This window comes from Rana temporaria, chromosome 4, assembly GCF_905171775.1.
Source record: "Rana temporaria chromosome 4, aRanTem1.1, whole genome shotgun sequence".
Lineage (NCBI taxonomy): Eukaryota > Metazoa > Chordata > Amphibia > Anura > Ranidae > Rana > Rana temporaria.
Window position 1 is genome coordinate 82,214,683 of NC_053492.1, and position 72,089 is coordinate 82,286,771.

Below are 72,089 nucleotides of genomic sequence, written 5' to 3' on the forward strand. Positions count from 1 at the left end.
CCAGACCGAAGTCCTTTGCAAGACTGAAATAAGTCTCAGGCCTCGTACACACGGACAAGAATCTCGTCAGGAAAAAAACGTTGTTTTTCCCGACGAGATTCTTGGCAAGAATCTCTTGCCGCCCGAGTTTACACACTGACCTTTTCAAAAGAACCGCGGTTCTCTTGAAAGGCAAGAATGCAGTGACATCATTGCGTGATCACCGCCATCTTGCTTCACCCTACCTATTCCGTGGAAGCTACCGCGCATGCGTCAAAGTCATTTCGAGCATGCGCGGGTTTCCGCGGCGACAGGTAAGTATACACACTCTCGGGTTTCTTGTCGGGAAACAGGCCGACAAGAATCTCAACGAGAAAATAGAGCGCAGGTTTTCTATTTTTCTCGTCGAGATTCTGACCAGATTTCCCAACGAGAAACCTGAAAGCCTCGTACACACAAACGTTTTTCTCGGTCATGTGTACGAGGCCTTACTCTAATGACTGACTCTAATATTTGGCTCCTTCTAAGGCTGGGACAAGGGGTGAGCAGGAGGATTGGCTGCCCCTGTCACAATGGTTTATTGCAGGGATGGGGGGCACTCTGACCCTAACCTTAAGGGAAAGGGGGGCGCAGTTTGGCATCTTTGCCCTGGGCGCTTGATGACCTTGTCCCGGCACTGGCTCCTTCCATCTTGCCCTCAGTCCTGATGGGTTTCCAAGTCCCAAAAACATACCCACAGTGTGATGCCACCACTACAATGCTACAATTAAGATGATGTTTTTAAGGTGATGATGAGCAATGTTGGCAAGTTGTAACCATGCAGATCTTATTGATAATGGAAAATGTACAACGCAGAAAATCTACTTAGATCTAATATCTGAATACCATTCTCTTGCCTATTATGGTGCCTCGGTGACATACTGAGAGGTGCTCTATAGGGAAGACAAATTGCAGGGGAGTGTAGAAATCTAAGTAAAGTCTATGCCTGCTTGTTAGTGCAGAGAAGGATTACGGCATCAGTTGGCTAGCCCAGTCCACACTTTAGTATTCCATGCTGTGCTGCTTTTCAGATTTTCCCCCTGGTACTCAGATAAAAAGCATGGCATTGCATAGAGAAGAATGTATAGTACATCACATGCTGTGCACTAGGGCAGGAAGGCTAAGTAGAATGGACCACTGCTTTGATAATTAGTTGATGAGGACCCTGCAGGAAGCAAGCATTTCCACTAATGGCGGTAATATGTTATTTTTATACACCAATTAATAAGCCTACTTTCTCTAATATCAAATATAACTTCATGTGCCCTTTAAAGTCATGATTAGACTGCCATGCAAGGCAAAGCAGCATACACTTCACATTTCTTCACTGCCCTGCTACTCTGTTCAGCGACCAGGAGCGAAGAAATAGCAAGTTGGGGCTTACACTGGGCTTAGAACTCTCTCCAACACAGCATGTGACAGCATTGGGCCAATCACTGAGCACCAGAGTTAAGAAGTGACTTGTTTTCAAAGAGTTTGCAAAGAGCAGCCCTAAAGAGGACCTGAATTTAGGAAACTGTCACCAAAACAGCAGAGGGCACAGAATGTGTTTCCACTATTGCCTGGGGGCTCCCTATAATGGATCATTCCCTATTACCATAACAAGATCTGTTCTTGTCCACCTTCTTGGTAGAAGGAGGGCTTTGCTTCCTCAAAGGGGTGGGCCGTCTTAATAGCTTCATGGGCCCCTGGGCAAAGTAACGATCTGGGGCCCCAACAATGGAGACAGTGCAGGTAAACAGATATCAAGTAGATACAGTAGGTGGCAGACAAGCGGAGCTTCCCGTTTTGGGTGGAGCTATGCCTTAACTACATGAACAATCTATTCTATACGGCAAAGAAACAGTGGGAAAATACTCCATACATAAAGTAACAAAGTTGTCCTGTGCATATAATATATCTGCTAGATTGATGCCTCCCCAGCACTATGGCCCCTCTACGTCCCAGATATCCCTCCAGCACTCTGACCTCTCTACACCCCATATACCCCTCCAGCACTCTGACCCCTCTATACCCTAGATATCCCCCAGCACTCTGACCCCTCTACACCCTAGATATCCCCCAGCACTCTGACCCTCTACACCCTAGATATCCCCCAGCACTCTGACACCTCTACACCCTAGATATCCTCCCAACACTCTGACCTCTCTACACCCTAGATATCCCCCAGCACTCTGACCCTCTACACCCCAGGCATCCCTCCAGCACTCTGACCCTCTACACCCTAGATATCCTCCCAACACTCTGACCCCTCTACACCCTAGATATCCCCCAGCACTCTGACCCCTCTACACCCCAGATATCCCCCAGCACTCTGACCCTCTACACCCCAGATATCCCCCAGCACTCTGACCTCTCTACACCCTAGATATCCCTCCAGCACTCTGACCCCTCTACACCCCAGATATCCCCCCAGCACTCCGACCCCTCTACACCCTAGATATCCCCCAGCACTCTGACCCCTCTACACCCCAGATATCCCCCAGCACTCTGACCCCTCTACACCCTAGATATCCCCCAGCACTCTGACCCCTCTACACCCTAGATATCCTCCCAACACTCTGACCCCTCTACACCCTAGATATCCCCCAGCACTCTGACCCCTCTACACCCTAGATATCCTCCCAACATTCTGACCCATCTACACCCTAGATATCCCCCAGCACTCTGACCCCTCTACACCCTAGATATCCTCCCAACACTCTGACCCCTCTACACCCTAGATATCCCCCAGCACTCTGACCCCTCTACACCCTAGATATCCTCCCAACATTCTGACCCATCTACACCCTAGATATCCCCCAGCACTCTGACCCCTCTACACCCTAGATATCCCCCAGCACTCTGACCCCTCTACACCCTAGATATCTCCCAGCACTCTGACCACTCTACACCCCAGATATCCCCCAGCACTCTGAACTCTCTACACCCCAGATATCCCCCCAGCACTCTGACCTCTCTACACCCCAGATATCCCCCCAGCACTCTGACCTCTCTACACCCCAGATATCCCCCCAGCACTCTGACCTCTCTACACCCCAGATATTCCCCAGCACTATGACCCCTCTACACCCCAGATACCCCCCCAGCACTCTGATCCCTCTACACCCCAGATACCCCCCATCACTCTGACCCCTCTACACCTCAGATATCCCCCCAGCACTCTGACCCCTCTACACCCTAGATATCCCCCAGCACTCAGACCCCTCCACACCCCAGATATACCCCCCAGCACTCTGATCCCTCTACATCCCAGGTTTAACCCCAGCACTCTGACCTCTCTACACCCCAGATATCCCCCAGTACTTTGACCCCTCTACACCCCAGATATCCATCCAGCACTCTGATCCCTCTTCACCCCAGATATCCCCCCAGTACTGTAACCATATACCATAAGATACCCCTTGTATTTTGACCCCAATACATCCCTGATACCCCCTACACTGTGGCCTCTCTACATCCCTGATACCTCTAGCACTATAGCCACCCAAGCGAACCCAAGCATTGCTACCCCCTATACACCCCAGATCCCCCCTCAGCATTGTTTTCCCTCATACACCCTTGATATCCCCCAGCACCATTATTCCATCCATGTAGTACCCCCCTTTCCAGTAGAAATACAGTGCATGTGAACTTTTGGCTCTGTGCCCACCTCCAGCACTGCACTCACCTATACCAATCAAGCAGGCAGAAGGAGGGGCGGAGGATGGAGGATCCCTCTGGGTATTCCAAGCTTTTCGGTGCAAACAGTTCTGGACAGCTGGGCTCACCATGACACCATCCACAATGCTACTTCCACAGGTGGGCTCTCAGTGCTGCTGACTCAGCAGCTCCAACTTCAACTCCTACCCCGCAGCCTTCAAATCCTGAGCATTCAAGCTACATGGGGCGGGGTCAGATCATCACTGCTGCTCTGGCCCTGCCCCTCGCTGCTGGTTGTGAAATAATAGGTATAGTTCTACATAGCATGGTGCACCGCTGCCAGCCTGCCTTCCCTGTGTATCCATCACTCTCTGTGCCATCATGGGGCCCCCAATTTCGGGGCAGCATGGGCTTAAGGACCAGCTGCTTTGGAGAAAGTGCAAGGGCCCCCATGCAGCTGGGGCCCCTGGGCAGTGCCTGGGTGTGCCCTCTCATTAAGACAGCCCTGGTTGTAAAGCTTTGCATTTGTTCACCTTAATGCATCCTATCGACCGCCCGTGCCATTTCTTCAGAGCCCTGTGCCCTGACCAGCGGGACAGGACCCGATGTCACGCAGGTTCAGCCTGTCACACAGCCGGAGTCCATGGACCTTGAAGAAAGACAGGTGAAGATGAATGGGGCTTCCTGTGGGGACGACGAGGACTATGTTTGCAGGTAAGTTCACATACTGTGCTAGAATGCGATGCATATTAGCACATTATGTCTTTACTTTGAAGGTCATCAAAAAAAAAAGAGTCAGTGTTTACTTCCTCTATGGTCAATGGCCAAGTTATTATGCACTTTAACGGGAAAGACAGTTAACAGGAGAAAACTAAAATGATGCTGCGCACCCCGAATAATATCATGAAGGGAAGTTTCCCCCAATTGGAGTTTTCTTGGCAGCAGAAATAAAAAAAAAGGGGAATAATGATGGGTGAAATTTAAGAATTTGTCTTTATTGATAACAACTATAACAAATATTGTTGGCAATTAAAATGTGAACTCTGGTACATAGGACTATACAATTATCAATACAAGTGGTGCAAACACACTGTAATACACAACGTTGTACAATGTTTTGCTATGGTTGTTATCAATAAAGACAAATTCTTCAATTTCACCAATCATTATTACCATTTTTTTTCTAATTTCTGCTGCCGAGAAAACCCCAATTGGGGGAAACTTCCCTTTACAAGTTAGTATGCACTGATGCTTTTGCAATTTGGCAAATAATATACTACAGGTCGAGTTCGGCAGGAAATACCGTTGTCAAGCATGACCCATTCAAGTAAATGGGGCCGGGCCACAACCACTCTAAAACCTCATGTAACGCACACAATTATTCTATAGTGCTGCAGTCTTTATAAGGTTAAAACGGGCATCCAGGAGGTGACATATTGCCTTCGAGACGTCTATCATATGCCTCAGGAAAAAAATCGACACAATTCTAATATTTTTGGCTCTATACACCACCACAATGGATTTGAAATGAAACACACATGTACTTTAACTGCAGACTTTCAGCTTTAATTTGAGGGTATTTACATCCAAATCAGGTGAACGGTGTAGGAATTAAAACAGTTTGTATATGTGCCTCCCACTTTTTAAGGGACCAAAAGTAATGGGACAATTGCCTGCTCAGCTGTTCCTTGGCCAGGTGTGTATTATTCTCTCATTATCAACTTTACAAGGAGCAGATAAAAGGTCCAGAGTTCATTTCAAGTGTGCTATTTGCATTTGGAATCTGTTGCTGTCAACTCTCAGGCCTAGTACACACGAGAGGATTTATCCGCGGATACGGTCCACCGGACCGTTTCCGTGGATAAATCCTCTCGAGGATTTCCGCGGATTTGGATCCGATGGAGTGTACTCACCATCGGATCGAAATCCGCGCCGAAATCCCATCGCGATGACGTGTCGCGCCGTCGCCGCGATGATGACGCGGCGACATGCGCGACGCTGTCATATAAGGAATTCCACGCATGCGTCGAATCATTACGACGCATGCGGGGGATCCATTCGGACGGATTGATCCGGTGAGTCTGTACAGACCAGCGGATCAATCCGTTGGGATGGATTCAAGCGGATAGATTTTAAAGCCTGTCTTCAAATTTTTATCTGCTTGAAATCCATCCCAGGGGATAAAAATCCGCGGAAACAGATCCGCTGGATTGTACACACCAGGGGATCTATCCGCTGGAGCCTGTCCGCGGATCAATTCCAGCGGATGGATCCTCTCGTGTGTACGGGGCCTAAATATGAGATGCAAAAAGCTGTCACTATCAGTGAAGCAAGCCATCATTAGGCTGAAAAAAAATAAACCATCAGAGAGATAGCAAAAACATTAGGTGTGGCCAAATCAACTGTTTGGAACATCTTTAAAAAGAAAGAACGCACCGGTGAGCTCAGCAACACCAAAAGACCACAGAAAACAACTGTGGTGGATGACCGAAGAATTCTTTCCCTGGTGAAGAAAACACCCTTCACAACAGTTGGCCAGATCAAGAACACTCTCCAGGAGGTAGGTGTATGTGTGTGAAAAGTCAACAATCAAGAGAAGACTTCACCAATGTGAATACAGAGAGTTCACCACAAGATGTAAACCATTGGTGAGCCTCAAAAACAGGAAGGCCAGATTAGAGTTTGCCAAACAACATCTAAAAAAGCCTTCACAGTTCTGGAACAACATCCTATGGACAGATAAAACCAAGATCAACTTGTACCAGAGTGATGAGAAGAGAAGAGTATGGAGAAGGAAAGGAACTGCTTGTGATCCAAAGCATACCACCTCATCAGTGAAGCACGGTGGTGGTAGTGTCATGGCGTGGCCATGTATGGCTGCCAATGGAACTGGTTCTCTTGTATTTATTGATGATGTGACTGCTGACAAAAGCAGCAGGATGAATTCTGAAGTGTTTCGGGCAATATTATTATCTGCTCATATTCAGCCAAATGCTTCAGAACTCATTGGACGGCACTTCATAGTGCAGATGGACAATGACCCACAGCATACTGCGAAAGCAAATAGTTTTTTTAAGGGAAAGAAGTGGAATGTTATGCAATGGCCAAGTCAATCACCTGACCTGAATCCGATTGAGCATGCATTTCAAGACAAAACTGAAGGGAAAATTCTCCAAGAACAAGCAGGAACTGAAGACAGTTGCAGTAGAGGCAGGCCCGGATTTCCCGCAAGGCCACTGGGGCCAGGCCTTGGGGTGGCAGGGCTCCAAGGGGCGGCAGTGGCATGGAGTCCCCCGACGCCCGGAACAAACAGTTAAGGGCGGTAAGTTATGGGGGAATCCGCTCGCTCGTTAACAAGTGATTGCGGCGATGTCGCCGAAATCACTTGTAAAATATGTGCTCCCGTCCGTCCTCCCCCCCACCCCACATACCTCTCTCTGCTGGCTCTGTCTTCGGGACTCCGTCCTCCCCCCGGCCACCGAGTCTGTCTCCTGTCCCTGCTGCCGATGTACACAGTGAGAGGGGAGAGCTGTGCTCTTCCCATCTCAGCTGTGACAGGAGTTCTAGCACAGTGCTAGGACTCCTGTTTTGGAGATGACAGGGTCAATAAAGAGAACATGTCACCTCCAATTGCTATAACACAGGAAATTGTTTTCTTCTGTGTGATAGCAAAAAAGTTAAGTGAATTTTTTTTTATAAAAAATAAATAAATAATAAGAAATAATAATTAAATTAATAAAATAAAAAAGTAAAGAATAAGAAAAATAATAAGAAAAATAATAAGAAAATGATATAAAAATTTAAAAAAGTAAGCGACAAGCTACAAATAAATAAAAAAAGTAAAAAAAAAAAAAAAACTTATTTGAACTAAACGTGCCGCACATTCTCCATTGATTTGGGGGGGGGGAGTTTGGTTGGCGGGGAGGGGGTGCATTGTGGAACCTGGCCTTGGGGTGGCAGGGAGAGCAAATCCGGCCCTGAGTAGAGGCCTGGCAGGGCATGACCAGGGATGAAACCCAGCGTCTAGTGATGTCTATGCGTTCCAGACTTCAGGCTGCAACTGACTGCAAAGGATTTGCAACCAAGTATTAAAAAGTGAAAGTTTGATTTATGATTGTTAATCTGTCCCATTACTTGTGGTCCTTTAAAAAGTGGGAGGCACCTATACAAACTGTTGTAATTCCTACACCGTTCATTCATTTGGATGTAAATACCCTCAAATTGAAGCTGAAAGTCTGCAGTTAAAGCACATCATGTTAGTTTCATTTCAAATCCATTGTGGTGGTGTATAGAGCCAAAAAGATTAGAATTGTGTCGATGTCCCAATATTTATGGACCTGACTGTACATAGGTGGACACTACTAGATAACTGCTTATCTACATTTAGCTTCTCTCACTGTAAGGAAATAGTGTGATAAAAGTTTTAGCATTTCTGAATCCACTGACAAATTGACAATCAAGTCTTTTAATACATACATAAAGCACTTTCTGAAAACCCAGGGCTCCTGTCTTCATCTGTAGTACATCAAGCCTCCCCTGTGCTTACAACTGCCTAGTTGCTGTTATTCCGGTTAGTTACTGAGCCTGCAAATAGCACAGGTCAGATATTCACATCTTTCTTTATGGAATACTCCTTGTTGTCTCTGGGGCACATAGGAGGTGATGTATAAATAAGAGGAGAAAAAAAATTGAATAAATCCAGGCGGTTTTAAAAGACACAACTAAACGCAGTTATTTATGTAGAATCATTTATTGTATTTTAAATGCAACTGTTGTAAATATCTGAGTTTGACTTGGTATCAGCCTCTTGTAATCCCCACTCGGAATGGGAGAAGAGGGGGCAATACTTGGGACCAATCAGGCATAGCTCCCAACTGTCCCTGATTTGGAACAACGTCCCTCTGTCCCTCTTTCCTCCTCATTTGTCCCTCATTTTGGTCTGATCTGTATAATTGTAAATAAAATGCACTTCTTATCTTTCAAAAAGTATTTCCCAGTGCTAAACCTTTCATCCAAATTCTAATTCCGCGTACACACGATCATTTTTCGGCATGAAAAAAAAAACAAAGTTTGCGGCATGTAGAAAAAACGATGTTTTTCCAACTTCATCATTAAAACGACGTTGCCCACACACCATCGTTTTTTAAAAATGCTCTAGCAAAGCGCGGTGACGTACAACGGCACTATAAAGGTGAAGTTCCATGCGGATGACGCCACCCTTTGGGCTGCTTTAGCTGATTCCGTGTTAGTAAAAGACGATTTGCGCTTTTCTGTCTGTTACAGCGTGATGAATGTGCTTACTCCATTATGAACGGTTGTTTTACTAGAACGAGTGCTCCCGTCTCATAACTTACTTCTGAGCATGCGCAGGTTTTTAACGTCGTTTTAGCCCACACGATCATTTTTTACAACCCAAAAAACGACATAGTTTAAAACGTCGTTAAAAAATGCAGCATGTTCGAAAAAATATTTTGTCGTTTTTCAGAAGACGAAAAATTATGTGAAGCTCACACACCATCATTTTAAATGACATTTTTTAAAACAACGTTTTTTTCATCTCGAAAAATGATGTACGCGGCATTAATTGCAGCATTTGTAAATTTTAACCACTTGAGACCGGGAGGACGTCCTGGGATGTCCTCGGCTTTGTGCGGTGATCTCTGAATGATGTCTGCAGCTGCAGGCATCATTCAGATATCGCCGTCTTCAGCCGGCGATTCTGTGCACCAGAAGAACGAACAAAGCGGCGGTTCCGCCGGTTCCGCCGCTCGATCGTTCTTCTAGGCAGCGGGAGTGGACTCCCCCCCCCTCCTGCCGCCATTCGGTGCTTCTCCGGGCTCTCCCGAGCAATCGGGGGCCCGGAGAGCGAATCGGCCGGCACTCGTTGGTGAACCATAGAGATGACTGGTGACCAGTGCTGCTGTCGGCATGTAATCAGTGATTTTTTTTTCACCGATTTCATGCTTGTAAGCCTGTAGGAGAGATGTGGGGTCTTATTGACCCCACATCTCTCCATAAAGAGGACCTGTCACAGTGATTCTTATTACAAGGGATGTTTACATTCCTTGTAATAGGAATAAAAGTGATCAAAAAAAAAAATATAAAAAAAGTGTAAAAATAAAAAAAGGAAGTAAAAAAAAAAAAATAATAATAAAAAAAAAAATTAAAACGCCCCTGTCCCGGTCGCTCGCGTGCAGAAGCAAACGAGCATGCAAGTCCCGCCCACATATGTAAACACCGTTCAAATCCCACATGTGAGGTATCATCGCATGCGTTAGAGCGTGTGCAACAATTCTAGCACTAGACCTCCTCTGTAACTCAAAAATAGTAACCTGTAAAAAAAATTAAAGCGTCGCCTATGGAGATTTTTAAGTACCGAAGTTTGGCGCCATTCCATGAGTGTGCGCAATTTTAAAACGTGACATGTTAGGTATCTATTTACTCGGCGTAACATAATCTTTCACATTGTACAAAAAAATTGGGCTAACTTTACTGGTGTGTTATTTTTTAACTCATGAAACAGTTTTTTTCCCTAAAAAAATACCGTGCGAGAAAAAAAGTTGCAATGACTGCCATTTTATTCCCTAGGGTGTCTGCTAAAAAAAATATATAATGTTTGGGGGTTCTGATTAATTTTCGAGCAAAAAAATTGAGATTTTTACATAAAGGAGAGAAGTGCCAAAATAGGCCCAGTAACGAAGTGGTTAAAAGCCAATATAAAGAAACAGTAGTGGTTAAAAAAAATCCCTTTTGGATCTAATTAACCTTTTTTTTATTCTTCTTTAGGGGGTGTGGCAGGGGGTGTGTCCTATGCCTACATACATTTGGTAGTAGGTGTCCCTAATTCCCATCTAAAAATGTTGGAAGATATGAATCAGGTGGGCTACATTCAAATGTGATAATAAGAAACATACTGACAGGTTTAAAGAGCAAAGAGATGGCCTACTTAAAGCGGAGCTCCACCCTCCACCTCCACTCCCGCTCATTGGAACCCTCCCCCCTCCAGTGTCACATTTGACACCTTTCAGGGGGGAGGGGGGTGCAGGTACCTGTCTAAAGACAGGTATTTGCACCCACTTCCGGCCACACAGTCTGCGGGTAGACTGTGGGCAGGACGTCACCTCCCTTCCCCACCGTTGTGTCCTGGGAAACACTCGGCTCCCAGAACACAGCGGGAACCAGTCAGCGCGGCGCAGCACGACTCGCGAATGCGCGGTAGGGAACCGGGCAGTGAAGCCGGAGCGCTTCACTTCCTGGTTCCCTCACCGAGGATGGTGGTGGGGGCAGCAGAGTGACAAGCGATCGCTCGTCCTCTGCTGCGGACGGCGCTGGACTCCAGGACAGGTAAGTGTCCATATATTAAAAGTCAGCAGCTGCAGTATTTGTAGCTGCTGGCTTTTAATATTTTTTTTTTCAGAGGACATCCGCTTTTAGTTTTCCTAAATAGCTTCCTTTACCTTAGTGCAGTCCTCCTTCACTTACCTCAGCCTTCCATTTTGCTTTTAAATGTCCTTATTTCTTCTGAGAAATCCTCACTTCCTGTTCTTCTGTCTGTAACTCCACACAGTAATGCAAGGCTTTCTCCCTGGTGTGGAGTGTCGTGCTCCCTTGGACTACAGGAGAGTCAGGACGCCCACTAACACACAGCTCCTTTCTCTATCTGCAACGTAGAGAGCGTCCTGACCCTCCTGTAGTCCAAGGGAGAGGGCGAGCACGACACTCCACACCCGGGAGAAAGACTTGCATTACGGTGGTGAGTTACAGACAGAAGAACAGGAAGTGAGGATTTCTCAGAAAAAATAAGGACATTTAAAAGCAAAATGGAAGGATGAGGTAAGTGGAGGAGGACTGCACTAAGGAAAAGGAAGCTATTTAGGAAAAAAAAATTGTACCTTTACAACCCCTTTAAAGGGGCTGTAAGGGTTATTTTGTTTTTTTAAATAACAAACATACCATACTTACCTCCACTGTGCAGTTCGTTTTGCATCCTCGTCTTCTGGGGTTCCTCGGTGGCTGTCTCGGCTCCTTCCCCCAAGAGCTAACCCCCTTCTGGGAAGCACTCTCCCAAGGGGGTTAGCTTGCGTGCGCGCTCCCATGTGATACAGTGGTGGCCATAGCCTCCAAGTGTATCACTTGGCCCCCGCCCCTGGTGCACTGCATCATTGATTTGATTGCCAGCAGTGGGAGCCAATGGGTGTGCTGCTATCAATCTCCAATGAAGAGCCGCCTCAAGCCGGGGGAAAGCATTGCGGGATCGGGCCCACAGAGTTCCGTGGCTCAGGTAGGTAAAATAGTGGGCTGGGGGGCCCAAGAGTGCAAGGTGTTTTTTCAAAGAACACAAAGCTTTACAACCCCTTTAAGCTATTGCTTCTCCCTCACTGTTCAACCATTGGCTGGGAGTAATAAGGCTGGTTTCACACAGGCTGTCCAATCAGGTCCACCTGTCAGTTTTTCAAGTGGACCTGATCGGACCATCCATAGTTCTCATATCAGCGGACAATTATGCATCCCATCCAATGATCAACAAAGTGCATATACGATACATAAACCACTTGCCGACCAGATCACGCACATTTACATTGGCAAATTGGCTCCTTTCCCCGAATCGCTGTACCTGTACGGCTCCTTTAATGCGGTTGTATAGTCATTCTTTTCACTTTTACCCACAGGTAAGCCTATGACTTCAGCGGCTCATGCACATCGGGGATTCTCAGCTGAAAGCCCGGCAGACGCTGGACCTTGCCGGAAAGAAATCTCCCAAACGCGTGCGCAGGAGTGACGACTTTGCGGCTCCAGCCACTCACATCGCTGGTGCCGCGATACCCGGAAGACACGCCGAGGCAAAATGTCAGTGCCCATCAAATGCAGCCTCACCAGTGCCATCAAATGCAGCCTCACCAGCGCCCATCAATGCAGCCTCACCAGCGCCCATCAAATGCAGCCTCTTTGGCACCCATCAATGCAACCTCACCAGCGCCCATTAATGCAGCCTACCAGTGCCCATCAATGAATGTTTGCTTTCTTCCATTCATTCGGGAGTTGGAACACAGACACAGTCCTCTGCCGCTGCAGTCTGCTGATGCTGAGGCTTAGTTGCTTGCTGCAGAGAGAAGAGAGTGGGAACACCAGTAGCTGGGCACCCTAGGCAGCAGTGTGCCCTAGGCGGCTGCCTAGTTTGCCTATTGGTAGCACCGGCCCTGTCCACCTGTACGCTCCCCCGTGACTATGAGGCAACTACAGACAAATGAATAGATAGATAGATAGATAGATAGATAGATAGATAGATAGATAGATAGATAGATAGATAGATAGATACATAGATAGATAGATAGATAGATAGATAGATAGATAGATAGAAAACAAAAGAACTGCCTCTTTTAAAACAATATATTTTAGGCTTCAGTTCTGCTTTTATACAACCATACGGTGCGATTTGCTGTCACGGCAAGATGATCCGGCCGCTTAGACGCATCTAATATAACTCTGCGTGACGCCCCTATGAATGAAGACACAAATTAACATAATAATTAAAAATATGACTAATCCAATTACAACTTCCATAAAAAAGTAAATTTGCAGAAACAACACACAAGGGTTTAGGGACAAGGCTGCTGAAGTTGTCACTCCCTGAAAGTGACACTGCTAAACACAAGAAACCATTTGCTTGCTTGATAACGCTTGCAGAGAAAAAAACATAAACAGCTAAATAAACAGGTGAAATACATACAGTATATGTTTTATCCGCCAAAGGATTTGTATTTCTGTCCATCCAGTCCTGAGATTTCCACAGCTATACCAAGCAGCAGAGTCCTAAATAGCAGTTTGGAAGAGCTATTTTGTCCCTCCCCCAGCCTGTGAATAGACAGTAAAAAAAAAAATGACAGAGCCCTTTTAGAGCTCATCTCTCTGTCACTCCGCTCTCTCTGCCTATCAACATGCTTCTTGCACTGCAGGCTATCTGAGATGGACAGGAGGGCTGATGGTGTCATGATCAACCCTTGTCCAATCAGAATGCATTAAAGGGTCACTAAAGGAAAAAATTTTTTTTGCTGAAATGACTGTTTACAGGGCATAGAGACATAATAGTTAACTGATTCCTTTTAAAAATGATTAAAAATAGATAAAAAACAATCATATAATGTGCCTGCAGTGTAGTTTTGTTTTTGCTGCTGTTTGCTGGTTCTCTGATGTACAGAGAGCCACTAGAGGGCAGTCAGCCAATAGAGAGCAGTGATACTTTGTCTAAAACTCCTCAGCACCAATCCAGTTTCGTTTTACTCACACCTCCTTGATTAGTGACCACCGTGAGAAATCTCCCAGTACTGTGGTCATCAGGAAACAGGCAACCAGGAAGTGTCCAGAACAGAGAGGATTTACAGCAACATCAGAGCAAAAACGAACAATGAGGACATGAAACCAGGACTGCAGCAAGGTAAAGGAAGCTATTTAGCTAAAAAAAAAAATTCCTTTAGTGACCCTTTAAGGTAAAAACACATTGAGCCTTTAGAACCACTTTAAGTCAGTTTTTTTTTCAGTTTGCTAGTAAAAATGTACTAATCTATGGGCTGCCTTACCGAGTTTGACAGCCCACCTGGCACACCGCCTGGGTGCTTCCGCCAAGATACAGCTTCATCCACTCTGGAACTAGGAACCAGGGGCTAGATTCAGATAGATCAGCGGATCTTTAGATCCGCGTAATCTATCTGATTTACGATCCGCCCGTGCAATTTGTTGAGGCAAGTGCAGTATTCATAAAGCACTTACCTCGAAACTTGCACCGGCGGATCGTAACTCCCCCGGCGGAATTCAAATTCCGCGGCTAGGGGGAGTGTATTATTTAAATCAGGCGCGTCCCCGCGCCGATCGTACTGCGCCTGCGCCGGCTGCGATTTTTCCCAGTGCTCATGCTCGTAAATTACGTCCATCCGTATTCGCGACCGACTTACGCAAACGATGTAAAAATTCAAAACTCTGCGCGGGAACGACGGCCATACTTAACATTGGATACGCCGCATATAGCAGGGGTAAGTATACGCCGGAAAAAGCCGAACACAAACAACGTAAAAAAAAAGCGACAGGCGGGCGTTCGTTTCTGAATCGGCGGAAATCGGAATTTGCATATTCGTCACGTAAAAAAACGAAGCGTCGCCGGCGGGAGATTGCAGCCTAAGATCCGACGGTGTAAATCACTTACACCTGTCGGATCTAAGGGAGATCTATGCGTAACTGATTCTTATGAATCAGTCGCATAGATCCGACCGTCGGATCTCAGAGATACGATGGCGTATCAGGAGATACGCCGTCGTATCTCTTTCTGAATCTCCCCCCAGGTGTTATAGCTGAGCATTGCACCCAAGAACTAGACGACACTAGCTTAGGTGCAAACAGGAACTTAATCTATTGTAAATTCACCTAGAATATATACCACACAAAGTAAGATAAGAGCTTGATCACATTATCCTAAAGAATGTAAAAAAGGAATATAATCAGTACATCTAATGAACCGCTAACATAAACAGTGAGCTAATGAACAGCTAGGCCCCTGAACAAGCTTTGATTAATCAGATAGTCCACCACCCAGACAGTATTCAAGAAGACCCAGGGCTGTCCAAATCTCAATAACCAGCTTTCTTTTCACATCCATTATCTCACTGAGTTTCAAGTTGGCAGAGACTATCATGGTTTCCTTGACTGTTAAATGTGGTAATGTCATCTTGCATTAAATAACAGGACATCTTCCTGAATGCTTGTAGCTCCCTCAGATGCCAGGGCCCATAGTCATTAGGCAAGAGCCTACCCTGCAGTCCCCTCCAAAAGCCACAAACCAGGTTGGTTTTGTCACACTGTGCAGCTTTTTTATCTTAAAATCCTTTCCTGTGTTCTGGCTTAAAGCGGAAGTAAACCCATCGATTTCAGTTTCAAAAAGCAGTTACATTTCCGGCATGCCGGGATTGCCAACTGTCCCATTGGTTGTGCTCTCAACCAAACTGTCAAACCATCCAATGGCTGGTGTCATAACTGATCACATGTGCACAGGGCCGCTGATAAGCCAGTACAACTGGCCCTGTTGTAGGGGGCCCCGGGCCAGCAGGGGCCCGGATGGCAGCCCCCTTTAAAAAGCCCGGAGGCCCACAGGGTCCCAGATGACAACTCCCCCTTTTTTTTTTTTTATAAAAAATATATATATTTTTTTTAATATATTTTTATTTAAATTTTTATTAATGGGACATTTTTTTTTTTAGGGGTCCGGAGGTCCCCAGGGGCCCGAAGCCCCCCAGGGCCCCGGATGGCAACCCCCCTTTTTTTTATTTATTTTTTATAAAAAAAATATATATTTTTTCTAATATATATATTTTTTATTTTTTATTAAAGGGACAATTTTTTTTTCTTAGGGGTACAGGGGTCCCAAGTGGCCCGGAGATCCCCAGGGCCCGGGATGAAAACACACCTTTTTTTTATAAAAAATAAATACATTTTTATATATTTTTTTATTTCATAAATATATATATATATATTATTAAAGGTCCCCAGGCCCCCGGATGGCAATCCCCCTTTTATTTATAAATTCTTTTTTTTTCATATTTTATTTCATTTTTTTTCTTTTTATTCCTTATATATGTATATATATATATATATACATATATATATATATATATATATATATATATATATATATATATATATATATATATTATTAAAGGGCTCATAAGGTCTCCATGTGGATTTTTTTTATTTATTTATTTATTTTTTCATTTTTCATTTCTTATTAATAATTTGTAAAGGGCCCCCTCCGCTTCTCAATTCTCTCAATTTGCGGCAGCCCCCCCCCCCCCTCCTGCTTCTCAATTTCAATTTCAGACGGCAGCCCCCCCCCCCGGTTCTCTGCTCCAGGTGCCTACCAATTACCAATGCGGCCAATCCCATAACGTGCTGCAGAGACAGTTTCAAGGCGGGGCCAGGGGTGGAGCTAAAGGCGGGACCAGGGGTGGAGCTGAAGGGGGCCCCGTCAGGTAGGCTGTACGGGGCCCCATGATTTCTATCAGCGGCCCTGCATGTGCAGCACCATGGCAGTTGAAGATAAAACATAGGCCAAGATGGCAGCTTCCTTGGCTGAAAATGATAGGGGGGTTTACTTCCACTTTAAGCTGGTACTATGATTGTAGCTCCAGGTTTCCTATTTGACGGTGGTTCCTTTACCTTGCAAGAAAGAAAGTTACCGCTCCAGGTGGATTGTGTTAGGATGATCAGTATGGTCTCAGGAGATCAAGGGTGCTGGCAATGCTCAAGGCAACAAATGGAAAAATCAAATATGGACAGCCGCACTCCAAAAAACCTTAATGGTTGTCTTTATTTAAAAAAGGAAAAATGCACTACAAGTCACAGCACGCAACACGGGAGTAAAACACTGACGCGTTTCGCACTATGATTAAGCACTAATTTATAGTGCGAAACGCGTCAGCTGTTTTACTCCTGTGTTGCGTGCTGTGACTTGTAGTACATTTTTCCTTTTTTAAATAAAGACAACCATCAAGGTTTTTTGGAGTGCGGCTGTCCATCTTTTCTTTTTCCTTTACCTTGCAGTGTCCGATGAAGCCACCCTTGCATGCAGGGACTAGAGTTTTGTCTACCTACGCTTTGCACATCAATAGAAAACCACAGGCCTGTAGCACTCCACTGCTCTTCTCTGCTCTTCCCTTCTCCAAGCTAACAGGCTGGCTGGAGACTGCACTCTCCAATAGTTAACTCTTTGCTATAGAGACTGAAAATTCAGGAAAGCAGCGCTGAGAGAGCAGAACCCAACAGCTGTAAAGTATAAGTGGTGGAATTATGACTTTAAGGCATTATGTACACAGGCAAAAAATGTACAGGTGTGCAGCATATTTTCTTTTATGCCTTTAAACCAGTGGTTGCCAACTTATGATACAAAGGGGGCCACAAATAATGTTCAATATATATAATTCTTGGGAGGATAGTCACAAACTGCAGAACAAATGGATGAAATGAGGGTCAGCGACATGCTACATTTGTTGGGGTTAGGATAAGCTGCAGAAGACAATATGAGGCTGGGAACATGCATAGCTGCCAACAGTCCAGATTTTCCCGGGAAATTGGCTATGTCCCATTATATCACCAGAGCTGCCGCCAGAGGTCCGGGGCCGGCACTGGTGACTTCGTCTCCGCCACCATTTTACAGAAGACCAGCTCTCGTGGGGAAGAACCAAGAGGCGGAGCCCGAGTGGCAACAAAAAAGCGGATGCCAATAGAAATGGAGCTGCCACCAACCCCCTGCCCGTGGCCTGCTGCCAGTCTGTGACCTGTTGTAGGCCAGCCCACGGGGTGGGGGGTTGGCGGCAGCTCCATTTCTATTGGCAGCCACTTTCATTGCCACCCGGACTCCGCCTCTTGTTTCTTCCCTTCGGTCTCCACGGAAGCTGGTGTTCTCTAAATGGCGCAGAGACCAAATCACTGAATACAGCAGCATGGAGGTGACGTCTCATAATGAATCTGGTGACAAGTGAGCGCTGCATCTGTGTTGACTAGTGACAAGCTGCATCTGTGGTGACAAGCTGCATCTGTGGTGACAATGAGCGCTGCATCTGGTGACAAATGCATAATGTGGTGACAAGCTGCATCTGGTAACAAGCTGCATCTGTGGTGACAAGCGACAAGCTGCATCTGTGGTGACAAGCTGCATCTGGTGACAAGCTGCATCTGTGGTGACAAGCTGCATCTGGTGACAAGCTGCATCTGTGGTGACAAGCGACAAGCTGCATCTGTGGTGACAAGCTGCATCTGTGGTGACAAGCTGCATCTGGTGACAAGCTGCATCTGTGGTGACAAGCGACAAGCTGCATCTGTGGTAACAAGCTGCATCTGTGGTGACAAGCGACAAGCTGCATCTGTGGTGACAAGCTGCATCTGTGGTGACAAGCTGCATCTGTGGTGACAAGCTGCATCTGGTGACAAGCTGCATCTGTGGTAACAAGCTGCATCTGGTGACAAGCTGCATCTGTGGTGACAAGCTGCATCTGGTGACAAGTGACAAGCTGCATCTGGTGACAAGTGACAAGCTGCATCTGTGGTAACAAGCTGCATCTGGTGACAAGTGACAAGCTGCATCTGTGGTAACAAGCTGCATCTGGTGACAAGTGACAAGCTGCATCTGTGGTAACAAGCTGCATCTGGTGACAAGTGACAAGCTGCATCTGTGGTGACAAGCTGCATATGTGGTGACAAGTGACAAGCTGCATCTGTGGTAACAAGCTGCATCTGGTGACAAGTGACAAGCTGCATCTGTGGTGACAAACTGCATCTGTGGTGACAAGTGACAAGCTGCATCTGTGGTGACAAGTGACAAGCTGCATCTGTGGTGACAAGTGACAAGCTGCATCTGTGGTGACAAGTGACAAGCTGCATCTGTGGTGACAAGTGACAAGCTGCATCTGTGGTGACAAGCTGCATATGTGGTGACAAGCTGCATCTGGTACAAGCTGCATATGTGGTGACAAGCTGCATCTGTGGTGACAAGCTGCATATGTGGTGACAAGCTGCATCTGGTGACAAGTGACAAGCTGCATCTGTGGTAACAAGCTGCATCTGGTGACAAGTGACAAGCTGCATCTGGTGACAAGTGACAAGCTGCATCTGGTGACAAGTGACAAGCTGCATCTGTGGTAACAAGCTGCATCTGGTGACAAGCGACAAGCTGCATCTGTGGTGACAAGCTGCATCTGGTGACAAGTGACAAGCTGCATCTGTGGTAACAAGCTGCATCTGGTGACAACTGACAAGCTGCATCTGGTGACAAGTGACAAGCTGCATCTGGTGACAAGTGACAAGCTGCATCTGTGGTAACAAGCTGCATCTGGTGACAAGCTGCATCTGTGGTGACAAGCTGCATCTGGTGACAAGTGACAAGCTGCATCTGTGGTAACAAGCTGCATCTGGTGACAAGTGACAAGCTGCATCTGTGGTAACAAGCTGCATCTGGTGACAAGTGACAAGCTGCATCTGTGGTGACAAGCTGCATCTGTGGTGACAAGCTGCATATGTGGTGACAAGTGACAAGCTGCATCTGTGGTGACAAGTGACAAGCTGCATCTGTGGTGACAAGTGACAAGCTGCATCTGTGGTGACAAGTGACAAGCTGCATCTGTGGTGACAAGCTGCATCTGTGGTGACAAGTGACAAGCTGCATCTGTGGTGACAAGCTGCATCTGTGGTGACAAGTGACAAGCTGCATCTGTGGTGACAAGTGACAAGCTGCATCTGTGGTGACAAGTGACAAGCTGCATCTGTGGTGACAAGCTGCATCTGGTGACAAGCTGCATATGTGGTGACAAGTGACAAGCTGCATCTGTGGTGACAAGCTGCATCTGTGGTGACAAGCTGCATCTGGTACAAGCTGCATATGTGGTGACAAGCTGCATCTGTGGTGACAAGCTGCATATGTGGTGACAAGCTGCATATGTGGTGACAAGCTGCATCTGTGGTGACAAGCTGCATCTGTGGTAACAAGCTGCATCTGGTGACAAGCTGCATCTGTGGTGACAAGCTGCATCTGGTGACAAGTGACAAGCTGCATCTGTGGTAACAAGCTGCATCTGGTGACAAGTGACAAGCTGCATCTGGTGACAAGTGACAAGCTGCATCTGGTGACAAGTGACAAGCTGCATCTGTGGTAACAAGCTGCATCTGGTGACAAGCGACAAGCTGCATCTGTGGTGACAAGCTGCATCTGGTGACAAGTGACAAGCTGCATCTGTGGTAACAAGCTGCATCTGGTGACAACTGACAAGCTGCATCTGGTGACAAGTGACAAGCTGCATCTGGTGACAAGTGACAAGCTGCATCTGTGGTAACAAGCTGCATCTGGTGACAAGCTGCATCTGTGGTGACAAGCTGCATCTGGTGACAAGTGACAAGCTGCATCTGTGGTAACAAGCTGCATCTGGTGACAAGTGACAAGCTGCATCTGTGGTAACAAGCTGCATCTGGTGACAAGTGACAAGCTGCATCTGTGGTGACAAGCTGCATCTGTGGTGACAAGCTGCATATGTGGTGACAAGTGACAAGCTGCATCTGTGGTGACAAGTGACAAGCTGCATCTGTGGTGACAAGTGACAAGCTGCATCTGTGGTGACAAGTGACAAGCTGCATCTGTGGTGACAAGCTGCATCTGTGGTGACAAGTGACAAGCTGCATCTGTGGTGACAAGCTGCATCTGTGGTGACAAGTGACAAGCTGCATCTGTGGTGACAAGTGACAAGCTGCATCTGTGGTGACAAGTGACAAGCTGCATCTGTGGTGACAAGCTGCATCTGGTGACAAGCTGCATATGTGGTGACAAGTGACAAGCTGCATCTGTGGTGACAAGCTGCATCTGTGGTGACAAGCTGCATATGTGGTGACAAGCTGCATCTGGTGACAAGCTACATATGTGGTGACAAGCTGCATCTGGTGACAAGCTGCATATGTGGTGACAAGCTGCATCTGGTGACAAGCTGCATATGTGGTGACAAGCTGCATCTGGTGACAAGCTGCATATGTGGTGACAAGTGACAAGCTGCATATGTGGTGACAAGCGACAAGCTGCATATGTGGTGACAAGTGACAAGCTGCATCTGGTGACAAGCTGCATATGTGGTGACAAGCTGCATCTGGTGACAAGCTACATATGTGGTGACAAGCTGCATCTGGTGACAAGCTGCATATGTGGTGACAAGCTGCATCTGGTGACAAGCTGCATATGTGGTGACAAGCTGCATCTGGTGACAAGCTGCATATGTGGTGACAAGTGACAAGCTGCATATGTGGTGACAAGCGACAAGCTGCATATGTGGTGACAAGTGACAAGCTGCATCTGGTGACAAGCTGCATATGTGGTGACAAGCTGCATCTGGTGACAAGCTGCATCTGTGGTGACAAGTGACAAGCTGCATCTGTGGTGATAAATGAGACACACTTCTAAACCTTGTGGACGGCCTTCCCAGAAGAGTTGAAGCTGTTATAACTCCAAAGGGTGGGCCAAACTCAACATTGAACCCTACGGACCAAGACTGGGATGCCATTAAAGTTCATGTGCGTGTAAAGGCAGGTGTCCCAATACTTTTGACAATGTAGTGTGTACTTACCTAGAAAAACGGTGACATGTCCAATATTTCTTTAACCCGCTGTATAAAGCAGGTGTTATAAATCGGCTGAAAAAGTGGACATGCACTTTAAAGCGGTGGTTCACCCTAAAAACTACTTTTTCTTATTCCACTGCCCCCCCACATTCCATCACGATTAAGGCTCTTATTATTTTTTTCATGCTGTACATACCTTAGTACAGCATATTCACCCGTGCATCCGGGTTGCGAGTCCCGCGGGAGTGGGCGTTCCTCACATGCTGGTGATTGACGTTTTGCCCAAAAACTAGCTCCCCCCCGTCGCGTAAGCCGCGTCACGATTGGCGAAAGGAGCCGAACGGCGATGCGCATGCGCAGTATTGCGCTGACTCGCCGTTCGGCTTCTTTCGCCAACCGTGACGCGGCTTACGCGACGGGGGGAGCTCGTTTTTGGGCAAAACGTCAATCACACACATGTGAGGAACGCCCACTCCCGCGGGACTCGCAACCCGGATGCACGGGTGAATATGCTGTACTAAGGTATGTACAGCATGAAAAAAATAATAAGAGCCTTAATCGTGATGGAATGTGGGGGGGCAGTGGAATAAGAAAAAGTAGTTTTTAGGGTGAACCACCCCTTTAAGGATGTGTGCATACAGATCTGCCTTAAATTGTGTGTTTGCTCTCTCCCTGGAGATCTGCTCTATCAGCCACATGGAATGATATAAAAGAAAGGCATGTGACAAGCGCGGGGTGCAGCCGGTAAATGAAGGCGGGGGGGGGGGGGGGGTCACTAATCCCGGCCGGGGCTGCGCTGCCCATGACAAACTACACATCAAAGCCCAGCACTGACACGGCGCCCCGCCCACTCACTGACTGACAGCCCAGCAGCTGGCTCATTGTTCACACCGGGCTGCGGCCCCTCCCCTCAGCGGTCGGCGGGCCAATGGGCGGCGAGCTGGGCGGACGCTGAAAAGTCGTAGCTTATTGTAGTTGCACTCACACGGGCTGCGAGCCCAGTAGCTGCTTGTTGTCGCCGGTGACGGTCGGCTGCTGGGAGATCGGGACAAGCTGGCGGAGCGGCGGCCGCTGGGGGCATATCCCTTCACCTTCTCCCATGGCTAGGACGAGGGGGCTCTAGGAATTTTCTGTCTACCTCTGCAGGCATAGCCACAAGGGTAAGCGGATCCCATGTAGCCTTATTAACCCCTGCACAAGTTTTATCTCCTCTTCCATGGGGGCAAAAGATGGGCATTGCTTCCAGGGAGATGTCTGGGTATTGGCATGGTGATCCGAGTGGGTGATATAGGGCAGCACTTTGTATATGGGTGAACCTTGATACCAGGGGGTGAATGTACTTTGATGAGCCCTGATGCCATGGAGGTACATGCACCTTGCATATCGGTGTACTAGTGATCCCTGATGCCAGGGGGTCAATGCACTTTGATGATCTCTAATACCATGTTGGTACATGCACTTTGCATATGGGTGTGTGCTAATGAGCCCTGATGCCATGGAGGTACATGCACCTTGCATATGGGTGTGCTAGTTATCCCTGATGCCAGGGGGTGAATGCAATTTGATGATCCCTAATACCATGGTAGTACATGCACTTTGCATATGGGTGTGTGCGAATGAGCCCTGATGCCATGGAGGTACATGCACCTTGCATATTGGTGTGCTAGTGATCCCTGATGCCTGGGGGTGAATGCACTTTAATGATCCCTAATACCATGGTGGTACATGCACTTTGCACATTGGTGTGCTAATGATCCCTGATACTAGGGGGTGCATGCACTTTGCACATTGGTGTGCTAATGATCCCTGATACTAGGGGGTGCATGCACTTTGCACATGGGTATGTTAATGATCCCTGATACTAGGGGGTGCATGCACTTTGCACATGGGTATGTTAATGATCCCTGATACTAGGGGGTGCATGCACTTTGCACATGGGTATGTTAATGATCCCTGATACTAGGGGGTGCATGCACTTTGCACATGGGTATGTTAATGATCCCTGATACTAGGGGGTGCATGCACTTTGCACATGGGTATGTTAATGATCCCTGATACTAGGGGGTGCATGCACTTTGCACATGGGTGTGTTAATGATCCCTGATACTAGGGGGTGCATGCACTTTGCACATGGGTGTGCTAATGAGCCCTGATACTAGGGGGTGCATGCACTTTGCACATGGGTATGTTAATGATCCCTGATACTAGGGGGTGCATGCACTTTGCATACGGGTGTGCTAATGAGCCCTGATACCAAGGGGTGCATGCTGCTATTCTGCTGGCTGAGTGCAGGTACAGCTTGGGGAGGGCACAGTGCACCAACCTCTCTACCCACCAAGCTCACCACAGGGTGACCCACTGCACAGAACAGACTGTGTGAGCTCACCTTGCAATACATGTGTTGGCAAAGGAAGAGAACATCTTGCTATCAGACAATAGATGAAGATCACCTCTGTAGCTCAGGGCCTTACATTAGGAGACCATCAACCTTCATACTTCCAAACCATGGCAGAAAAACCTTGGCAGGCACTCCAGGATCCTTTTTGTTGTTGCTTGCTCCAATGAAAGATGGGGCTTGCTTTGAGTTTCTGTACTTTTTCATTGCTGTATTAAATAAGATTGCCTGTGTATGGTTATGTGAGGCATGCCCTTGTGATCTGTGGCTGGAAGGAAAGTTGTTGGAGATATGGCACTGGTACAGATGATCATTGATGGGCATGCAGGTTCCTGGATGGTCAGATTGCTCTTGGAGAAAGAACACAAACACTGGGATGCTAATAGTCAGGGGCTGGAGAAGGACAAGCCCCCTCAGAGTAGTTCTGGTTAGCCGGCAGTGCATGTGCCACCCTTCTGATGGATCAGAAGACCATCTGGTGGTCAACAAAGCAGCAGAGGCTGAGACCTCTCTCCTAGAGACCATCACTCAACTTCAATGATTACCTTTGATCCTAAACAGTTTAAAACCCAGGATAGCTCTGATTAGCTTGAAGTGACGCTGCCACCCCAAGGGATCAGAAGATCATCTGATGGGTCTATAAAGCAGATTGAGTCTGAGACCTCTCTCCTAACTTTAGTAATTACCTATCATCCTGAGCAGATCAGCCAGGCACTGAATAAAACCTAGGATAGTCCTGGTTAGCTGGCAGTGCTCTTGCCACTCTCCTGCCTTGTAAGGGGTCAGGGCACCATCTGATGGTCTACAAAGCAGATTGAGGCTGAGACCGCTCTTCTAAAGACATTCACCCAGCACTCTACTTTAGTAATGACCTACCATCCTGAACAGATCCGATTGTGCACCTAATAAAGCCTATTGCACTCCTAGTTACCTGGTAGTGTAGTACAGTTGTCACCCGCCTTTCTTTCAAAGGTTGAGGAGAACATCTGGTGGTCTACAAAGCAGACTGAAGCTTGGACTACTCTTCTAAAGACAATCACTGAACACAAAATAAAACCCAGAATAACCTAGTTAGCTGGCAGAAAAATTGCCACCCTCCTTTCTTCTACAGGGATCGAGAGACCATCTTATGGTCTACAAAGCAGACTGAGCTCTCTCTCCTACCATCACTCAACTTTACCAATTACCTACCATCCTCAACAGATCAGCTTTGCACCCAGTTAATCCACCTAACACCCAGGCAGTGTACAGAATTGGCATATTGTGTTCTGCAGACAGCTACGCAGAGCCTTCTTGTAGAAGATCATTTGTAGTGTCTTGCAGACAGCATGCACATTGCAATGATTTGGCTAACATAGGTGTCTGTGACAGGTGGGATAACATTGAGTACTGTCCATTTTTTATAGAAATTAGCCCGTCCAATCAGCTTATTTGTACTAGAAATTAAAAAGCCATTATATCCTTCTGCCAGTTGCAGTCTTCACACTTATCTCATCCCTATCTCATGTTTATTTGCTTTGATAACGTGTAACATTTCTGATCTAAACAGTGTATATTGTTACTCTGTGTCTTATATTAAACAGCTATTTTAGTTATACAATTTTCTGCACAGTAGGGACATTAGCAAGTGATACATGACCAATGCAACCTCTGTTTTTATTGATATACCAAGGATCAGTTTTCACCTTAATTGATTACATTGACACTAGCACCTCTGCATCACTTCGATAGCTATTAACTTCTAGACCACAGTGCACTGCAAATAGCCATATTGCTGAACAAAGGGCATATAAAGGTATTTATGTATACATTCCCGGTGTGTGTGTGTATGGTGCTGCCCTCACTTGGGGGCTTATCAAATGACACCCCCTCTATAACTGTATTGGAATCTAAGGTCAATTGTACATTTCAAAAGCTGCTGAAAAAATTGGCATACAGCATCTGACCATCTGTCTTTTTTTCTAGCAAGGCATTGTTTTCTGTTGCTTAGTTAGGAATATATTTATGTGCCAGAGTTTTTGATCCCATCCCTAAGAGAGAAGAAGAAAAAAAAAAAATCTTTACAGAAGTGTGTTGGATCTGTCAAGATTCTTTGACGAGCCAAAGAGCAACATGTCAAGTGCAGTGTCCTACAGGAAGCAATTAGAATTAATCATTCATGCATATGGCGATAGTAAGCTGAAATGTAGTTGATCGATGTTGGTTTTTAGACTTTTCCTCAAATCCATCGCCATGCTACTGATTTAGGTGTTTGATATGTTTGCCTGTATTGTTTTGTTATGTTCACCTGTAGACTTTTCCCCAATCCATCGCCATGCTACTGATTTAGGTGTTTGTTATGTTTACGTGTATTGTTTTTGTTTACCTGTATTGTTTTTAGACTTTTCCCCAAATCCATTCCCATGCTACTGATTTAGGTGTTTATGTTTACGTGTATTGTTTTGTTTACCTGTATTGTTTTTAGACTTTTCCCCAAATCCATTCCCATGCTACTGATTTAGGTGTTTATGTTTACGTGTATTGTTTTGTTTACCTGTATTGTTTTTAGACTTTTCCCCAAATCCATTCTCATGCTACTGATTTAGGTGTTTATGTTTACGTGTATTGTTTTGTTTACCTGTATTGTTTTTAGACTTTTCCCCAAATCCATTCTCATGCTACTGATTTAGGTGTTTGTTATGTTTACGTGTATTGTTGGATCGATGAAGCCAAAAATCAAGCTATAGTGTAAAGTGCCAGTATGTAATACTGAGTGGTCCATCAACTTTGCCACCCAACACACACTCACGTTATTTATTATTTTATTTTTTGGATTATAGATCTGTTTTGCCAGCCATGTTTAAATTCCATTACTCTTCATTGATTGGCACCTTTGCTGGAAGTCTGTTCCAAACATCCGCTAATGAATACTTCCTAAATTAAACAAAGTATACAGTTTTTTCTTGTTCAATAATTGGCGAGTTGCTGATTGGTCTTGGATGAAGCAATGATATGCAGTACCAGGTGATTTTGGTGAATTATAATTTTATTAATAAAAAAAATTATAGTGTGTGTGTGTGTATAGAATTCATTATAAGGGTGGACAAATCCCAGGAGCCGGGTATCCAATGCTCCTTTTAAAATGACAGCTGGCACCTAACTTTTGAGGTTCTCTCTACTAGTCTAATAACCAAGTAAAAAATAGTGAACAATCAGCAATCAATACATAAAGTCCCTCTCTCGGAGACCATTGATTGGATCACCCTCCTTATTTTTTGGTTATTGGAATTATTTCAAGAAGCTTTTGAACGGCTGTTTACATATCTGGATTAGTCATCCATCCATTTAAGCAAGTTCATCATTTAGAGACTCGTGCATTCTTTTTCATCCTTTAGCAGTCCTGGGACTTTATGTATTGATTGCTGATTGTTCACTTTTTTTTTTACTTGGTTATCAGTTTATCACATTTCTTTTCTCACAGAGTGTTTTTGTAGTGATATTACTTTTTAGCGCAAGATCACCTTTGTCTTTTCATTTCTATGTGTATGGTGAACACTATTAGATTTTGCTGCTTTTTAGTCATTTATCACTTTTTTGTAGTTTTCATATACTTTTTCTCTTAGTAGCGCGAGAGACACATTCACGGTTCTCTCTACTAGTCGTCAATGGAGCTGGCTCCCGAATTAAGCCTCATACACACTAGTAGATTTTCTGCAGATTTTTAGATTTACAAAGGGTTGCCAGCCCCAGTAAAACTAGGGACAGTATGTAAAAATCTGTGTTTTTTAAAAAAATCCCAAGTTTATTGCTGCCCCACCTCTCCAGCAACTTTTCAGTGTGTGTATGTATACTGTGTGTGTATGTATACTGTATGTGTGTGTGTATACTGTGTGGCCCCATGAGTTGTCAGTCCGCCCCTGTCAAGGAGTGATTGTGTTTCTTTTGAAAGCGCTTTCTATAAATCTGTATGCTTGGATCACACTAGTAGGCGTGTTTGTTGGTGCAGACAAAAGGGCACAGCCAATGAACTTCTTCACCAGCTTAAGCTGGAGGAATCAATAGCAATCAGACAGTTATCCCTCATATCCAATCTCTATTTCCCTTGAGACTTGTCATCTGGGATTGTCTGCAGTTATCTTTTGTTAACCATAGACAAAAGGATCATAGCAGATTATCACTTCCAATAACTTCAATCTTCGTTCAGGGGTTAGCAACCTAGGCACTCCTGATGTTGTGGAACTACAAGTCCCACAAGGTATTGCAAGACTGACGGCCACAAGCATGACTCGCAGAGGCATGATGGGATTTTTAGTTCCACCACCGCTGGAATGCTGAGGTTTCCCACCCTTGACTAACTATGACAATATCCAATGGACCTGTTGCATTTCCATCCTGTGGGAAGCCTATGTAGCTACACCTTGTTGTGCTTACCTGTCTGAGCAGATCAGTTCTCATAATCATGTTGTCTCAGGCTCAGACAAGTCTGTAATGATTTGGACAGCTATTCCATCAAGTTTATTAACCAGAAATACATTTAAATGAAACCTGTGATGGGACAGATATGTAGGTCACTTACCTTCTTCTGGAAATACTGATTCACTGGCTATCTTTAACCACTTCCCTACCAGGCCAATTCTGGCACTTTTCTTTCTTGTAAAAATCATAATTTTTTTTTTTGCTTATATATAATATGTTTTGGGGGTTCTGAGTAATTTTCTTGCAAAAAAAAATATAATTTTTTACATGAAGAAAGAGGAAGGCAAAACTTTATATTTATATATATATATATATATATATATATATATATATATATATATATATATATATATATATATATATATATATATATATATATATATATATATATATATATACATTCATTAATTTTAGCAGACACCCCTAGGGAATAAAATGGCAGTAATTGAAACTTTTATCTCACACGGTATTTGCGCAATCATTTTTCAAACTCCATTTTTTGTAAAAAAAAAACTGGTTTCAGGAATTAAAAAATAACAAAACAGTTAAGTTAGCCCAATTTTTTTGTATAATGTGAAAGATGTTACGCTGAGTAAATAGATAACTAACTTGTCAAACTTCAGTACTTAAAAATCTCCATAGTCTACTCTACGCTTTAATTTTTTTTTTGCAGGTTATCAGTTTAGAGTTGCATAGGAGGTCTAGTACTAGAATTGTTGCACGCGCTCTAACGCACACGCCGATATCTCACGTGTGGTTTGAACACCGTTTACATATGTGGGACTTGCGCGTGTGTTCTCTTCTGAGCGCGAGCTACCGGGCGTTTTTTAATTATTTTTTTTTTTTTTTTTTTTAATGAAATTTTTATTTTACTTTTTTATTTTTACACTTTGTTTTACTTTTTTTTTTTTATCACTTTTATTCCTATTACAACAAGTAAACATCCCATTTAATAGGAATTGTTAGTGACAGGTTCTCTTTATGGAGAGATGCAGGGTCAATAAGACACCACATCTCTCCTCCAGGCTAGAAAGTATGAGATCGGGGAAAAAAATTTACAGATCTCATGCTGACAGCCGCGATCGCGGCTTTGTTTACTTCTGGGTACCCGGGCGTGACATCATAACGTCGTGCCCGGGCCTCCAACAGTCATAGAGGTGACCATCTGGTCACTGGAAATCTCTATGGTCCTCATCCAGCGCCAGCCGATTTGTTCTCCGGCCCCCGATGGCACGGGAGAGCCCGGAGAAGCACCGGATGGCGACGGGGGGAGACATCCCATCCTGTCGCCTATAGGAACGATCAAGCGGCGGAACTGCCACTATGATCATTCTTATGGTGCGCAGAATCGCCGGGAAAAAAAAAGAAGAATGATATCTGAATGATGCCAGTAGCTGCAGGCATCATTCAGATATCCACCCCCCCCCCCCCGCCAAAGTCCAGGACGTCATATGACGTCCTACAGTAGGGAAGTGGTTAATATGCAGTGGCATCAATTGTTTTTAGAGTCACCACCCTGAGAACAGTATGCATGCTTGTTTTGGGAACAGTGATTTTACAAGGTTGTGTAGCAGCCAGGCAGCTTGCATTTTCACAAGGAGGTCCAGTGACATCCTTACATGTTTCTTGACTAAATAATAATACAAATAAAATTCATGTGAAAGTGCTACTAATAATCTGAAATATTCAGGACTGGAGAAATGCCAGGGACCAGATTTTAAAGGGGATATAGAGGGAATTTTTTTTTTTTTTCATAATAAGCATCCTTTACCTGCAGACATTCCTCTTTTCACTTCCTCATTGTTCGTTTTTGCTCAGAAGTTTCTCTATTTCTTCTCTGTTCTGTTCACTTCCTGCTTGTCTGATTGTTACTCACCACCGTGAAGGGAGGCTTTACTGCGGTGGTCAGTGACGTGCTCACCCCCTCCTGGGAACTACATCTGTGCGGCAGGACGCTCTGCGTGTTAGAGACTTCAAGGAGGTATGAATTACTGACGTGCCACAATGCATACTGGGAAATGTAGTTCTTATTGGGGCTATTTTCCAGTCAGATATCCAATCATAATGTGAGAGAAAATGTTCTCCATTAGAACACGGGCAACAATTAAACAGTCACCTAGTGGTGCACCTACCTTTCAGTGCTCAAATATATCCCTTTCTCACACCTTACTGTTATTCAGTGAGGCTGCTTCTCACAATTCTGTGCCAATAATGCTGGGAGAGGAACCCAAGCTTAAAGTATATGTACATTTTTTTATTAGTAATCACACACCCTCTAAACTCCATTTTTTTTTTTTTTTTTTTTTTTTTATATATATAAATACACTTTTTTTTTTTATATAAGTGATCACAGTTCCTCTGTTCGGGATACTTTCTCATACAAGTACATCCTACAGCAGGCACATATCAGGAATATGAAGTGTTGGGGTAAAAGATGCTTTAAGTTCAGAGACTGATGTGAAGGGACCTCCTAGGTTTGTTTTACATAAAATATAAAGCTACAAGATTGTTACTGCTGTCTTCAGTTCTTGTAGTGTACATTTGGCGTGATATTAGAAACTCTATACCGTATTTTCCGGCGTATAAGTCGAGTTTCTAACCTCTGAAATTCTTCTTCAAAGTCGGGGGTCGTCTTATACGCCGGTAACCTAATGCTTACCTTATTCGGAACCGTGACATGCAGATCGCGGCCGTCCTTTTTTGAAAAGCCGCGCCCCTCTTTCTGCTGTTCCGTGATAGGCCGAACACTCAGCTTCCCAGGAGACACTGTGTTTTTAGTGTTCCGCCTATCACGGATGCCCTCTCGTCCGAGACCGAGGAGGAGAGGGCATCCGTGATAGGCGGAACACTAAACACAGTGTCTCCTGGGAAGCGGAGTGTTCGGCCTATCACGGAACAGCAGAAAGAGGGGCGCGGCTTTTGAAAAATGGACGGATGCGGTCTGCATGTCACGGATAAGGTAAGCAGTGGCACAGTGAGGCATGTAATTGGGCACAGTGAGGCATGTAATTGGGCACAGTGAGGCATGTAATTGGGCACAGTGAGGCATGTAATTGGGCACAGTGAGGCATGTATTTGGGCACAGTGAGGCATGTATTTGGGCACAGTGAGGCATGTAATGGTGCACAGTCTGGCATGTAATGGCACAGTGAGGTGAGACGAGGCATGACTAGTAGGAAGGGGGTCGTCTTATACAGTGAGTATATCCCAAAACCAACATTTTAGCTGGAAAATTAGGGGGTCGTCTTATACGCTGGCAAATACAGTACTTATACTGGGTAGTGCCTCCAATTCTTCCAGACGTGGATTCCACATTTCACAAATAGTTTTTTGACATGATTGCTTCAAGCAAGTTTCTGCAGTTTGTCAGCTACAACATCCATGCTGCAAATCTCTGAAATCTGGTGACTGGCCTACCATCTGTTGTTCTCCAGGAGGCCTAAGTGACATGATGATAAACCCCCAGGGGACAGTTCCTTGATGATCTGGGCTCACTAGAAGTACCTGAAGAATACTGGCCATCATTAACCGGCAGCTGGAGGTTGAAGTGGATTGCCTGTGGGGACAATGCCAAAGACAAGGCAGAAGTATTGCAGAAATTTCTATTTTAACAGGCGTTGGACACCTTATTATTGGACCACTTTTTATTTAAAGCTACGCTGACGTTAAAGCATTTAGGAAACACATGACGTAAGCAAAATAGAGGCTTTATAATTTCTTGTCCTGCAACCCATTTCTCTGATCTATGCTGCAGCCTCTAGCATGATCACTTGACACTTCTGGTTGTGTCAGATTCCTGTGCCAACTGCCACTCTCTGCGGTTCCTCTGGTCAACCCCTAAGTTGCTACTATGTCCTCTAGTGACATAGCAGCCAGAAAAAGGAACCTCAGAGCACAACAGGGAACTAGGGATGAGACAAAGACCCCCCCCCCCCCCCCCCCCCCGGGTTGGGTTCGCAGCAGAACATGCAAACCGCAAAAAAAATTGTTCGAACACCGTTAAACTCAATTTTGAAAAAAAAAAAAAATTCTTCTTGCTATAATAAATATCCCAAAAAATAAAACAAAAAATAAAAATCGCAATAAGCGTATATGGATTGGTTTGCGCAAATGTTATAGCGTCTACAAAATGGGGAATAGATGTATGGCATTTTTAATCAGATTTTGTGCTAAATTAAATTTTAGTTATCATGATATAAAATAATGAATGTGGTTTTTTTTGGTGAGCGTGGTTTATTTTTTTTGGGGGGGGGACAGCATTTCATTCATGGGCCCAGGCAGCAGAGGTGATCAAATACCACCGAAAGAAAACGCTATTTGTGGGGGGGGGGGGGGGGGAAGAACATACATTTTGTTTGGGTACAACACCACATGACCACACAATTGTCAGTTAAAGTAACGCAGTGGCCTGGTCATTGGGGGGAAAATCTTACGGGGCTAAAGTAGTTAATAGGGGCTGGGCAAGGCAGGTCCCTTCTCAGGCTCTCATGACTTGCAGTACTCCGATTCGGACTCCTGCAGTCAATGCTGCTATGGGGAACTCAATGGACAGGGTGAGGGTCAATGCTGAGCCTCCAGAACATGGACACAGTGACAGGCAGGCTGCAGTACCTCAGGCAGCGGCAGGTGCTGTGCATTTGGACTGTGGACAGCTGCTCAGCTCACACTCAGGCACAGGCAGCTCTCTTCAGACGTGTTCCCTTCCCTCAGGCTCTGAGCCATGCTGAAGAAGATAGAGGTGGGTGCGTAATCTGTCATTTCCATCATTCTGTGTAACAAGTACAAAGCCATTCTGTGCTCAGAGCTGTCAAAGAAAAAAAAAAAAAAGCTGACAAATGTGTATCAATATTGCTCAGCACTTTGTATCATGTGGTTCTTTTAGATCAGGGGTAGGCAACCTTGGCCCTCCAGCTGAAACTACAAGTCCCATGAGACACTGCAAGACCCTGACAATCACAGGCGTGACTCCTAGAGGCATGAAGGGATTTATAGTTTCACCACAGCTAGAGGGCCGAGTTTACCTACCCCTGTGTTAGATCAAAGGGATGAACTTCGATCTGTAAATTTGGGCTGTTTAACCACTAAACCTTTTTTTCTGACAATTGTTTCCTACAAGTTAAAATCAGTATTTTCTGCTAGAAAATTACTTAGAAACTCCAAATGTATAATATCTCTTTAGCAGAGACCCTAGAGAATAAAATGATGGTTGTCAGTATTTTATGTCGCACTGTATTTGCGCAGCGGTCTTTCAAACATAATTTTTATTTTAATACACTTCAATAAATAAAACATGGTTAGCCCAATTGTCTGGTTTATGACGAGAAACACGTTTGTGAGTATGCTTAGAAACCCGCGCATGCTCAGAATAAAGTATGAGACGGGAGCGCACCTTCGGTAAAAGTAGCGTTCGTAATGGAGATAGCACATTCGTCACGCTGTAACAGACTGAAAAGTGCGAATCGTCTCTCACCAAACTTTTACTAACACGCGGTAACACGAGATTAGCAAAAGCAGCCCCAAGGGTGGCGCCAGTGGAATCAAACTTCCCCTTTATAGTGCCGTTGTACGTGTTGTACGTCACCGCGTTTTGAGAACGACGAGATTTAGTCTTGACAGTGTGTATGCAAACAGGGCCAATCCTAGGGTCATAGATGCCTGGGTGCAGAAGTATTTCTGGGCGTGGTCATCTTACTAACTTCTCCCCTTTACACATGTTTCTATGGCTACAAACAGAGATGCTCCCCTAAGAAGTCTTCATTAGTATCCCCCATCAGAGTGTCCCCCCCCCCAGCAGGTGCCCCCCCCCCCAGCAGGTGTCCCCCCATCAGAGTCCCCCCCCCCAGCAGGTGTCCCCCCATCAGAGTCACCCCCCCCCCCCCCCAGAAGGTGTCCCCCATCAGAGCCCCCCACATCAGGTGTCCCCATAGATCAGTACTTGTCCAATAGATCCCTGTAGCTTGGGCCCGCTGGGAGCATAAGCACATTACAGGGGGGCGGGGCATATGTGGCATCTTTGGTCACTTGGAGGGTGGCACTCGGAGAGCATTTCTGGGAGTGTACGGAATGATTGGCAGCAGCTCCAGCCAACCCAGAAGCCTCTCATCACACCGCCTATGGGAGAAGAGCTGACGCACGCAGAGGGGGTGGGGCAGACAGGAAACTGCTCCATGCGCACCGGACAGAATTAATTAGTGGAGCCCAGTACCGGAACATGTTCCGGTACAAGGCTCCGCTGTGGTGCCCAGCCCGGATTCCGAGTATGTGCTCTTGTCGGTTGCCAGCGGAGAGAGCAAGCGGGATGAGGAACCGCAGCACCATCTACATGCGCTCTGCCTCTGAACACAGACAAGGAGGAGGGAGGGGAGCACTTTGGAGCTTTGGCACCCCCACCTCTGCGGCGCCTGGGTGCGGAGCACCCCATGCACCCTGCCTAGGATCGGCCCTGTATGCAAATAAAGCTTGACAAGATTCTTGTCAAGCCTGACAAGAACCTCGTCGAGGTAAAGGACGTTTCTTTTACGACGAGATTCTCGGTCGTGTGTATGAGGCCTTTTCTCGACACGCTCTATTTTTTCTCGTCATTTTTCACGTTTGTCCTTCTTCACGTCGTAAAAAACGGTTGTGTGTAGGCTTTAATGAGGGGGAAAAAATCGCGCATGCTCAGAAGCGAATTATGAGATGGGGAAATTGGCAAAAGTCAGCCCAAAGGGTGGCACCATTTGAATGGAACTTCCCCTTTATAGTGCCATTGTACGTGTTGTACGTCACAGCGCTTTGCTCGAGCATTTTTTTTCACGAACGTGTGTATGCAAGGCAGGCTTGAGTAAATTTTTAGTTTTTTTCCCTGACATGAATACCGGTCGTGTGTACGCGGCATAAGCAAAAAATCGTGATTCTCATTTTAGCCAGCATCGTCCAACTCTAATTTTGTTATCTTGAGGTAACATTTGCCTGAATGCAATTTGACAAAACTAACATTTTGTTTGCAAGCTTTCTTGCAGATTTGTATATGTTGCCTGTCGTTTTTCTCTGTGTTTGGGGAAGTAATTGGAAAAAAAAAAAACTCAGAGTTAGAAAGAGCTGTGCATTATATTAGTTTAGCGATCTGGGGTGCTGTGTGTCAGTCTGACACTGCATCTCCAATCATGATATGGAGCCTCTGATGGAGGCTCCTTACCACGTGATCAGCTGTCGCAAATCAAAGCTGATCACAGCGTGAACCAGGAAGTGCCGTTAAATGGCTTTCCTCGGTTCACGCTGACAGGGAGAGCCGATTGGAGGCTCTCCCTGTCAGAGTGGGGGGGTCTGCACTGATAATCAGCACATTAACCACTTAAGGACCGCCTCCTGCACATATACGTCGGCAGAATGGCACAGCTGGGCACAAGCACGTACAGGTTCGTCCTCTTTAAGTGCCCAGCCGTGACCGCGGCACCCGTGGACCCGACCGCCGCTGGAGTCCCGCGATCGGTCCCCGGAGCTGAAGAACGGCGAGAGCTGTGTGTAGACACAGCTTCCCCGTTCTTCACTGTGGCGCCATCATCGATCGTGTGTTACCTTATATAGGGAACCACAATCAATGACATCACACCTACAGCCACACACCCCTACAGTTAGAAATACAGATGAGGTCATGCATAACCCCTGTAGCGCCCCCTTGTGGTTAACTCCCAAACTGCAATTGTCATTTTCACAGTAAACAATGCATTTTAAATGCATTTTTCGCTGTGAAAATGACAATGGTCCCAAAAATGTGTCAAAATTGTCCGAAGTGTCCGCCATAATGTCGCAGTCACGAAAAAAATCACTGATCGCCGCCATTAGTAGTAAAATTTTTTTTATAAAAATGCAATAAAACTATCCCCTATTTTGTAAATGCTACAAATTTTGCGCAAACCAACCGATAAACGATTATTGCGATTATTACGTATCGGCCTAAACTGAGAACATTTTTTATATATATATATATATAATATATTTTTTTTGGGGGGGGGGGGATATTTATTATAGCAAAAATTCAAAAATATTGAATTTTTTTCAAAATTGTCTCTCTATTTTTGTTCATGGCGCAAAAAATAAAAACTGCAGAGGTGATAAAATACCACCAAAAGAAAGCTTTATTTGTGGGGAAAAAAGGACGCCAATTTTGTTTGGGAGCCACGTCAGTTAAAGCGACGCAGTGCCGAATCGCAAAAACTGTCCGGGTCCTTTAGCTGCCTAAAGGTCCGGGTCTTAAGTGGTTAATTATGAGTGCAGCACCCATCAGCTGTCAGCCTGTGCCCCATAAAGCGCGCCTGTCGGTGCCCAAAAAATTGCCAGTGCCCAATCAGTAATGCCTGTCAGTGCCCTTCAGATGCCACTCAGTAATGCCTGTCAGTAGCTCCTCATCAGTGCCCATCCGATTTTTTTTTTTTTTTTTTTTTTTTTTTTTTTTTCCCTCAAATCTTTTTTTTTTTTTTTTTTTTTAGTTTGTTTAGCAGTAAATAAAAACCCCAGTGGTGATCAAATACCACCAAAGGCTCTATTTGTGGGAAGAAAAATATAATTTCGTTTGGGTACAGTGTAGCATGACCGCACAATTGTCATTCAAAGTAAGTGTGACAGCGCTGAAAGCTGAGAATTGTGCTGGGCAGGACGGGGGGGTGAAAGTGCCCGGTATTGAAGTGGTTAAGCTTTGACAATAAAACCAGGAAGCTGATTGGTTTCTATGCAGAGCTGAACCCGCACTGTACTGCACTCCAGTTTTAGTAAATCGAGCCCAATGCTCCTTCTGCTCTGAAATCCCAGTCAGCGTTATCAGACTTTTCCATTTTTCTCTTTTGAATTGCAGAATCCCCCTTTCTTTTCTTATTAAAGCGGGAGTTCACCCATTTAAGAAATTTTTTTTTTTCTCCCATAATGTTCCTGCTCGTTCGGTCTAGGGGAATCGGCTATTTGTAGTAAAATATGAGCAGTACTTACCCGTTTTCGAGCTGCATCTTCTTCCGTCGCTTCCGGGTATGGGTCTTCGGGAGCGGGCGTTCCTTCTTGAGTGACAGCCTTCCGAGAGGCTTCCGACGGTCGCATCCATCGCGTCACTCGTAGCCGAAAGAAGCCGAACGTCGGTGCGGCTCTATACTGCGCCTGCGCACCGACGTTCGGCTTCTTTCGGAAAATCGTGACGCGATGGATGCGACCGTCGGAAGCCTGTCAATCAAGAAGGAACGCCCATTCCCGAAGCCCATACCCGGAAGCGACGGAGAGGATGCATCTCGTAAACGGGTAAGTACTGCACATATTTTAAAATAAATAGCCGATTCCCCTAGTAAAAACGAGCAGGAATCTAAGGGGGAAAAGTGCCCTCTAAGGGTGAACCCCCGCTTTAACATGCATGGGAGGGGGGGGGGTGTTCCGTAGTCCACAGAGAAGAGTGCACATACATTTAAAAGCTCAATTATATTGGTGGCAGAATCAACTTCCATTTTTCTGTATTGTAGCAAGCAGAGAGAAACATGGGGAAATGTACATGTACATGGCCTAGATGCACTGCATTTTTTTTTGTATATTGCCCAGACATGACCTTTAAATCTCACACATTTCCTAAAATTATCTGAAAAGGCATAAAGTATAAGTTCATTTTTGTGACCAAATGTAAAGTGTTACTAAACCCATAATGGTAAAATCAGTCTGTATACTGTATGTAGTAAAGCATACTTGTTATACTCACTGTGGAACCTAAGGGGTTAATCCTCCGTATTGTGTAAAAGGCTGTTTCATCCTGTCTCTTTTCTGATCCTCCCCTTTTTTCCACAGTCTCCAATCCATCTCCTGATAAGACAGAGCATTTGGAGTAACTCTGCACATGCTCAGTTTGGTGTGAATTGCTAAATGTGTGTGTGTGTGTGTGTGTGTGTGTGTGTGTGTGTGTGTGTTTTTTTTTTTTTTTTATTTTTTTTTTTTATTCATCATTGATTAGCACAGGGCCAAACAGCACTGCCCAAACAGAAAGTTGGGGGTCCTGTAGCCTCATGGGACAGTCAGTCAGAGTAAAATGAAAACTCCTACAAGCTTTAACCAGACACTGATAGAAGTCACAAGACTGTTATATACTGCTGATGGGGGGGGAAAAAGGCATTTAGCTGTTTATTTATTAAAATAATTGCATTTTCATGTTCTGTGTACTGTGGGAGACCAGATCTAGTGAATGCAGGGTCCTGGGTTTAGTAAAACTTTAACCACTTCAGCCAAACACACACACACACACACACACATACACACACATATATATATATATATATATATATGTGTGTGTGTGTGTGTGTGTGTGTGTGTGTGTGTGTGTGTGTGTGTGTAAATATATATGTATAAATAAATGAAAGCTGCACGATTAATCGTTAAGAATCAAAATCGCGATCTTTTTTCTTTCCCGATCTTCAAAACACCATGTCACGATCGTTCTGATGGCCCTTTCACATGTGCGGACAGTATGTCCGTATTTGATCTATCCGTTTTCAGATGAAATGCGGACATACATGTATCCCTATGGAATTGTGGATACATCCCATCTCATCAGTCCCCGCTATGCTCCGATTCTGCAGACGGAGGAAAATCCTATTTTTTCCATCCGTCATCGGATCGGATGAACACAGACAGACAGTCCGTGTTCATCCGATCCCCCCCCCATAGAGGAGAGGGGAGATCTGACTGCAGGGACCGCCCTGTCATCTGCCGGCTCAGCGGGTATCAACGGAGCGATCCCTGCTGAGCAAGCGGATGTTAAAGGTACGGATCCTCATAGGATCCGTACATGTGAAAGGGCCCTAACAAGTGCAGAGAGAACGTTCTCACAGCTGGGGAAAAAAATGCAGGCAGTCAGCCAAATTCTTCCATGTAGACCACTTCTGGCCAGACTTCTCTGGACAGTAGATGGGTGTACCTGGGTCCTACTGGTTTCTGCCAGTTCTGTGCTGATGGCACTGCTGGACATCTTCTGTTGTCGAAGGGAAGCATGTTTCATCTGCTGCATTAAGGTTCCTTGGCCGACCACTTTGTCTGCAGTCCTCAACGTTACCCGTTTCTTTGTGCTTCTTCTACCCAGTTTTAAGCCTTCTACACAGCTGCTTCTGTTGGTAATGACTGGTTCAACCTACATATGAAATTGAAGATTATACTAGGTATAATTGGTTTATCATAGGGTTTGACAAATTTGCTTGGAATCTAGGAGCCAGCTAAAAAAGTTAGGAGCCAGAAAGCGCGCCCGTCCCGACGAGCTCGCGTGCAGAAGCAAACACATACGTGACTAATGCCCGCATATGTAAACCACATGTGAGGTATCGCAGTGATCGTTAGAGCGAAAGCAATAATTCTAGCTCTAGACCTCCTCTAACTCAAAACATGCAACCTGTAGATTTTTTTAAAAGTCACCTATGGAGATTTTAAAGGGTAACAGTTTGTCGGCATTCCACGAGCCGACGCAATTTTTTCAATTTACTTGGCGTAACATTATCTTTCACAATTTAAAAAAAATTGGGATAACTTTACTGTTGTCTTATTTTTTTTATTTAAAAAAGTGTATTTTTTTCCCAAAAAAGTGCGCTTGTAAGACCGCTGCGCAAATACGGCGTGACAGAAAGTATTGCAACGATCACAATTTTATTCTCTAGGGTGTTAGAATAAAAAATATATATCATTTTTGGGGGTTCTAATTAGAGGGAAGGAGATGGCAGTGAAAATAGTGAAAAATGACATTAGAATTGCTGTTTAACTTGTAATGCCAACGGCCACCACCAGATGGTGCCAGCTCACAGAAGGAAGAGCTTGGGACTTCACAAGGCCGCAAAGCCACGGCCTCAATTACCGGCCGTCGCGGGCCTGCCGCGATCCCGCGGCCGGGGAGGTGGGGGCGCACTGAGACAAGAGATCCTGTGCCTCCGTGCGCACCGCCACGTGATCGCCAGTAATTGAGGCCGCAGCTTTGCGGCCTTGTAGGCCGCAAAGCCGCGGCCTCAATTACCGCCGGGCGTGGGGTGCCAGGTCACAATTTCTTGTCGCAATTGCGACCTGGCGCCCGGATATTGTCGACCCCTGGTTTATCATACATCTGACTAATCCTACTAAATCCCTGATTTGGAAGTTACGTTGGGTTTTAAGCCTAAAACCCCATACAACTGACACTATAAAACTTTTGTTGTCCGTTTTTTCCTTTATATTTACCAAAACCATGTAGTGCAAGGACCTGCCTTGTTGCATACAAATTGAAACTCTTTTGCCCTGTACACACGATCGGTTTGTCCGATGAAAATGAACCGATGGATTTTTTCATCAGATATCCGATGAAGCTGACTTTCAACACGACGTGCTGAGAAAAATTAAGTTCAATGCTTCGGGGCATGCGTCGACTTGATTCTGAGCATGCGTAGATTTTTGACCGATGAATTTCCCCACAGACAATCGTTTTTTTTTTTCTATCGGTGTTTTAACCATACGAAAATTTTAAAAAAGGTTCTATTTTTTTTTTTTACTGATGGGGGAAAAAACCTGATTGGGGCCCACACACGATCAGTTCGTCCGATGAAAACGGTCCGTTTTCATCAGACGAACCGATCGTGTGTACAGGGCATTAAGGTTTGACCTCATAAAATATGGGTTTGGTAAATCTAAAGTAAAAAAAATCTAAAGAAAATTGCATAGTTTGTCTCCAGCTTAAGGGTAGTCACACCAAATATTTATTTGATTTTTTTTTTCTGTTCACTCACTTTGCAATTTGTAAATTGATAAAAAATATATGTTTGAAAGCCTTCTTGTGTTACAGTATTTCTTCACACCTGCCATAAACTTTTGCACAGTTGTGTGTGTGTGTGTGTGTGTGTGTGTGTGTGTGTGTGTGTGTGTGTGTAAAATATATATTATCAGCCTTAAAAAAAAAATTATTTGCATCCTTTCTTGTCTTAGAATATAATTATAAATGTACAGGGTACAACTATATCTGTTGGAATGCTTTTGTAGTGTGCTGTACTGTCCCACTCTCTATGCCAAGTTTTAAGACTGACCAGATGTAATTCAATCTGTGGCTATAGGATTTTCCTAATATACTAAAATAGTATAGGGTTGTCCAGATACCACTTTTTTGAGACCGAGTACAAGTACCGATACTTTTTTTCAGTGATCACTGACTCTGTTCATTCAGAAAAGGTAGGAGCCGGGTTTAACGGCTCCTACCGCCGCTCTCCATCCTGACAGAGGGGGCGGAGGGGGAGAGAAAAACAGAGGACGGCAGCGGCACGGAGGAGGGGAGCAGAGCAGAGGACGGCAGCGGCACGGAGGAGGGGAGCAGAGGACGGCAGCGGCACGGAGGGGGGGGAACAGAGCAGAGGACGGCAGCGGCACGAAGGGGGGGAACAGAGCAGAGGACGGCACGGAGGGGGAGTCAGGTATCAGTAAAGTATCGGAGCATTTTCCCCGAGTACAAGTACTCGGGGAAATGCTTGATATCGGTCCCGATACCGATACTAGTATCGGTATCGGGACAACAGGAATATAAAGTCAAATCAGATATTACCTTTAGTTATAATGAGAAAGAGAGAGAGACTTGTAAAGCGCAACACATGCAAACTGAATCACCTCTGGGCGCTGTATCAATTTCATGGGTAAACCCCTTGACCTCAGAAGAGATGGGTTTTAATCTTTCTCCTGAAGGCCAAGTGGTCCGACTCCAGTCGGATGGTGGTTGGTAGTGCATTCCACAGGCGAGGTCCCTAGACTGCAAATCTTCGATCTCCTTTGGACTTGTATTTGGCTTTGGGTATCTGGAGGAGGTTTTGATTGGTGGATCGCAGAATGCGATTGGGGTTATTAATAACTGCATTTACATTTCATACAGGTTTATATTTATATTTGTGTTTTTAGTGTCAAGTGATGTTTGATCTCATGGCTTGTGAAATACTGAACAGCCTAAGGGAGACTTGCTAGAGGCTTCCCCAGTATTCGTTATTTGGATTACTAACAAAGTCAAAGTTAAACTCTAAAAAACTTCACTCTGATCTTTCCCAAATACCTAGCTGGTAGCACTTATGATGTCAATCACCCCTATGAATGACATTTATTCATTAAACCGAGCCAAAGCTATACACCTGATAAACCGCTAAATACACAATTGTAATACATACCTATAAGGAAGGAACTTACCTGGCAAAGGATTTGTATTTCTGGCCATCCAGTGCGGAGATTTACGCAGCTATGCCATATAACACATCCCTGTCTTGCAGCTAAGTAGTTTTCTTTGTTGCAGTTGGGTAACATTTCGAGGTCTTGTCCCTCCCTTAGCCTGTGACTTCATAGTGGAAGGAGCGGCAGCAGATGGATAAGCTCATGTCTATTGATCACTCTGCCTTCTCCTACTATCACCATTTCCCTTTGTTAGCATACTGTACCAGGGACTGCAAAAGGCTGAATTCCAGGTTTGTTTCAGGTACTTGCGGTGCTTGCATTTTAAAAAATAATTTTTAAGGGCTAAATGTCCTTTTTTATGTGCCTGGAGTTTTTTGTTTTATGTGAATCAAGATCTGTCTATTGATTACCTTCTTAACCTCCCTGGCGGTACGATTCTTTCAGATTTTTGGTGCCGAAAGCGGTACAATTGTTTTGCATGGATATTTGGCGTTTTATATTGTAGGCCTGTAATTCTTAGGAATAACTCACTTAAATATGTTCAAACAAGAGTCTAGGAGACATCCCGGGTATGATAATGTTTGAAACACAAAATCATAAATTGTAATATAATAAATAACGATAAATAAATAATATAGTAATAATAAAAATTATTACTTTCAGTGTTTGATGACAAATTTCCCCACAAATCACTATTGCTCAATTCTGCAAGTGATTCTAATTTATCGCTGTTTTCTAGCTGGTCTAGAATCACTTTTGACATAAAGGGACACTTTTTGGTTGCTATGAACAATCTACAGTTTCCGGGCAGAAAGAACAGTCCTTTTTATATAAAAGTGCATGCAGGTCACTGGACAGACCACTAGGGACTAAGAGGGTGTGTAATTATTTTATACAGTACTGTAATCTGTAATATTACAGTATACTGTATGTGTACTGTATTTTTATTTGGCGCCAATCTCCGCCCCCGTGCGTTGTAACATCGCAGGGAACGGCGGCACTCGGGCACTTTGTGAATCGAGCGAGGAGACGGCTCGATCACACAGCGGGGAGACATCGCAGGATCCAGCAGGCAAGGTAAGTAAACTCTGCCTGGATACTGCGATGCGACCCCGAGTCTGGCTCGGAGATACCACTAATGGTACTGGATTTTCACCCCGAGCCAGACTTGGGATTACCGCCAGGGAGGTTAATATGCTTCTGAAGATTTGACATGTTTGTTTTTTCTTTATTGCTATGTTTGTTTACCTGATCATTTAGGACTTTTCTATTGGGCTTTTATCTTCAGTAAAATTAAACAAGATTCTTGTTTTCTCCTTACAGAACTGGTGTTCCTGCTGTTATTGCCTTGTCCTGTCATTGATGGGAAATCAACTGGATCGCATCACCCACCTGAATTACAGTGAGCTGCCAACAGGGGACCCTTCTGGGATAGAGAAAGACGAGCTGCGAGTTGGGGTGGCATATTTTTTCTCGGATGAGGAGGAGGACCTGGACGATAGAGGGCAGTCTGAGCGGTACACTGTGAGGGACCCAAGTCCCAGCGAATGTGAAGGGCATCTTCTGCTCAACGAAATTGAGTTTTCAGCCTTTAGTTGTCAGGAATGCATCTTTTCCAAGCTCAGGGGCAGCCAGGACCTCAGTGTCTACCCTATGCAAGGCTTGTTGACCTTCTGCCAACCAGGAGACCTCCTGGAGCTGCTCTTTATTTGCCCTGCTGCAGACAACCCTCCTCCCCCATCACCACACTGGGCAGTCTACGTTGGTCAGGGACAAATCATACACTTGCACCGTGGGGAGATCCGCAAAGACAATGTTTTCGAGGTAGGCGGAGGGTGCATGGGCAGGGTGGTGAGTAGCTGGTATCGATACAGGCCCCTGACTGCTGAGCTGGTCCTTCAGAATGCATGTGGACACCTTGGCTTGAGAAGTGATGAGATCTGCTGGACTAACTCTGAGAGCTTTGCTGCCTGGTGCAGGTTTGGCAACAGGGAGTTTAAAGCAGGTGGGGAGGTCCATTCGGGCAATCTTCAGTATTTCTTGAAGCTCCACTTGGAAGAAAATAACATTCATACCCTGAGGTTCCACAGCCTGGAGGAGCTTATACGGGAGAAGCGAAATTTGGACGCTAGTGGGAAATTAAGAGTCATCAAGGAACTCTCCATGATGGAGAACAAAGAGTAAGAACATGTAGATCTCTCTGTGGTGGAGAGACCATGATGAGTTCTGGGGATGACAACTCCATTCCTGGACTTGCCAAATGAGGTTGCACATTTATGGACATCTTTCTAAGGATCATGTCAACATTCCTAAAACCAGCATTACACCATAGCCACTATTTGTTTCTTTTGGCTTTTACAACATGGTTATCACCAAGTATTTAAAGAATCAAAACAACAAAAAAAAAGCAACAACAAATCCTGAGTATGTTGGCTGTAGTGTTGATGTCTTATTAAGCGTTTAGCAACATGCTAAATAAAATTTCAAATTGAAATTTTTTTATTTTCATGGCTTTAATCCATGACTGTTTAACCACAGAGCCAATAAATCGAACTTCTCTATTTGCAAATGCTGTTTATTTGGTTCTTTCATTTAACGTGTGTATTCTGCAAAAGCGAGGTGCTAAAAACAACTCTGATCTCCCTGCCCAGAGAGCATGAACATTGCCTGGTTTGTGGGGGCGTGTGGGACCATTCGCAGATCTGGATTACTGCTTTTGCACAAAACATAGTGGGGTTGATTTACTAAAACCTGGAGAGTGGAAAATCTGGTGCAGCTGGGTATGGTAGCCAATCGGCTTTTAACTTCAGCTTGTTCAATTAACCACTTAACCCCAGGACCATATTGCTTATCAAAGACCAGAGCACTTTTTGCGATTAGGCACTGCGTCGCTTTAACTTAACAATTGCGCGGTCGTGCGACGTGGCTCCCAAACAAAGTTGGCGTCCTTTTTTTCCCACAAATAGAGCTCTCTTTTGGTGGTATTTGATCCCCTCTGCGGTTTTTAGTTTTTGCACTATAAACTAAAAAAGAGCGTCAATTTTGAAAAAAAAATAATATTTTTTACTTTTTGCTATAATAAATACCCCCCAAAAATATATAAAAAAACGTTTTTTTCTCACTTTAGGCCGATACGTATTCTACATATTTTTCGTAAAAAAAAAAAAAAATCGTAATAAGCGTTTATTGATTGGTTTGCGCAAAAGTTATAGCGTTTACAAAATAGGGGGTATTTTTATGGCTTTTTTTTTTTTTTTTTTACTAGTAATGGCGGCGATCAGCTTTTTTTTATTTATTTTTTTTAAGGTACTGCGACATTATGGCGGACACTTCGGACACTTCTGACACATTTTTGGGACCATTGGCATTTTTATAGCGATCAGTGCTATAAAAATGCATTGGATTACTATAAAAAATACCACTGGCAGTGAAGGGGTTAACACTACGGGGCGGAGGAGGGGGTTGCGTATGTCCCTGGGTGTGTTCTAAATGTAGGGGGGGTGGCCTCACTAGGGGAAATGACTGATCTTCTGTTCATACATACAATGTATGAACAGAAGATCAGCATTTCCCCCCCTAACAGGACCGGGAGCTGTGTGTTTACACACACAGCTCCCGGTCCCCGCTCTTTAACGAGCGATTGCGCGTGCCCGGTGGCGATTGCGCCCGCCAGGCACGCGCACGGGAGTCGGGAGCGAGCGGCCCTAGTGGCCTGCGAGAGAGCCGACGTAGAGCTACGTGCTCTCGCGCAGGGGAGCCGACCTGACGCCGTAAAACGACGGCGGCTGGTCGGCAAGTAGTTAAGCTTTGACAATAAAACCTGGAAGCCGATTGGTTTCTATGCAGAGCTGCACCAGATTTTACACACTCCAGTTTTAGTAAATCAACCCCCAGTGGTCCTGATCTCCAATGTGCTGCTAAGAAAAGGGACTTTTGGCATAAGGCTGCAGCAATATTACTAAAACAAAAAAAATAATATATATATCTAATGGCTAATATGAGATTTTTGCTATTGGGTTTACATGTACAGTACTTTTATATCTTGGTATATTCTTTAGACTATTTCTTCTGAACTGGTATACTTGTGGCAGTCTATTACGCAAGCCCCGCAGTGGTAAATAAAATAAAGGATGAACTTCTTACGGGGTCAGACGTATGCATTTCTCAGGGGGTCATACATATTGCTTCAGTCATGCATACAGTGTGGCTCTGACCTACTGGTTGAGCATTAGAGATCTCATAAATGACAAATGACGCAATCCCGCTGACACAGCCGACGAGTGCCTTCTTTCTGTACTTTGGCGAGGAAATATAAAACTAAGAGAATGCATTTTGTTTTTTAAATGTCATGGGGAATGAAATGCCCTCAAGTGCTTCTGGGTAATAATATTTAGTGTTTTGTTCCAATGCATTTCTTCTTGTTTACTGCAATATTAGCATTTTCAGGTTATAAATAAAATTTAGCACAGTACTCGGAGAACAAGCCATGCTATCATAAAATCTGTGTTTGTGTTTTTGTGATGTAGCTCAGTTATTTGCAGACTGTTCAAAAACAAACAACCTATAAACCTAAGGCCACCTATGGGCTTGCAAGGATGGTTGTTTATGTATGATCTACCCAGCCCTAGGGTGAGCCATCAGCAGAGCATTACTTCAATTTTATAGGGGTTGTAAAGGTACACTTTTTTTCCCCCTAAATAGCTTCCTTTACCTCAGTGCAGTCCTCCTTCACTTACCTCATCCTTCCATTTTGCTTTTATATGTCCTTATTTCTTCTGAGAAATCCTCACTTCCTGTTCTTCTGTCTGTAACTCCACACAGTAATGCAAGGTTTTCTCCCTGGTGTGGAGCAGGCCCGGACTGGGACAAACAATAGGCCCGGGCATTTTTGACTAAGAAGCCCGGGGGGGGGGGGGGGCGGGGCGACGCGGCGGGGGTTAGTGATGGGATGTAGGGTGCGATAAAGAAATATAGATGGATAGACAGAGAGGGAGAGAAAGAATGATAGATAGATAGATAAAGATAGAAAGACAGGAAGATAGAAAGAAAGAAAGAAAGAAAGAAGGGAAGATATAGAAAGAAAGAGCGGAAGAAAGAGCGGAAGGAAGATAGATAAAGATAGAAAGAAAGAAACCAGCGGAAGGAAGATAGATAAAGATAGAAAGAAAGAAAGGAGCGGAAGGAAGATAGATAAAGATAGAAAGAAAGAAAGGAGCGGAAGGAAGATAGATAAAGATAGAAAGAAAGAAAGGAGCGGAAGATAGATAGATAAAAGTTAAAAGCAAAATGGAAGGATGAGGTAAGTGAAGGAGGACTGCACTAAGGTAAAGGAAGCTATTTAGGGAAAACAATTGTACCTTTACAACCGCTTTAAGGCCGGTTTCATCTGTGTTGTAGTTTGCTGAAATACACTTAGGCCCCGTACACACGGCCGAGAAACTCGACGTGCCAAACACATCAAGTTCCTCGGCGTGTTCAGTCCTGGAGCCGCCGAGGAGCTCGGCGGGCCGAGTTCTCCCATAGAACAACGAGGAAATAGAGAACATGTTCTCTATTTCCTCGCCGAGGTCCTCGTCGGCTTCCTCGGCCGAATTCAGCTCTGAACCGAGTTTCTGGCTGAATTCTGCCGAGAAACTCGGTCGTGTGTACGGGGCCTAAGACTCCCTTTTACACGGGTGCCTCCGTTAAGCGAACTACACTAGCTCAGTGGGGGATCTCTCAACTGATCTGGCAGATGACAGGTCCTTGTCCACTCCGCTATGCAGAGCAGACACGGACACAGTCCTGGCAATCAGATGAAAACGGACCACCTGTCTGTTTCCATCTGATATGCCGGATGGATGGAAAATAGGACCAACATACATTTGTTTTTGGCAGACAGAATTGGATGGCGGCGGGTGTCAGCGGACATGTGTCTGCTTGACATCCGCCGCTCCATAGAGGAGACTGCAGGGTCCAATCAGGTCCACCTGAATAAATGACAGGGGGACCTGATCGAAAAGCCCATGTAAAAGGGGCCTAAATGGCCAAAAGTTTGTGGAAACCTGACCAGCACACCTACTATATGGGTAACATGTTAACACCCTTCCAGATTGGGTTCATGTATTTCAAGTGAAGGGTATGGTTAACCAGTTGAATCCTTGGGCTACTTTCTCCTTAAAAGTGCTTGTTTTTGTTTTGCCGATGTCTTGGGTCCACACATCATGCCTTTTTATTTATTTTTTTACATTTATTATAACAGATTATACATCTTGCTCCAGTTTTGGTAAATCAACTCCTACGTTTGCTGATTTATAATGATTTCAAATTAGTGCAACTTATGTAACATAGCAGAATGGTAACACTCTGTGCTGTTTTTTACTTTCCTTGCATGTTCCCCTCGGGTCTACAGCGACTGCACTTCCAAGTGCAATGTCAGTGCAGTTTGCACTTGTAGTGCAAAGTGGATTTGCTTTTCCAAAATAACCCACAGTATTTTTTACTTTTTGCTATAATAATTATCCACTTTTTTTTTTTTTTTTTAATAAATTTTTTCCTCAGTTTAGGCCGCTATATATTCTTCTGACTTTTGGTAAAAAAAATCGCTATAAGCGCATATTGATTGGTTGGCGCAAAAGTTATAGCGTCTACATAGTGGAGGATAGATTTATAGCATTTTTATTTATTTTTTTACTTGTAATGGCGGCGATCTGCGATTTTTATTTTATCATGACTGTGATATTGCAGTGGACATATTTTGGGACCATTCACATTTATACAGCGATCCGTGCAATAAATATGCACTGATTACTGTATAAATGTGACTGCCAGGGAAGGGGTTAACACTAGGGGGTGTTCAAGGTTTTAAATATGTGTCCTAGGGAGCGATTCTAACTGTAGGGGGAGGGGACTCACAAGGGGAGGAGACCGATCGGTGTTCCTCTGTACAAGGAACACACCATCAGTCTCCTCCCACCTGACAGGGCGTAGATCTGTCTGTTTACACACACAGCTCCACAGTTCTGCTCCGTTACTGGGCAATCGCAGGTGCCCTGCGGAAATCCCCTAGTGGCCCGGGAAGGTGAGGACGTCGTATGACGCCCGCCCAGAACAAGAGCCGCACCATCAAGCGGTTAAAGTGAAATTAAAGGTAGAGTTTAAAAAAAATTAACAAATGTTATTGCGCTCCTGGCGGCTCCTCTTCTCTGAGTGCCCCCATAGCAAGCCGTTTGCTATGAGGGTACTAGTGCATGCTCACTCCTGAGCCCCGCTCTGTGTGTCCATAAGACTCTCAGAAGGAGGCTCGGCCATGCCCTCTGCTCCCTCACTGGCTGTGATGGCTGATGGCTCCTACTATTGTCTCACAGCCAGTGAGGAGGCAGAGACCAGGGAGAGCTGCTGCTATTGTGCACATTGCTGGATAAGTATTGGAGGGCTGTTGGGAAACCTGTACACTGAAGATTTTTTTTTTGTTTTACCTTCATGCATTGAATGTATGAAGGTAAAATAAAAAAACGTTAGCCTTTCGAACCGCTTTAAGGCCCCATTCACACAGGCGGACTCCGTTCCTATGGAGTCCGCCTGCTCCCGCCAGCTCAGCGGGAGATCAGTCCGCAGATCTCCGCTGAGCCGACGGATGACAAGCTCCTCTCTGCTCACTGAGCGGGGAGGGGCTTGTCGGGCACCGCTGTCTCCTATGGAGCGATCTTATGAAAACGGACACGGAAACTGAGTTTTCATCAGATCTTACCCAATCCGATCCGCATGGACGGATGGGGACGTGCCCCCCCATACGTCTGTTTTTAGCGGATCGGATAGGGTCGGATGTCAGCGGACATGTCTCCGCTGACATCCGACCCTCCATAGGGATGCATGGTCTGTTGTGTGAATAAGGCCTAAGTCAGATTGATGAGGGAACACATTAGAACATTGGTGACCTTTTTCACAGATTTGTAATCATTGAAAATATGAATGATCATGCGTTCACCTACATGAGCAATTGATACTTGCTCAATAAACCGCAGATAATCCAACATCATTGTTGCTACCTAGGATATAACTGATATCCCTGCACTGAAATGAAAAGACCATGCATTGTGTTTTTTCACGCTCTTCTACAAGCCTGTTTCTATGTAGCTGATGGCCGTAAAAGTGCATGACCTTATCTGCCACTGACGGCTAGTAGTTCCAGCACTAGAATCTGCCGGGACCCAAAGGATCTGTTGAGTCTCGATGCCATTATAAAGCAGCATTGGAACAAATAGCTGCTGTGCTTGTACTGTTTTACAAAGGCGCCCAGGGCACTAGTGAGTAATGCTGCAACACAAGACATTTTAGACAAATTGTTGCTTCCAAGATTGGGTTCACCAGTTTGGGGAAGGTCCTTTTTTTTTTTTCCTAGCCTGACTACCCCTGTTCACTAGGGATGAGCCCAATGTTCGAGTCAAACGTAAGTTCGGCTCAAAAATTGGGTGTTTGCTGAATAGCGAACAATTTAGGGTGTTCACGGCAAATTTGAAAGCTGCGGAACACCCTTTAAAAGTCTATGGGCGAAATCAAAAGGGCTAATTTTAAAGGTCAATATGCAAGTTATTGTCATAAAAAGTGTTTGAGGACCCGGGTCCTGCCCCAGGGGACATGTATCAATGCAAAAAAAGTTTTAAAAATGGCTGTTTTTTTCGGGAGCCGTGATTTTAATAATGCTTAAAGTGAAACAATGAAAGTTAAATATTTCTTTAAATTTCGTACCTGGGGGGTGTCTATAGTATGCCTGTAAAGTAGCGCATCGTTCCCGTGTTTAGAACTGTCCCTGTTTACTGGTTACATGTTTTGAGTTACAGAGGAGGTCTAGGGCTAGAATTATTGCTCTCGCTCTAACGTTCGCGGCGATACCTCACATGAGCAGCTTTTATTATTATATGTAAAACCTTTATACCAAAATAAACCATTTGCTATAACTACTTATCAAGTATTAGCTGGAGTTTGGCTTCAATTTTTTAGTATTTAAATCTGCTAGTCCATCTAACACTCCCCTTCAGACTGTCAAATCTGCTGTCCAAAGGTGCCCTGTGCTCCTTCATCCAGAGTGGAGGCACTCTAATACAGATTGTGTTAATGGCCAGATCACCAGGTAAAAATAAGGGGGGGGGGGGGCTAATAAAGAAAACCAATGCAGCCACCACATCTAATGATTGCTAAGCTGCAAACTATTACATTTATTGATTAATTTAACATGCCATCGGAAAGTGTTACTTTAACCACTTCAGCCCTGAAAGGATTTTCGCCCTTAATGACCCGGCCATTTTTTGCGATACGGCACTGCGTCACTTTAACGGATAATTGTGTGGTCATGCGACGCTGTACACAAACAACATTTATGCCATTTTTTTTCCCCCACAAATATTTTTTTTTGGTGGTATTTGATTACCTCTGCAGTTTTAATTTTTTTGCGCTATGAACAAAAAAAGTGATGTGTTTTTAAAAAAAATAAAAAAAAAAAAGTTTTTTACTTTCCGACTTGGCTCCGACTTTAGAAAAAAAGTAGTGCAGGAACTACTTTGAAGTTGGCACTACTTAAAGCGGGAGTTCACCCGAAAAACTATTTTTAACATTAGATTGATGTTCATTTTGTCAAGGAGAATCGGGTAGTTTTTTTAAAATCGAAGCCGTACTTACCGTTTTAGAGAGCGATCTTCTCCGCCGCTTCCGGGTATGGTCTTCGGGACTGGGCATTCCTATTTGATTGACAGGCTTCCGACGGTCGCATACATCGAGTCACGAGTAGCCGAAAGAAGCCGAACGTCGGTGCGGCTCTATACGGCGCCTGCGCACCGACATTCGGCTACTTTCGGAAAATCGTGACACGATAGATGCGACTGTCGGAAGCCTGTCGATCAAGTAGGAACGCCCATACCCGAAAGCGGCGGAGAAGATGCATCTCTAAAACGGTAAGTATGGCTTCGATTTAAAAAAACGGCCCGATTCCTCTTGACAAAATGAGTATGAATCTAAGGTTAAAAATTAACTTTTTGGGTGAACCTCCACTTTAAAGTTGTGCCAATATGAATGGTAGTCATTGAAAATCATGGAGAATGACTTGTCATGCGATTTTGCAGTCCAAAATCGTGGGACAAGTGGTATAAGTGTGAAAGGGGCCTAAATGTCGCTGGCAGGGAAGGGGTTAACACTAGGGGCAATCGAGGGGTTAAGTGTTCCCTAGAGAGTGATTCTAACTGTGAGGGGGGGGTGTAGTGACTGGAGGAGGAGAAAGATCGCTGTTCCTGATCACTAGGAACAGCAGATCTCTCTCTACTTCCCTGTCAGAATGGGGATCTGTTTGTTTACATACACAGATCCCCGTTCTGTATCTCTGTGGATCGGCGTCGTGGGCCACCTATACCTCTTAAAGTGGCCAACGTACACCTATGGTGGTTTGTGCAGCCGTGCCAATCTGCTGCCGTATAACGACGGTGGCTAGTCGGCAAGAAGTTAAAGCAGAACTTAAGTCAATTTTTTTTCATCTATTAAATATTTTGCACTTGGCTTATGACGTGCACAGCTCTCTCTCACTCTCGTGAGAGTTTGCCAGGAAGGGAGGAGGGGGGTGAGTAATAAGAGAGCCAATGAGAGCTTCAGAGCTGGAAGTGTGCCTTTGTGTGTCTGTGTAAATCCAGGAAGTGAACAGGCCGCAGCTTCAGCTGCCCACAGTTAAAATGGCAGCAGCCAGACTCCGTGGAAGGAGATATTATGCAAAGTGGTTGGAGGGAAGCTTCAGAATGGCAAATATGTTTTTATTACAAATTATGTGAGCAGACTGGTGAAATGACTGAACAGTGTTAGCGGTTCACATGCTGTCTGGATTTGCAGTTGTCTGTAAAGCTGGCCATACGCCAGTACATTCGATGATTTGACAAATGCTGCTCAAGAGAACTTCAACATTTTATTTGCTTTTAATATTCGATCTTTGGAATGCATGGACATTCGTGAATGAAAATCGCCTTCTTAATTCAAGAAAAAAATTCCCTCCGGCTTCTTTGAATTTTCTTGGCACAGCAGTTGAAAACGAACGATGGTTTGACCCCCAACAGTAAGAAAATCACAAACCTTCATAAAATGAAAAATGTTGACAATATTCTAATCGTGTACTGTATGGTCAGTTTAAGGGGAAAAATAAAATAAAAAATACACAGATGTACTAAGCTTCCATGATATCGAATATTTTAGAATTTTCTTCTTATAGGGTTAAATCTACAAATACAAAAAATTTGAATATTTCTAATTGGAGTCCCATGAATGTTTCATGAACCAGGAGGTGCTACATCATCAGTAAGTTCTCCAGGCAGATGGTTCATGACAGGTGAAATACTACTTCGACTTTTTGACAACCTGATAAAGGTTTTGTGATTCTGTTCAGGCACTTTTGTGATACTTACCTGGCAGGGGAGACACCATGATCATGAAGGTGGTTCTCCCAGGGCGAGGCACGGCTATTGCACACTCTAGGCCGTGCTGATCGTGGTTGTCTTCGTGGTTGTCGTGGGTGTGGTATCTGTCCTTATCAGTTGTCAGCGGAGCGCTGAAGCACCTCCTACATGGGGAGGGTGGATGCAATCCAATGACGTCATTGCACCTGGAAGGATGGTTTCAGCAGGGACTACGCTGTGCTGCCCGACAGAATACTGGGGGCCGGCCCATGGTTGAGTCTGAGCCATCTGAAAGGGTGCTTCTGGTGAGGATGGGTGCTGCGCTTAGTCTTGGTCTTTTTGCCGAGTTCTAGTCTGGCCTTCTGGCTGGCTGGTGTAAGTGCTATCTCTGTCAGCGATCCGGTTGGAGGAGCTGGTAATGCCCTGTGGTAAGACGGGGTAGAGCCATGCAAATCCGCTGGGTTGACGGAGGGTCTGGAGGGGCTAGTATTGGTGGAGGCTGTAACCTGAGCGGCAGTTCTCCCCAAGAAAACCTTGAAGGGCTCTCTATCTGACAGGGGTGGAGGGCTGCACTGGCCGGTCGGGGGGTCGGATATGGAACGAAAAGCCTATGGTGCATGTGCCCCTGGAGTGGCAGTCCAGGGGTATCTGAAGATCACTGTGTGTGAGGGACACATTGATTTAAGATACCACGGTCACTGCACCAGATACACGCTTTTTTTTAGCACCTGCCTCCTGGGCCGGGCCTTTTGGCTAGGACCGGAGGAATTTTTTTATTCCTGGCCGGAGGGCCTGGTCATTGTTTCACCACAATGGCCACTTCTTTCACTCTCCTCTCCACTATCCCTTCCCCCACTTTATTTTATTTAAGCCTGTGTTTGTCACTTTTTTGTCTTTTTTTTGTTGTGCACGTTTTGTCACTGTGTGATTAGTAGGGTGCGGGTCCTCGGGCCAGCCCTGAACGTCTTGGGAGTGGGTGGACATGGCCTTCTGGCTTAGTTCGCCTGCTCTCATGGGGTCTCCCTTCGGGGGAGCCCCACCTAGTACTGGGAGGGTTCTGTTTCGGCAGTCCCTCCGAGGAAGTTGGGTCCGTGTCGGCTTCGGTTGCTCGGACCACAGTACCTCAGTCCCCGTCTGGAGCCTAACGCCCCGGGGGATCAGGGTTTGGGTCCCTCTTCACAGGAGGACCACTTGACGTTGCACCCGTCTGCACGTTTTTGTGAACACTCTTTATGTGTGTGCACATTTTTTCTGCACCGGGTGGAGTTTTTGGGTGTGTTCACACGCCATAGGCTTTTAAAAAAAAATAATTTTTTTTTTTTGTGATTTTCGCTGCGCTGCAAAACCGCACAGCCAAGCGGGTGACAAACTTATATCCTGGTTGAATATTGCAGCTTCCTATGTCACCTCTCTGCTTTTTCATAAATAATCGCCGTGATCCACCAGTGTAAGTGCTTGTTGACACTAGCAGTAGCTGGCTGAAGAGTGATCTACAATGGATCACTTTTTAGAGGGAGTTTGACAGGAGGTGTTATGTCACTTCTTTACTGTCTGTTTTAGCCCCTAAAAGCCAGCACTGCAACCATGTGCATTGTATGTGTTTACAACGCATTTCTATTCACTTGAATCGGCTGCATTTGGTGTGCGATACTGCCCACTAAATGTGATGGGGATGGAATCCTTTTTGCCATGCTGCAGTGCAAAGCGCCATGGAATGTGTATACCCCCCTGTGTAGGGCACCTGTCAAGATGAACACAAGGGGTTGATCTACCAAAGGCAAATAAAGACTATGGGCCAGATCCTCAAAAGAGATACGCAGGCGGATCTGCTGTTCCGCCGTCGTATCCCTGTTTCTATCTTTGGAACTGATCCACAGAATCAGTTTCCAAGAGATAGACAGAAGATCTGACATGTGTAAGAGACTTACACTGCCGGATCTTAGGATGCAGTACCGCATCCGCCGCTGGGGGCATTTCGAGTCGAAATGCCGCCTCGGGTATGCAAATTGCCACTTACGGAGATCCACAAAGCTTTTCAGCTTTGTTTTTTCTTCGTAAGTATTAGTTTGCAATCGTAAAATTAGGGCAGCTTTTACAAAGTGTAAAGTTAGTACACCTTGTAAAAGCAGACTCTTCTTTCCAGCGACGCTGTCTTTTTTTTTTTTTTTTTTCGCCGCAACTCGTTTTTTTTCCCGACGCAACTTTTTGGACCCGGTGCGATTCACGAAGCTCGGCGTAACGTAATTTCACGCTATGCACGTCAGGAAAATGACGTCACGAGCATGCGCAGTACATCCGGCACGGGAGCGCGCCTAATTTAAATGGGACACGCCCCATTTGAATTGGGAACGCCTTACGCCGGCCGGATTTAAGTTACACAGCTAAAATTTCTAGTTAGGTGCTTTGTGGATCGGGCACTTAGGTAGAAATTTTCAGCCAGAGTAACTTAAATGGGAATTGTTAAAGCGGAGCTCCACCCTGAATTTAACTAAATCTCAATATTACTAATCCTCCAAAACAATGCTAAATCGGATAGTTTTATATAAAAAAAGTTTTACTATACCAACGGAACAGGTATGGCTTCCGGTCTGCAGCCCCTCGGGTTTCCGTCCGGTTTTCTGTGGTTTCCTGTCCCGCGCTGTGTCTTCTGGGAGCTTGTCTCAAGGCTCCCTAATTATCAAATTTGGCCCTGTGACAGCAAACATCGCGCGACTTCGTTTAGCAGGAAGTGACGCGGATGTAAACAAAGGAAGGAGGGCGGGCGTTTTGAACAATCTCCATTACACAGATACTGATGCGTGAGATCGAGCGGTGGATGCTGGGACATCAGCATCCACCAGAACAAGGAAGTGCCGCGCTGTGGGCTTATGCCCACAGTTAAAATGGAGACGAAACCGGAAGGAGGAATAAAAGTTATTATTTGAGACTGGATAGCAGCGGAGCGGCTGGGGGAGACAGGACACGTGAGTTGCGCAAATTAGGGTCATTTAACTTTTAAATGGCCATTAAGAAAAAATCGTTTTTGGCGTGGGAGATCCGCTTTAAGTTACGGCGGCTGGCTGTGGATCTGGCCCTATGCACTTTGGCACGTCAGATGTTTTTTCACCTTAATCCATAGGATGCATTAAGGTGAAAAAACATTTACCTTTACAACCCCTTTAACCTACCTCAAAGAAGAGGGCCCTAAAGGATAAGTTCACTTTTTTTTCTCTAAATTCCAGCTCCTCTATGTACCATTATATTATTAATTACTACTTTTGCAGAAATAAATAGCTTTCTAATTACCTTATACACCCACTGCCTCAATGTGCAGCTGGCTGTAAAAAAAAAAAAAGGCTCAATTACTTCCTGGACAGACCTTGGGTTGTGACACAGGAAGGCGTTTACCAGCTGACCTCATTAGCACACACCCTGCATCATCTACCCTCCTACTCCAGTAGATCACTACCACCCCAATCAGGAAGGTGCATGTTTTCCCAAATGCAATCAGTGACCACTGTTCTCATTAAATAAACAGCCATATGCTGTTCATTTGGCAGGGTGTGCAGGAGCTGAGTGATCAGATAACAGCCTATGTAAATAGAGCTGTAATTTTGAAAATAAAAGTATGTCCTGGGTTCTGTAAAGCTCACCCTATACTATACAGCCTGAGTGTACAATCTCCTTTAGATCTACCATAATCTATGTACAGTAGTGCAAAGGCCTGCCTGATTGGATACATAGTGATTGGATAGATGGTGTGTCCTCCTATTGTATAGTTTTTTTTAAATCTAAAGGAGATCATATAGTGATTGTACAATTGGATTTAATAGACCTAAAATTAACTAGTTGCACTTTCTATGTCATTTATTGTTACCGACACACTCCTCCCTTTCTTCTTGTGACCTAAAAAGCTGTATTTCTGACGTCACTTCCGGGTCAAGCTCTTGGTGTCCTACCGCAGCTGGGAAATAATGTTTTGCAATGCGATCTGCATTACAAAACATTTATTGGCGAACTTGGTGAGACATGCAGGGTCTTTTAGACTCTGCATATCTCAATAAAGAGAACCTGTCACCAAACAAACATCACACAGGGGACTTTTTGTAAAAAAAAAATAGTTACACCCAAGCACATAAAATCCCCCCCACCCCAAAAAAAATTGAGGTTCCCCAACCTCCACATATACACACGCACGAGCGTAAACGCATGTGGTGGGGCACCTACACGTGAAAACATTGATTGTGATACATATTGCTGCACGTGCCAGAGTGAGAGCAATAATTCTAACACAAGACCTCCTCCTTAACACTAAACTGATACCTATAGGGAGCTTTTGAAGCGTTGCCTATAGAAAATATAGGGTACTGAAGTATAAAGCCATTTCACAGGCACACAAAGAATTTAAGGTTCGGCCTTTTGGGTATATATTTACTTGGTGCAACCTCATCTTTTATATTTTACCCAAAATTTGGGTAATTTATTGTGTTTGATTTCCTTAAAATTCATGTTTGTGTGTTTTGTACTGAAACTTTGCGTTTCCTAGACCTTTGCAGTAATATCGTGTGACATAAAAAATTTGAACTGCCACTAATTTATTGTCTAGGGCAGTGATGGCGAACCTTGGCACCCCAGATGTTTTGGAACTACATTTCCCATGATGCTCATGCAATCTGCAGTGTAGTGGAGCATCATGGGAAGTGTAGTTCCAAAACATCTGGGGTGCCAAGGTTCGCCATCACTGGTCTAGGGTGTCTGTTTTCTGAAAATATGCAATGTTTGGGGGTTTTGTGTATTCTTCAAGCCTAAAAGAATTTTTTTAAAGATGTGTGCAAAAAAATGTCTCTGGCGGCGAAAGGGTTAAAGACTGGAAGCTTCTAGATAGGGTTGCCATCTGTCCAGGATTCACCCGGAAAGTCCGGGTTTTGAATCATGTGTCAGGCAGACTGAAACTGGACAGGCTGTGGCTCCCCAAGTAACATAGATAGTCACACACACTAATCCTGCTACGGGCAGCTGTCTGGGAGCAGGTTCGGCATTACTGGGGTGATGTTAGCAAAAGCAATTTGGCCACACCCACATTTTGCTGGGGCACGCTATGTGCACTGCATTACTACTCTCATTGGGGCACCCAAAGTGTTTGGGTTTGGCTTGAAGAAAAGGTGGCAACCCTACTTTTAGAGGAGGTGTGGAGTAAGAAGGTGGTGAGAGTGGACAAGTGTTTGGGAAAATGTTGAGCTTGGTTGGGAGCTGCCTAAACCTGCTTGGCCAGGGCATTCTGCAGATCAAAGCCTTGTGTTGGTAAACCAATGTTTGTTATTGTGCTGAAGACGAGGACTTTTACTTTTGTCGTTTTGCTGAAATCAATCCATTATATGTTTTTTTTCTGCAAGCATTGCTTTGTTTGGTTTAGAGGAATAAAGACTTTCTGCTGGTGTAGACTTTGCATGTGATCCTGGATATTTGTGTCATGCCTCATACACACGACCGGTTTTCCCATGGGGAAAACTGCCATGACAGCTTTTGTCCGGGAAAACCGGCCGTGTGTATGCTCCATCGCGGTTTTCCCGACGAGAAAACTGCAGGAAAAAAAAGAGAACATGTTTTCTTTTTTCCCCACCGGGATTCCCGGCGGACTTTTTCCCGTCGGGAAAACCAGTCATGTGTATGCTTTCCCGAGGGGGAAAAAATGTGCATGCTCAGAATCAAGTATAATATGGGAACGCTCGTTCTGGTAAAACTAGCGTTCGGAATGGAGATAGCACATTCGTCACTCTGTAACAGACTGAAAAGCGCGAAGACTGAAAAGAGCGAATTGTCTCTCACCAAACTTTTTCTAACACGAGGATCAGCAAAAGCAGCCCAAAGTGTTGCGCTGTTTGAATGGAACTTCGCCTTTATACTCCCGTCGTACGTGGTGTACGTCACTGCGCTTTGGACAGGCGGTATTCGCCTGAACGTGTGTATGCAAGGCAGGCTTGAGAGGAATCCAGCCGGGAAAAACTTTGTTTTTTTTCCTGCCGAGATAAACTTGTGTGTAATGACGCGTACACACGGTCGTTTTTCGGCATAAAAAAACAACGTTTTTTAAAAAAGTCATTTAATATAATCATGTGTGGGCTTCACATCGTTTTTCGCCTTTTTTAAAATGTTGTTTTTCGGGTTGTAAAAAATGATCGTGTGTTGGCTAAAACAACGTTTTAAACCCACGCATGCCCAGAAGCGAGTTATGAGACGGGAGCGCTCGTTCTGGTAAAACCACCGTTCAGAATGGAGTAAGCACATTCATCACGCTGTAACGGACAAAAAAGCGCAAATCGTCTTTTACTAACAAGGAATCAGCTAAAAGCAGCCCAAAGGCGAATAGAACTTCCCCTTCAGAGTGCCTTCGTACAGGTTGCACGTCACTGCGCTTTGTTCATAATTTTTCAAAAACGATGGTGTGTGGGCAACATCGTTTTTAATGATGAAGTTGGAAAAACTTTGTTTTTTGGACATGCTGAAAAATGTCATTTTTTTTCATGCCGAAAAACGATTGTGTGTACGCGGCATAAGAGGCATTTTTCTCAAAAGTCGGCTGCCTCAGTTTTTATGATGCCAATTTGCATATATTCCAGAATGTTATGAAGAGTGATCAAATGAATTGCAATTCATTGCAAAGTCCCTCTTTGTAATGAAAATGATCTTAATCCCATAACAAACGTTTCCAGTGCATTTGTCAAGAAGGCTTCAGGATGCCAAAGAAAGTCCAGCAGGACCGTCTCCTACAGTTGATTCAGTTGTGGGATGGGGGCACCACCAGTGCAAAGCTGGCTCAGGAATGACAGCAGGCGGGTGTGAGTGTATCTGCATGCACAGTGAGGTGAAGACTTTTGGAGGATGGCCTGGAGTCAAGAAGGGCAGCAAAGAAGCCAATTCTCTTCAGGAAAAACATCAGGGACAGACTGGTATTCTGCAAAACGTACAGGGATTGGACTGCTGAGGACTGGTGTAAAGTCATTTTCTCTTTGTAGCATCTGGAAGAAACCTTGTCTGGAGAAGAAAAGGTGAGCGATACCATCAGTCCTGTGTCATGCCAACAGTAAAGCATCCTGAGACCATTCATGTGTGGGATTGCTTCTCAGCCAAGAGAGTGGGCTCACTCATGATTTTGCCTAAGAACACAGCCATTAATAAAGAATGGTACAAAAACGTTCTCCGAGAGCAACTTCTCCCAACCATCCAAGAACAGTTTGGTGAGGAACAATGCCCCTTCCAGCACGATGGACCACCGTGCCATAAGGCAAAAGTGAATACAGTAAAACCTTGGTTTGAGAGTAACTTGGTTTGAGAGCGTTTTGCAAGACAAGCAAAATGTTTTAATAAATGTTGCCTTGATATACAAGCGATGTCTTGATATAAGAGTAGCGTCATGTCACAACTGAGTATAAAAAAGAAGAGAGGAGCCTCCAAGTGCAGCAAAATGGTTACATTTAATGAAGGTACAACATTTAGCAACTTATTGCTACACTTAGAGGTGCCTTTCTTCTCTTTTATACCCTGTAAAAAAATGCTTTGATATACAAGTGCTTTGGATTACAAGCATGTTTCTGGAACGAATTATGCTCGCAAACCAAGGTTTTACTGTATGTGTGTATTGGGGAAATTAGTGTTTTATATCTGATGGTGCAATCTCTTGGGAAATTCAGTTTGCAATTTAAAATTATTGACTAAGCTAAGAGAAATTTCTCTTTGCAAAGTAAATTTTCATGTATATTAGCGAATGAGGTAAAGTGCTAATTCAAATATTCAATCTTGTATGAGCTAAAATCCATATTATTATTATTTTTTTATTTCCTTAAAGCTGATTGGCTATTCTTGCAAACTAAATTTCCACTTTTTCACCTCATTTACTGAGATAAGTGAAAATTCACTTTGCAAAAAAAAAAAAAATTAACACACTCTACTCCTTAAGTAAATTGGGGTCAATGAGAGATCTTACCTACTAAACCTTACTGATATCTACATCAGTCAATTGTTAAAACATTTAAAGGTGATTGCAATATTTTACCAGCTTAGAAATGGCTTCTACAAGAAAATGTACCTTCTATGTACTGTGTGGGCCAGATTCACAAAGAGATACGACGGTGTATCTCCTGATACGCCGTTGTATCTCTGAGTTCTGCCGGTCGTATCTATGCGACTGATTCAGAGAATCAGTTACGCATAGATATTCCTAAGATCCGACAGGTGTAACTGTGTTACACCGTCGGATCTTAGGCTGCAATTCCAGGCCGGCCGCTAGGTGGCGTTTCGGTTTATTTACGCGACAAATATGCAAATGAGGAGATACGCCGATTCAGAAACAAACGACCGCCCATCGTTTTTTTTTTACGTCGTTTGCGTTCGGCTTTTTCCCGGCGGATAGTTACCCCTGGGTCTACGAGGCGCAGCCAATGTTAGGTATGGCCGTCGTTCCCGCGTTGCGATTTAAAAATTTTACGTAGTTTGCGTAACTCGTCCGTGAATGGGGCTGGACGCCATTAACGTTCACGTCGAAACCAATGACGTCCTTGCGACGTAATTTAGCGCAATGCACGCTGGGTAAATTTGCGGACAGCGCATGCGCTGTTTGAACAGCGCGGGAACGCGCCTGATTTAAATACTGCACGCACCCTAGCCGCGGAATTTGAATTCCGCCGGGGGATTTACGATACGCCGCCGCAAGTTTTGAGGTAAGTGCTTTGTGAATTAACCACTTGCCTCAAAAACTTGCGGCGGCGGATCTTAAATCACATAGGTTACGCGGATCTAAAGATCCGCTAACCTATGTGAATCTGGCCCTGTGTTTTCAGTAAAACGTTATTGTCAGAGCTGTGTAAAGTAAGACTGATGGCTGTGCCCCCTGAGATTGATGGCCAGTGCAGCATTAACCCCCTGACATTGGTGGCCAGCGTTACAATGCCCCCTGACATCGGTGGCCAGTGTAGCAATGCCCCCTGACATCGGTGGCCAGTGTAGCAATGCCCCCTGACATCAGTGGCCAACATAGCATTGACCCCCTGAAATTGGTGACCAGCAGGGGCAACGGCCCCTGGGAATAGTGGTCAGTGGAAAAAATGTAAAAAAAAAATGATCATGGATGTCAGTGCCTACTTACCTGAGAGAGATGATGGGAGGCTCCATTGGTTCTTCGCTACTAGGTCTACTGAATAATGGTGCCACAGCTATAATGGCACCTTTAAGGTGGGGAAATCAATCAGTCACTGCCACGGAACCCCTAGAAAGCACTGAAGGGAACCACCAGGCTCTAGAGAACCCTGATTGCCCCCTCATTAGCCTTGTTACCCATCTATGGCTCCTCTCCAATTCCAGCACATCCTTCCTGAGGACTGGATTCTATAACTAGACAAGCAAACTCAAGATGTGGCCAAACCCGAGTTTTGTAAAGTGGTAGAATTATAGTTTTATCTGGCAGGTAGAAGTTAGTTGCACATGCATAGTGTGGTTTTCATGTGGGTAGACGGGGTAAAAGTAGGTATGTTGGAGCATGGTGTGACAGCAGTAGCTGTCAGAGCAGACATGGAGCCATGACCTGCTGGTTGTCAGCCACTGATCTGGAGAATGTGGAAGGATGGTGCCTGGCCTTCCACCCCAACCACTGCACTCAAGGCAGCTTTCCCTCTTGCCCACCCATTGTCCCAGCCCTGACTGTCATCTCTGAGCCAGAACCTTAGTGCAGAAAGTAGATGAGCATAGCTGGCACCTGTCTTATGGGGAAAATAAAGCAGATGTAGGCATTGTTGTCAGGGGGGAGCACTATAACAAGGTAAGATATACGGTAACCGAGTTACACTTATGCATTGATTAGCATGCATGTACACAGTAGTGTATTTAAGTTTTGTGCTGCCCTAGGCCTGACTAAACTCATGCACGTCCTAATTTAAATATGACCCATCCCTTCCTGTCAAGGCCACACCCCTTGCTGTTTAAGACCCGCCCTGAAGATTTCGAGTGGGGACACTAGTTCTGAGGGCCTGGGGGGATGGATTCCCTTAATTTGCATTGATTTCCTCTCACTTTCTTTTTGGCTATGGAGCAGCAAGTGATGGTAAATCTCTCCAATGGGACAGGGATGGTAAAAAATAAACTGACAGGGGCTATAACCCTCCCTTACTTTATCCAAAATGAAAAATAAGTGTTGCCTATAGTTCTACTTTAAGCACAAATTTCTGATAATTTTATGGAGAGGACTAAGAAGATATAACCATGCCAATGGTGCAGCAGAAACCATAGCACAGTGAGGAAGGTTTGTGGTCCAGGATGATAGGGCAATCAAAATTAGAAGCACTGCCAATCCCATCCTCCCCCCCAGAGTTGCGGAATGCCAGGCCGCCCGTTTACCGGAAGCAATGCGGCCGCTTTATGGGGGAGCTAGGCTAATTTGCCTCTCTGCCCAGTCTGTCCCATAAGACTGGCGCAACACTAACAGTGTAGTGCAAGCCGGCGGGGACTCTTTCCTTGCTGCCCCCCTGCATGGTGCTGCCCTAGGCCTGGGCCTTGTTGGCCTAGGCCAGGATACAGTGTTGCATGTACATAACATAAAAACCTATATCCTTAACAACATGTGGTGTGATTCAGTTAACCACTAGTTAAATGCCCTTGTCATCCAGATTTTACCTTTCAGCAGTATAGAGCATTGAGAATGATAAAATATCTTGGGTTGGTTATTACACTGAGCCTGCTGCTCATTTCTTATTAATAAGCCCCATATTCTTATTACAGTAGTTCAGTTGTATATCACTCCATGTAATGTCCACCTTATTAAAACGTCAGTCTTGGGTTGTGGTTTAAGCGGCCGGTATAAAGTGGTTTTCTCTTGGCATATTTCTCTTGCATGGCAATAAAGCCCTAAATTACAGCTTTGGCAGCAAACTTCGAGGCTGTAACCAAAAAAGGATTGTTCTTTGTTAAAGATAGCTTGCTGAACAAAGAAGCGTGGTTGTTCTCGGAGTACATGTCTGTGTATACATATACATAAAGTGAGGTGTGTGCCAGCTTTCTGTGACCTTGACTTAGTAGCCACCTTGAGTCCTTGAAACACAATATCATTCTGTCATTATGAGTAATGAAAACAGTGTAATTAAAGTGATATTAAACTCAAAGACAAAAAGCAATATATTGCAGCTTACCGTTCCTTAAATGTGGTTCATTTTCTGTTTTTATGCTTTTTCCCCCTTTATTTTCAACTGGTAATCCAGCCAGTAACACACTTCCGGTCTTAGGTTGTCTCCACTCTGGATGGGGGAGCAACGGAGACTCCTTTGGACAGCAGCATTGTCAGTCTGGAGGGAGGATAGTGTTAGATTAGCAGATTTAGATAGATTGACTAACAATTTAAAGCTTTAACTCCAGCTAACACTTTTTACAGTGAGGCCTCCCCGAGGAACTCGTCGGAAAAGACACATCGTTTTCCTCAACGAGTTCCTTGTTAGGCTTGTCGAGGAACTCGACAAGCTCGCTTTGCGTACACACTGTCAAGACAAAATCTCCTCGTTCTCAAACGTGGTGACGTACAACACATACAATGGCAGGGGAAGTTTGATTCCACTGGCACAACCCTGGGGGCTGCTTTTGCTAATCTCATGTTACTGCGTGTTAAGTAAAGGTTTGGTAAGAGACGATTCACACTTTTCAGCCTGTTACAGCTTGAAAAATGTGTTATCTCCATTACAAACGCTACTTTTACTCCCATCTCATACTTTATTCTGAGCATGCGCCGGTTTCTTGGTGTCTGTGGGAGGAATAGTACCCCATCATTGGTGTCAGTGGGAGGAATAGTACCCCATCATTGGTGTCTGTGGGAGGAATAGTACCCCATCATTGGTGTCTGTGGGAGGAATAGTACCCCATCATTGGTGTCAGTGGGAGGAATAATACTCCATCGCTGGTGTCAGTGGGAGGAATAGTACGCCATCATTGGTGTCAGTGGGAGGAATAGTACGCCATCATTGGTGTCGATGGGAGGAATAGTGCCCCATTGTTGGTGTTAGTGGGAGGAATAGTATCCCACTGTTGGTGTCAGTGGGAGGAATAGTACCTCATTGTTGGTGTCAGTGGGAGGAATAGTACCCCACTGTGACGAGATCCTTCCTCGCCCAGGTCCTGCTCTCCCGACACTCCTCTGCTACCAGTGAGTCAGCTTGCAGATTGCAACGTCTGATGGTCCAGTCATCCAAGGTTCCGGGATCCGAATTACAGCTATGTGCCATTCGGACCCATTAAGAACAAACACCAGGCAGGCTGTATGTAAGTTCCAACAGGACTCTTTATTTCAAGTACACAGCACACTTTTATACAGAATTTTGGAACATCCCACTCCCAACAACCGCTTTCCTATTGGTCAATTGTAAAGTATATCCAGTCTTCACTCAGGTCCCCCTTGACCATGCAAATGAGGACTTGAAATTGTCAACAGGGATTGGTCCAATAGCTTGGATAGAAAGACTTGTGTATTGAGACAGAAGCCCCAGGGGGTAATCAATGTACACAATAACCTGGTTCCAGCTAGACGGCCTGACTCCGACACCCGCTCTTAACCTGCAGAACACAATAAAAGGTATTTCGCAAGCTGGTTCCACTTAGCATTTCAAAAGCCTTGCATTGAATGTCCCTCTCCTGTGTAACATATGTCAAGTAGAAACACTTTAATATCTCAAGGTCCATGACATTACTTCCCCTGGGAACCAGTCCAACAGCCGCAGTGGGACCCAAACGGGTCAACTCGAGGATGTTGGAAAAGTAGTCTTAAAGTTCCAGGACTGTGCTGGGATGACCCATCTGCCTTCCTGTTTTGAGGTCCTGGCCCATAATCGGACGGCAAGAGGCTCACATTCAGTCCTCTCCAAAAGCCCCTGTCCCGGCTAGGTCTGTCACACATCTCCCCCTTTGGCAGGAGACTAACACTGGGAGAGACCCCAATTTCGGTACCCACCCAGTACCCCAGATACCTTGTCCCAAACAGAGCATTACTCACCCAGCCCATCTCTGCCTCTCTCAGAGAACACGCCTGCCGCTGGGGAGAGGCCTGGACTGGCCCTTCTCCCTGGAGTCCTTTCAGCCGCTGGAGAGAAGACAGGGTGGCTGGGCTCAGTTCATCATGCCATTGGGAATCTGGGCCAACTGGACACCATTCCTGGGGTATACCAGTGGAGACTGCAGTCCCATCCACTGAGGCTAGGTAAAAATCCCCCGGTGCTTGCAAAGCAAAGCCGACATCCTCCTGTCTCAGTGCCGCACCATTTTCTGGGGTTGTGTCTGTGGAGATCGGAGTCCCATCCACTACCACAGGAACCCCCTCTTCTGTTAGTTGAGAGCAGAGGCCCGGGGCACTCTGCTCTGTTGCCAGCTCTTCCGCTGGGTTGCTGTGAGTGGGGACCACAGTCCCATCCACCGATATCCGCTCAAGCTGTAGTTGTGTGCAGCAGCCAGTAGCATCCTGCCCTGCTGCCAGTGATTCAGCTGGGAGTAACAGCTTTACTACCTCAGCTTGTTGCTGGGGAGGGGGGCCAACCGCCCCGGCTCCCTGGAACTCCACAGTTGGTCCCAGTGCTGGGCAGAGATGGCTAGCATTCTGCCCTGTTGCCAGCACTTCTGCTGGGGGTGCATAATCCATAACATCCTCTGAACAGTCCATACATTCTGTAATCTGTGGCTGGGGAGTGATTGCCATCTTCTCACCCTGAGCCTCCGGAACTGCCACGGGGGTGGGGCAGAGGTCTTGATCCCTCTGTCCTGTGACCAGCGCTTCAGCTGGGGAAGTTCCTTGTAACTCCACAAATACTGCCCTTGGTGCTGGGCAGAGCACAGTGAAGTTTGGCCCTGATACCAGCTCTTCTGCTGGAGCCTCCCCAGGTTGTTCTTCCTCAGCAGAAAAGTCTATCAAATCCCCTGTCTCTACAACTGGTGTCTGGGGATAGAGGTTCACCATCTCCTGTCCATGGAACCCAGAAGATGCTATGGGTACTGAGCAGAGGTTAGCAGAGCTCGGCCCTGCGGTCAGCACTTCAGCTTTGGGAATGGCAAGCTCCCGATTTTCCACTGCTGATTCATCAGCCAGGATTTCATCACTGTCAGCTGATATTTCCTCATAGTCCCAGGTAAAGGGAACCTCACCCTGCTGCTGAGCGGAGTCTAGCAGCTGTTTGTAGGTGATTTCCAGTTCCCATTCTTGAGCGGCCAGGAATTCCAAATCTTCCTGTAACCAGTGCACTTCCGGGACATTCAGTCTTCGCTCTCTGTGCTCCATTATTTCCTCCCAACGCCACTCCCGATCGCTCCCAAAGTTGGGATCCCTGGACATCCTCCAATACAACAATCCCAGGCCATCATAGTCAAAGCCTTCCGTGGGGCTGTCATCCGCTGACCACGGGCACTCTTGGACTACATACCACCGGAGGGCTCTGTAGCTCTCGTCCAACCGCATCTCTTCCCGGATCAGCCTGCTTAACTCTGCTGTCCACTCCTGCTTTGGTTGTTCCCCCAATAACAGCATCCGTACTTCATACTGTGACCAGTACCTTACATGGATGGAGGGGAGAGCTTTTCCCTGGTGTCGCTGCTCGCGGGCTAGCGCTTCTTTCCAGAGTTCGCAGCGGATCGAATCAGACCATCCAAGCAGGACCTCCTCTGATACTGGTCCTCTGCGCTGTATCTGCTTCTCTCGCAACCTCCTTCTGAATTCCTCTTCCATGGTTACTGATATCTGTACCTCTCCTCTTCTTTCATTTGGTGCTGCTTCTTTAGGCGTTGTCACCGATCGCCGTATTTCTGCAATTCTCAGCTCCTGTTGCCGCTCTCGTTCTCTCTGTTGTCGCTCTCGTTCTCTCTCATCCTGCCGCTGGAGGTCTCTAATGGTATTCTGTATGGCGGTCTCTGATGGGTTCGCACCATATAATGCCAACCGCTGTTGAACTCGCTGCTGGAACAAGTCTTCAACTGACCGGGGTCCTGCATCACCATCCCTCTGATCCATCTCGGCTAGCGCAATGATCAGGGTGGCCTTGTTCTTCCCACCGGTCCCTCCACGGCTCTCAAGCAAGTCTTTTAGCATGGTTCTCCTCCAGGCTGCATAGCTGGTCATTCATGGTGGTGGTTTGGAGTTGTCCCAGTAACTGGGGAGCAAATCCCACCGCTGCCAACCAATGTGACGAGATCCTTCCTCGCCCAGGTCCTGCTCTCCCGACACTCCTCTGCTACCAGTGAGTCAGCTTGCAGATTGCAACGTCTGATGGTCCAGTCATCCAAGGTTCCGGGATCCGAATTACAGCTATGTGCCATTCGGACCCATTAAGAACAAACACCAGGCAGGCTGTATGTAAGTTCCAACAGGACTCTTTATTTCAAGTACACAGCACACTTTTATACAGAATTTTGGAACATCCCACTCCCAACAACCGCTTTCCTATTGGTCAATTGTAAAGTATATCCAGTCTTCACTCAGGTCCCCCTTGACCATGCAAATGAGGACTTGAAATTGTCAACAGGGATTGGTCCAATAGCTTGGATAGAAAGACTTGTGTATTGAGACAGAAGCCCCAGGGGGTAATCAATGTACACAATAACCTGGTTCCAGCTAGACGGCCTGACTCCGACACCCGCTCTTAACCTGCAGAACACAATAAAAGGTATTTCGCAAGCTGGTTCCACTTAGCATTTCAAAAGCCTTGCATTGAATGTCCCTCTCCTGTGTAACATATGTCAAGTAGAAACACTTTAATATCTCAAGGTCCATGACACCCACCATTGGTTTCAGTGGGAGGAATAGTACCCAATTGTTGGTGTCAGTGGCAGGAATAATACTCCATCGTTGGTGTCAGTGGGAGGAATAGTACCACATCATTGGTGTCAATGGGAAGAATAGTTCACCATCATTGGTGTCAGCAGGAGGAATATTACCACATCATTAGTGTCAATGGGAAGAATAGTTCACTATCATTGGTGTCAGCAGAAGGAATATTACCACATCATTGGTGTCAATGGGAAGAATAGTTCACCATCATTGGTGTCAGTGGGAGGAATAGTGCCCAATAGTTGGTGTCAGTTGTAGAAATATTGTCTCCTATCAGTGAGAGGAAAAGTGCCCCAAGGGCCAGAAAAAAACAAACCGCATCTGGCCCTCGGGCTATGGTTTGGAGACCACGGCTCTAGGAGGTTGGACACTAGGCAAAACTGAAGGCACAGCCCCATCTAGTGGCTACAACTGCACTTAACAAGCCCAGTTTAACTTGGTGTCTTGAGGAAGTAGAACTCCCCAACTCTACTGGATCAAGATTCTAAAGCTCAAAGCAGATAATCTCAGGCAAAGCAAAGGTTTGCTTGAGGCTCTTCTCACACATTGGAGGTGTGATGGAGTGCACGCGTTTTCTTTTGCATATTTTCGCACTTTACACTTAATTTTGATGGGTTGAGGTATGCACAAGAAATGTGCAAAAGAAGTGCCTGACTTGTTTTTTAAAAATCTGGTCACGCCAAAAGCATGGTATTGCGGTATGGTATCGTACATTTTGAAGCACATGTTAGCAAGATACATGGTGGTGCCATTTGGAATTAGTGGTACCACAGTGTGTCTGCAAAGAGGCAGCACAATTTTGTGCATAGCAGGAAAGTGTGCAAAGGTATGAAGGTATAAAACTTTTGAGATACAAAATGGTAACACGATTGCTTAATAATAAATATTACAATCAATGAAGATTAGAGAGTTCATATTGATAAATAATTCTGCCTTGTAACTGATCAGTTTACAAAAATATAACACATGCCTTCCATGATTTAAAACATCAATTCTCTTCTTTCTGAAATTAGGGTTCTGTGAGTTCTGGGGTTCAGGATTCTTAAAAAATATTCCATATTTAATATACCACAACTTTTCTTAAACAGATACAAGCTCAGCGCTTATGATTTATAGGATTTTTCTGCCCTGCTTCTGCATGACGTGTTCTATTTGCATGTAGTGGTGATGGTGTCATGCATGCACAGTCTGTTGTGGTGTTGATCATAGACATTTGATCATTTTAATCCTAACTGCTCTGCTCCACTTCAAGGGAAATAGATAAAGCTGAAAAACACGATATAGATAAGTCATTTAAATAGCTCCACATTTAAAGTTGACCTTTCAGTAACTTTATAAGTCTGCAAGAATAAATTCCTAACATCGTACTATACAGCAGCAATATAAGTTTCCAAAAAAGATTTTCTTTTTTTTTAACATAATTAAAAAGCAGTCTTTGAACTCCAGCCAAGTGACATTGCCTACGCTAATATGGTGTTATCAGTCTGTTGCAGGCAGGAGAAAGCATTTCCTTGGTCTCCTTTCCCTTAATAATCTGACTGCAACCTTGTAACTCTGTAGCAAATCACAAGCTTAGAAGTCGCAATTGGGGCTTATCTGCATCAGCCAATAACTGCACAGGCACCAGGATTTAAATGAATGTGCCAACTCATCTTCCTGGACTGCCAACTCATCTCAGCCCAGGAAGTAGATGTGACTGTGGAAGGTGCCTAAACAAAGATGGTTCCAGATGAAGGCATTGTCAGGGGAAGCACTATGATCTCTGACTGTGGTGCTTGGCCTTAATCCCATGACTTGAAATAGAGTCTTAGCACTTTGGACTCTGAATTTTTTTATCAGATGTAAGTGGGCCTCCATACGCTGGTAGATTTCCATATGAATGTTCATATGAAAAATCTCATTGGTACAGTTGATAATGTCATCGCAGACTTGACAAACATGGATAAAAACCTCATTCGCTCTTATGCCGTACACACACGATCGGACATTCCGACAACAAAACCGTGGATTTTTTTTCCGACGGAATGTTGGCTCAAACTTGTGTTGCATACACACGGTTACACAAATGTTGTCGGAAATTCCGAACGTCAAGAACG

General features: G+C 45.1%; 1 protein-coding gene and 1 pseudogene across 1 annotated transcript; both read left to right on the plus strand.

Moving 5' to 3' along the window:
• Positions 1 to 22,769: 22,769 nt before the first annotated feature.
• LRATD1 (LRAT domain containing 1) lies at positions 22,770 to 45,352 on the plus strand. The gene is made up of 2 exons (XM_040348577.1): positions 22,770 to 22,948; positions 44,107 to 45,352. The coding sequence occupies exon 2, from the start codon at positions 44,146 to 44,148 to the stop codon at positions 44,965 to 44,967; it is 822 nt and encodes a 273-aa protein (XP_040204511.1). The 5' UTR covers positions 22,770 to 22,948; positions 44,107 to 44,145; the 3' UTR covers positions 44,968 to 45,352.
• Positions 45,353 to 54,186: 8,834 nt separating this feature from the next.
• LOC120938476 lies at positions 54,187 to 54,341 on the plus strand (annotated as a pseudogene).
• The last annotated feature ends 17,748 nt before the right edge of the window (positions 54,342 to 72,089 follow it).

Bases quoted from the DNA above. Each gene is read 5' to 3' on its own strand.
- LRATD1 (XM_040348577.1), top strand. From the start codon at position 44,146: ATGGGAAATCAACTGGATCGCATCACCCACCTGAATTACAGTGAGCTG.